We start from the raw sequence: 72,089 nt of genomic DNA on the forward strand, positions 1-72,089 counted from the left end.
AATTGCTCGTAGTTACCTTAAAAATTGATTAGATACATTTGTTTAAAAATTTTCAAATTTTCATAAAAACCAATAACTTATAAGTTCTCGAGAATTTATATATCTCCACCCCACACTTAAGATTATGTAATGCCCTCATTACATAAAATCAGATAATAATGTATAAATTTGAGAGGACAAAAAATGTAGAGTAATTGGAACTTCCTTTGTTAACCGATTTGGATTTTCAAATTGTTTTACCTATGATCACATCCAATGTTTGTATCACAATGTAATTTGATGTTTCGTTTCGTCTAATTGCATTTTCGTCTGTACCTGTCAAAACCATGTTAAAAACACACAAAATATGGGGTTTTAATTCAATCGTACAACACATTTTTTTACCCCACACTATATTTTCTTGCTAATATAAAAAATAAAAACATAATAAGTTTCAATACACACCAAAAAAATTATGTTATTACAAACTAAAATTTTTTTTTTTCTTTTTATATATATATATTTTTTTATAACTTATAATCAATTAAATTTAAAATATCTTTTATAGATTTATATTTGTAACGGAAATTCGGTTGTTATATCTGATCTTAATCCGTTTATACATTTTTAATTTCAATTTATAAAATTTAATCCATTAAAAGTTAAAGTTTTTAATGTTTTTCGAAAACAAATTTAAAATAAAATAAAAACACTCTATTTTTGTGTTAAAAAGATTAACATTTTTAAATTTTAAAACAAGTATATGAAGAATACAAATAAAAAGGAATTTAAAATAAAAACGAGACACACGAATGGGACTATTTACAATGTGTGAAGTTTATTAGCGAGTCGTTCACGCGACTCCATCCCAATTTTAACTAACGTCGGGGTGATAAACATCACCCTTCTTTACTCCAATAGAACCATTACCGCAACCATTCTCGCCATTAATTTTTGACAATAACCAAGAGTCCGAAAATCTTGACTCTTTAACTAAATTTTTTAACTTATCTTTCTCAAATTTTGATAAGTTTGACACCAATCTCTCTCTCAAAGGTTCATCTTTTTTCGACATAGCATTTCTAACCCTACCATATAACTTTTTCATGGTTTTCTCAACAACACTATCATTGGGCGGTTTACTATCTAGTTTCTCCTCATCACCCTCCCCACACTTAGCTTGTTGACTAATGGGTTTGACATTGTCAACAATATTCACTGAAACTATCGGTGTGGGTAGAGGGTTCATACTAAACTCAGTTTGATAGGTTGCACTCTTGCCTCTTTCCTTCAAAACTAGTTTTCCTATTTTCCAATCTGTTAAAGCACTTGCAGTTGCTAAGAATGGTCTACCTAAAATAATAGGTACAAACTTATCTTCTTTCATGTCTACAACTACAAAGTCAGCTAGAAACTCAAGTTCACCTGTTTTTACTACTAAGTTTTCAACAATCCCTACAGGTTTATTAACCGACTGATCAATGAATCTAATGCCTGAATTGGTCGGTTTAAGTTTACCTAAGTTCAAATGCGAGTAAATGGAATAAGGCATGAGATTTATACTTGCACCTGAGTCAGCTAATGATCTAAGAGTTTTAGATTCATTAAGCTTACAAGGTACTATGAATGGTCCGGGATCACCTAACTTAGGTGGCAATTCATTCTTCTTCACAATAGCAGCACATTCTGCTTTAAGAAACGCATATGATGCTTGCTCACACACTCCTTCTTTTGCCATCAAATCATTCAAGAATTTCCCATAGTTTGGCATACCTGAAATAACATCAACCAAAGGTACATCTACACAAATATTATCCGTATTTAAAGGCTTACAATGGTTCTTCTTTGGTTTTTCGGATGCAAGTGCTTGCGGGTATGGAATGGGTGGTTTGTAGTCTTCCACTTTAGGTGCTTGCTTTACCATATCTTTCGCTTCTTCCGTGGTTTTCTTATCATTAACCCTAAATTCGGAAGGCTCGGTGATCTCTATTTTCTGCACTTCCACATGATTTCCTGACATCAGCCTCATCAAATAATCACCATACTCGGGAGTTATGTCACCAACTCGGATCTCTTCATCTTCACATGTTATACTTTTCACACTTTCAGCTCGGGTACCATCCATCTCTTGATAAGGAGTGTAATCCGTCATATTGGATAAATCGGAAAATATAAACTCATCACACTCTTCATCATCATCTTCACACCCAAGAGTAAAAATAGGACTATGCTCCGGTGTTTTGAAACTTGCTTCATCCTCACAGAAACTATAAATAGCATTCACTTGTGAATATGCTGGAGCTTGAGTATCATTCTTCTTTAGTATAACCGGAAGGTTACTTGCTATTTGTGGTCTCTCTGTTAGTAACTGTGAGATCCTTCCAACATCTCTTTCTAAAATCTGAATCGTGGCTTGTTGATTTCGAATTTGCTGAGTTTGGAGCTCTGCATTTTGCTCATGCTTAACCATAAAATCTCTTAAGAGATCTTCTAAACCAGATTTCTTCTCGGGTTGAGGTTGCATAATTGCTAATGGTTGTGGTTGCATAAGTGCTAGTGGTTGTGGTTGATTGTGTTGGAAATTATTTTGATAATTTCGTTGAGGTTGATTTCGGTTATTATAACCTGGTGGCGGATTTCTTTGATTTTGATTTGGGAAATTCTGGTTGTTTTGGTAACCTGGATTTCCTCCTTGATAGTTATTATTCTGATAGTTATTAGATCCTGAAGGTCCTCCTACTTGATAGCTGTTTATAGGAGGATATTTTCGATTGTTTGCTTCTATAGCTGGAAAATCGCTAAAGTTCATTTCACCTTTTCGTAAGTAACCTAAGAAATTTGCTTGCTCTTCCATTGTACTTTGATCACAATCTCTAGTAAGATGGGGACCTTGGCATAGTTCACATCCTACTCTAATAGAATGCATTTCCTTGGTTACTTTCTCGATTTGCCTTGCTTGATTTGCTATTTGAACTTTTAAAGAAGCAATTTCATCATTGCTTTCAATACTAGCAACATTTGATGATCTAGAAAATTCTATTTCTTGATGCCAATTATGAGAATGGGAAGCTAAATCAGCAATGATTGTGTGAGCGTCTTCAGGTGTTTTCTTCATGATCGAACCTCCGGCTGCAACATCTATATCTTTTCTAGTTGCCACATTGACTCCTTTATAGAATACACAGACTTTTTGGAATGTACTCAACCCGTGTTGAGGACATATTCGAAGCATTTTATTGAATCGAGTCCAAGCTTCATAAAGAGTTTCATTAGGCTTTTGTTTAAAGTGATTTATATCACTTTGTAATTTTGCTGCTTTTGAAGCCGGAAAGAATTCTGACAAAAATTTGTCCATCATATCATTCCAGTCTTCAATATAGCCTTCAGGTAATGAGTCTAGCCAATCTCTAGCTTCATCTTTTAATGACCATGGAAAGATTTTTAAACATGCGACATCATCGGTGACATCCTTAATTTTGAATAGTTTGCAAATGCTTACAAACTTACGAATATGCTCGTTAGCATCCTCGTTTGGAGCTCCACCGAATTGGCATGTATTAGTTACCATGTGTAAAAATTGACCTTTTATTTCAAAGCCATCACTCATCGGGGGTTGGATGATTGCGTGGCCTTGACCTTTTCTTGTGGCCTTCATTAATGCTTCCATCGTTTGATTTGTGTCAGCCATTTCTTCTTCTTCTTTAATAATCGGCTCTATGATTGGTTGAATTATTGGTTCAGAGTCGGATTCTAAGAAAAGTGACTCTAAATTTTTAGCAAGAGTATCTACGTCTTGAGCTCTTAAGCGTTCGTGGAATTTTCTTTCGGGTTCAGGATGTGAGGGAGTTAATTCAGCGTTGGATGAACGTAAGTTCATACATTAATTTTCTATTATGAGATCACTTCACTAAAGGTTTATCTAGGGTTACCTACTTGTTTCTCTTTTTTTTTTAGTGTTTTTCGGTGTTTTAAAATTACTAGTACTTCCTATTTCTTTTTGTTGTTTTTGTCCTTTATTAATTCTTTGAGGTTCCGGATTAAGTTTAACGAGTTTAGGATTGAACGGATCATACAATTTGGGAAATTGTACAAAGAACTAAAGGATTTATTCAAAAACTTTGAACTTTCTTGGAAATGAATTTCCTCGAGAGGATCGAATAACATAAAAACAATGATAAAAACCCTTAAACAAACAGATTTTCCTTCTGATTTTGCCCACGTTTTGAATAGCCAAAAGATGCAGCAGAGGGGCAGGATCCTTCAAAGACCAATAAAATTGGTGATCCAACAACCCGTTCCACGTACAAATCCAACTATTACTACGAACCAGAAAAATTATCTATTTATTTAACTGCCAACTCCCCGGCAGCGGCGCCAAAAAGTTGATGTCTGCGATCGAGACCTTTATTTATGAACGGATTTGAGTTATTTTGTTACACGAATTGATTTATTGTATATGTGGTATTTTATTGATTTCAGGTTGATTTCACACATATATATAGGCAACTAGTCCTATCCGTGTAGTTTAGTTTGTTGGTAAATCCGATTCGTTCCACAGGGAGATGGAGTGTTTAATGGTTTTTTAATAGTCTTTGATGTCAAACTTAATTAAAGAGGGTTTTGGATTAGGCAATTTATAGTATAACAGTAAAAGAAAATAACTTAACTAATTTACTAAATAAAATTACAAGATTACAATAATTAACTTAAAAAGGAACTAAAAGAAATTATACTAATTATGATGCGACAATTATGTTACTAAATGGTAATTAGTAAAATAGTAAATTTTAATAAAACTATATATTTAGATTTTTGTTTTAAGCAATTATTATATAAACTTATTTAAATTAACTAAATGACATTTTTAATTAAACTAATACAAATTAAAAGGAAATTAATTAATTTACTAACTATAAACTAGATACAATTTATAAAACTATAATAAATAATAATTTTTAAGATTAAAACATGTATTTTAGTATTTTATACTAATTAAAACTAATTATATAATAAAAATAACTAATAACCTAATTATATAATATTAATTAATTAAAAACCCTAATTTTTGACCTACTGGTACTGTAGCCGCGTCCAGGTCTTACACGATTCGTGTGAGGCTACACGATTCGTGTACGGCTAAAATTATGTGACAATTAACTGTTCGAAAAAAGAAATATTTTTATGGTTTCTTTTTATATTTTAAAAATAGTATTCGTAAATAAAAATGATAAAACTTTTATAAGAAGTATAAATGAGGTAAATGGGAGTGTTTACTTAATTGTGTCACCCCTAGGTCCATGGATTGTTTTAAGTTTACGCCCTATTTAAAATGTTTTAGTATTGAACTTTACATTTTTCTCTCGAATAAATATAAGGTTACAACTTAACTAAATAAAATCTAATTTTCATTGGATTCTTTTTAGAAAGCTACTATTCCCTAAGTATTTAAATTGAGACCTAGCCTAGTTTTGACCTTCGCCAATACCTAAATTATAACGGTTTCCCTTTTTATAATTTCACCTTCATATAATTTATTGATATCACCCAAACCACCGAAGTTTATTTCTAAATTGGTGTCAATAACTTATCCATAAATTCGTCTAGATCATTTTTAATGTTGAAGCTCAATTTATGTAAATAAAAACAACTTTCGTTATTTAAATTTAATAAATTAAGTGGCAAGGGTTAAATACCTAATTACATAAAAATGGTTCTTTTAACTAGGCTCAATATTAAAAATACTAAAGTTACATTTTAACTTTTACTAATGGTAACAATCCATTTCACTAGGGGCTCTACATTTAAGCAAACACTAGGGAAATTTAGCTATCCATTACACTAAGGTAGACATAAAAATATAGATATGCAAACATAATAACAACGCTAATTTTAACAGAGTAAACTTACTAAAATATCTTCACTTGCATTAACTTCAAACAGTAGAAAAATTACAATAATAACACCCCTTTCACGCGTACAATAACACCCTTAATCACGAACAATACCCCCTTAATAGTTGAAACTATTTTTACAGCGTAATAAAATTGACAATAATTTAACTATAATAAACTTGTGTTGTAAATGTGTTGTAATATATCTCTCTCTGTACTCTCTGAACGTACTCCTTTTATAATTGAAGTTTGAAGTAGTTGGTGAAGTCTGCAACTTTGTTGAAATCCTGCTGTCTCTCCATTTGAGAAAAGAAGTGTTTTAAAAATCATAAAGTCAGCCGACCTTCTGGATAACCGAACAGTGCTTTTGGCCTAACATTACACGAATCATGTATGGTCACACGATTCGTGTAAGACCAGTTATATTACACGATTCGTGTAACACCACACGATTCGTGTAAGAGTAAATGTCAGATTTCTTCATTTTTCTTCTTCAGTTGTTCTTTGTTGATCTCGTGTTAATGTGTACTGATTTGGCAATTCTTATTTGAACTCTTTTCTTCATCTATCTTGTACTTTCATTCGAATAAACGTTTCTTGATATAAATCTGGTTAAAACTATCGTTTTATCGTTGAATCTTCAAATAGCAATCTCTTATCCACTTTTGTCGTTTTTCTCGTGAAATGCGCATTGAATTTCTTTGTAGAAGATAAAAACTTATGAAATATGAGTGATATTGCGTCGAATAATATGTATGTTTAGAGCAATATCAACAACAATAATCGCAACAATTATCCCAACAATCGCAACATCAATCGCAACTACAACAAACGACCCAACAACAACAACAACAACAACAGCAACTACAACAATCATCCCAACAACAATAATAACCGCAACAACAAAAACAATCAGAAGCAGCTATGCCAAAGGTGTGAAAAGTATCACTCGGGGTTCTGCACCAAATTTTGCAACAAGTGTAAAAGAAATGGGCATAGCACGGCGAAGTGTGAGGTCTACGGACCAGGGGTTAATAGAACGAAAGGAACAAATGGTGTCGGAACGAGTAATGGCGGAGCAAGTAGTGTCGGAGCAAGTTATGCCAATGTAGTTTGTTATAAATGTGGAAAATCGGGCCACATTATTAGAAATTGCCCGAACCAGGAGAACACGAATGGACAAGGCCGCGGAAGAGTTTTCAATATTAATGCGGCAGAGGCACAGGAAGACCCGGAGCTTGTTACGGGTACGTTTCTTATTGACAATAAATCTGCTTACGTTTTATTTGATTCGGGTGCGGATAGAAGCTATATGAGTAAAGATTTTTGTGCTAAATTAAGTTGTCCATTGACGCCTTTGGATAGTAAATTTTTACTCGAATTAGCAAATGGTAAATTAATTTCAGCAGATAATATATGTCGGAATCGAGAAATTAAACTGGTTAGCGAAACATTTAAGATTGATTTGATACCAGTAGAGTTAGGGAGTTTTGATGTGATAATCGGTATGGACTGGTTGAAAGAAGTGAAAGCAGAGATCGTTTGTTACAAAAATGCAATTCGCATTATACGAGAAAAAGGAAAACCCTTAATGGTGTACGGAGAAAAGGGCAACACGAAGCTACATCTTATTAGTAATTTGAAAGCACAAAAACTAATAAGAAAAGGTTGCTATGCTGTTCTAGCACACGTCGAGAAAGTACAAACTGAAGAAAAGAGCATCAATGATGTTCCCATTGCAAAAGAATTTCCCGATGTATTTCCGAAAGAATTATCGGGATTACCCCCACATCGATCTGTTGAATTTCAAATAGATCTTGTACCAGGAGCTGCACCAATAGCTCGTGCTCCTTACAGACTCGCATCTAGCGAGATGAAAGAATTGCAAAGCCAATTACAAGAACTTTTAGAGCGTGGTTTCATTCGACCAAGCACATCACCGTGGGGATTCCTATTTTGTTTGTCAAGAAGAAAGATGGTACATTCAGGTTGTGTATCGACTACCGAGAGTTGAACAAACTTACCATCAAGAACCGCTACCCACTACCGAGAATCGACGACTTATTTGATCAACTACAAGGCTCGTCTGTTTATTCAAAGATTGACTTACGTTCCGGGTATCATCAAATGCGGGTGAAAGAAGATGATATTCCAAAGACTGCTTTCAGAACATGTTACGGTCATTACGAGTTTATGGTCATGCCGTTTGGTTTAACTAATGCACCAGCTGTGTTCATGGACCTTATGAACCGAGTGTGTGGACCATACCTTGACAAGTTTGTCATTGTTTTCATTGATGACATACTTATTTACTCAAAGAATGACCAAGAACACGGTGAACATTTGAGAAAGGTGTTAGAAGTATTGAGGAAGGAAGAATTGTACGCTAAGTTTTCAAAGTGTGCATTTTGGTTGGAAGAAGTTCAATTCCTCGGTCACATAGTGAACAAAGAAGGTATTAAGGTGGATCCGGCAAAGATAGAAACTGTTGAAAAGTGGGAAACCCCGAAAACTCCGAAACACATACGCCAGTTTTTAGGACTAGCTGGTTACTACAGAAGGTTCATCCCAGACTTTTCCAGAATAGCAGAACCCTTGACTGCATTAACGCATAAAGGGAAGAAATTTGAATGGAATGATGAACAAGAGAAAGCGTTTCAGTTATTGAAGAAAAAGCTAACTACGACACCTATATTGTCATTGCCTGAAGGGAATGATGATTTTGTAATTTATTGTGACGCATCAAAGCAAGGTCTCGGTTGTGTATTAATGCAACGAACGAAGGTGATTGCTTATGCGTCTAGACAATTGAAGATTCACGAACAAAATTATACGACGCATGATTTGGAATTAGGCGCGGTTGTTTTTGCATTAAAGACTTGGAGGCACTACTTATATGGGGTCAAAAGTATTATATATACCGACCACAAAAGTCTTCAACACATATTTAATCAGAAACAACTGAATATGAGGCAGCGTAGGTGGATTGAATTATTGAATGATTACGACTTTGAGATTCGTTACCACCCGGGGAAGGCAAATGTGGTAGCCGATGCCTTGAGCAGGAAGGATAGAGAACCCATTCGAGTAAAATCTATGAATATAATGATTCATAATAATCTTACTACTCAAATAAAGGAGGCGCAACAAGGAGTTTTAAAAAAGGGAAATTTAAAGGATGAAATACCCAAAGGATCGGAGAAGCATCTTAATATTCGGGAAGACAGAACTCGGTATAGGGCTGAAAGGATTTGGGTACCAAAATTTGGAGATATGAGAGAAATGGTACTTAGAGAAGCTCATAAAACCAGATACTCAATACATCCTGGAACGGGGAAGATGTACAAGGATCTCAAGAAACATTTTTGGTGGCCGGGTATGAAAGCCGATGTTGCTAAATACGTAGGAGAATGTTTGACGTGTTCTAAGGTCAAAGCTGAGCATCAGAAACCATCAGGTCTACTTCAACAACCCGAAATCCCGGAATGGAAATGGGAAAACATTACCATGGATTTCATCACTAAATTGTCAAGGACTGCAAGTGATTTTGATACTATTTGGGTAATAGTTGATCGTCTCACCAAATCAGCACACTTCCTACCAATAAGAGAAGATGACAAGATGGAGAAGTTAGCACGACTGTATTTGAAGGAAGTCGTCTCCAGACATGGAATACCAATCTCTATTATCTCTGATAGGGATGGCAGATTTATTTCAAGATTCTGGCAGACATTACAGCAAGCATTAGGAACTCGTCTAGACATGAGTACTGCCTATCATCCACAAACTGATGGGCAGAGTGAAAGGATGATACAAACGCTTGAAGACATGCTACGAGCATGTGTTATTGATTTCGGAAACAGTTGGGATCGACATCTACCGTTAGCAGAATTTTCCTACAACAACATCTACCATTCAAGCATTGAGATGGCGCCGTTTGAAGCAATTTATGGTAGAAAGTGCAGGTCTCCGATTTGTTGGAGTGAAGTGGGGGATAGACAGATTACGGGTCCGGAGATTATACAAGAAACTACCGAGAAGATCATCCAAATTCAACAACGGTTGAAAACCGCCCAAAGTCGACAAAAGAGCTACGCTGACATTAAAAGAAAAGATATAGAATTTGAAATTGGAGAGATGGTCATGCTTAAAGTTGCACCTTGGAAAGGCGTTGTTCGATTTGGTAAACGAGGGAAATTAAATCCAAGGTATATTTTACCATTCAAGATTATTGATCGTGTCGGACCAGTAGCTTACCGACTTGAGTTACCTCAACAACTCACGGCTGTACATAACACTTTCCACGTCTCGAATTTGAAGAAATGTTTTGCTAAAGAAGATCTCACTATTCCGTTAGATGAAATCCAAATCAACGAAAAACTTCAATTCATCGAAGAACCCGTCGAAATAATGGATCGTGAGGTTAAAAGACTTAAGCAAAACAAGATACCAATTGTTAAGGTTCGATGGAATGCTCGTAGAGGACCCGAGTTCACCTGGGAGCATGAAGATCAGATGAAGAAGAAATACCCGCATCTATTTCCAGAAGATTCGTCAACACCTTCAACAGCTTAAAATTTCGGGACGAAATTTATTTAACGGGTAGGTACTGTAGTGACCCGAAGTTTTCCATGTTTATATATATTAATTGAGTTTGATATTTACATGATTAAATGTTTCCAACATGTTAAGCAATCAAACTTGTTAAGACTTGATTAATTGAAATATGTTTCATATAGACAATTGACCACCCAAGTTGACCGGTGATTCACGAACGTTAAAACTTGTAAAAACTATATGATGACATATATATGGATATATATATATAGTTAACATGATACTATGATAAGTAAACATATCATTAAGTATATTAACAATGAACTACATATGTAAAAACAAGACTACTAACTTAATGATTTTTAAACGAGACATATATGTAACGATTATCGTTGTAAAGACATTTAATGTATATATATATATATATATCATATTAAGAGATATTCATACATGATAATATCATGATAATATAATAATTTAAAATCTCATTTGATATTATAAACATTGGGTTAACAGCATTTAACAAGATCGTTAACCTAAAGGTTTCAAAACAACACTTACATGTAACGACTAACGATGACTTAACGACTCAGTTAAAATGTATATACATGTAGTGTTTTAATATGTATTTATACACTTTTGAAAGACTTCAATACACTTATCAAAATACTTCTACTTAACAAAAATGCTTACAATTACATCCTCATTCAGTTTCATCAACAATTCTACTCGTATGTACCCGTATTCGTACTCGTACAATACACAGCTTTTAGATGTATGTACTATTGGTATATACACTCCAATGATTAGCTCTTAGCAGCCCATGTGAGTCACCTAACACATGTGGGAACCATCATTTGGCAACTAGCATGAAATATCTCATAAAATTACAAAAATATGAGTAATCATTCATGACTTATTTACATGAAAACAAAATTACATATCCTTTATATCTAATCCATACACCAACGACCAAAAACACCTACAAACACTTTCATTCTTCAATTTTATTCATCTAATTGATCTCTCTCAAGTTCTATCTTCAAGTTCTAAGTGTTCTTCATATATTCTACAAGTTCTAGTTACATAAAATCAAGAATACTTTCAAGTTTGCTAGCTCACTTCCAATCTTGTAAGGTGATCATCCAACCTCAAGAAATCTTTGTTTCTTACAGTAGGTTATCATTCTAATACAAGGTAATAATCATATTCAAACTTTGGTTCAATTTCTATAACTATAACAATCTTATTTCAAGTGATGATCTTACTTGAACTTGTTTTCGTGTCATGATTCTGCTTCAAGAACTTCGAGCCACCCAAGGATCCGTTGAAGCTAGATCCATTTTTCTCTTTTCCAGTAGGTTTATCCAAGGAACTTAAGGTAGTAATGATGTTCATAACATCATTCGATTCTTACATATAAAGCTATCTTTTTCGAAGGTTTAAACTTGTAATCACTAGAACATAGTTTAGTTAATTCTAAACTTGTTCGCAAACAAAAGTTAATCCTTCTAACTTGACTTTTAAAATCAAATAAACACATGTTCTATATCTATATGATATGCTAACTTAATGATTTAAAACCTGGAAACACGAAAAACACCGTAAAACCGGATTTACGCCGTCGTAGTAACACCGCGGGCTGTTTTGGGTTAGTTAATTAAAAACTATGATAAACTTTGATTTAAAAGTTGTTATTCTGAGAAAATGATTTTTATTATGAACATGAAACTATATCCAAAAATTATGGTTAAACTCAAAGTGGAAGTATGTTTTCTAAAATGGTCATCTAGACGTCGTTCTTTCGACTGAAATGACTACCTTTACAAAAACGACTTGTAACTTATTTTTCCGACTATAAACCTATACTTTTTCTGTTTAGATTCATAAAATATAGTTCAATATGAAACCATAGCAATTTGATTCACTCAAAACGGATTTAAAATGAAGAAGTTATGGGTAAAACAAGATTGGATAATTTTTCTCATTTTAGCTACGTGAAAATTGGTAACAAATCTATTCCAACCATAACTTAATCAACTTGTATTGTATATTATGTAATCTTGAGATACCATAGACACGTATACAATGTTTCGACCTATCATGTCGACACATCTATATATATTTCGGAACAACCATAGACACTCTATATGTGAATGTTGGAGTTAGCTATACAGGGTTGAGGTTGATTCCAAAATATATATAGTTTGAATTGTGATCAATACTGAGATACGTATACATTGTGTCGTGGATTGATTCAAGATAATATTTATCGATTTATTTCTGTACATCTAACTGTGGACAACTAGTTGTAGGTTACTAACGAGGACAGCTGACTTAATAAACTTAAAACATCAAAATATATTAAAAGTGTTGTAAATATATTTTGAACATACTTTGATATATATGTATATATTGTTATAGGTTCGTGAATCAACCAGTGGCCAAGTCTTACTTCCCGACGAAGTAAAAATCTGTGAAAGTGAGTTATAGTCCCACTTTTAAAATCTAATATTTTTGGGATGAGAATACATGCAGGTTTTATAAATGATTTACAAAATAGACACAAGTACGTGAAACTACATTCTATGGTTGAATTATCGAAATCGAATATGCCCCTTTTTATTAAGTCTGGTAATCTAAGAATTAGGGAACAGACACCCTAATTGACGCGAATCCTAAAGATAGATCTATTGGGCCTAACAAACCCCATCCAAAGTACCGGATGCTTTAGTACTTCGAAATTTATATCATATCCGAAGGGTGTCCCGGAATGATGGGGATATTCTTATATATGCATCTTGTTAATGTCGGTTACCAGGTGTTCACCATATGAATGATTTTTATCTCTATGTATGGGATGTATATTGAAATATGAAATCTTGTGGTCTATTATTATGATTTGATATATATAGGTTAAACCTATAACTCACCAACATTTTTGTTGACGTTTTAAGCATGTTTATTCTCAGGTGATTATTAAGAGCTTCCGCTGTTGTATACTTAAATAAGGACGAGATTTGGAGTCCATGCTTGTATGATATTGTGTAAAAACTACATTCAAGAAACTTATTTTGTTGTAACATATTTGTATTGTGAACCATTATGTAATGGTCGTGTGTAAACAGGATATTTTAGATTATCATTATTTGATAATCTACGTAAAGATTTTTTAAACCTTTATTGATGAAATAAAGGTTATGGTTTGTTTTAAAATGAATGCAGTCTTTGAAAAACGTCTCATATAGAGGTCAAAATCTCGTAACGAAATCAATTAATATGGAACGTTTTTAATCAATAAGAACGGGACATTTCATGTTATACTATTAAGTTTCTGTTTTAATTTAAGGGTTAAAGGTACGAATAGATCATATATATATATATATATATATATATATATATATATATATATATATATATATATATATATATATATATATATATATATATATATATATATATATATATATATATATTTTGAACGGCAAATGCAATTTTATTACGCATCTAGTAAGAAACTAGAGGGCAAAAAGCAAACATACAAAGAAGACTACAACGGCTTTAATAGCCAATTGTACCAAATAACTTTATCTTTAGTTCTATTAAAAAGCCAAAAATACGAAGTAGAACGAATTAAATCAAATAGATCGCCTTTCTTTATCACATCGTCTTGGAAAACAACACAGTTACGATACCGCCAAATGGCCTAAAAATAAGCAGCTATAATGCAATAGGCCAGAATCTTTAGAACTTTGAGCCCAACCCAACTATCTAACCAAGATATCCATCCATTCCAATTAGAGAAATTGGGAATACCAGTATCTAACCAGATTCTCAATCGGCGCCATAGATCCTGAGCTAAACTACACGTGAAGAACAGATGGTTTAAAGATTCTTCGATTCTGGATAGCAATACCTCTGCGAGCAAGATTGGATCGATTGGAGAGTCTGTCTCTTGTAATTCTCGACAAAAAATGTTTAATTTGATAGGTAATTCTTTCACCCATCTAGTTTTGCATTTAGCAGTAGGAAGAATGCAATTATCAATACACTTTCTTGTGTTGCATACATTATAATAATTTGTGTTACCAATCGCCCAAGTATAAGAGTCTTCATCTTCTGTAAATTGAACATTCGATAGCAGTAACATCAAATTACTTAAACTTTCTTCGTTTCGACCACGAATACAGCTTCTATTCCATAACCACTTCCAATTGCCATCAATAAATTTCTCTTTGACAGTACAATGCTTGTCACTTGCCAAATGAAACAATCTATTGAATTGGTGCATCAATTGTAACATCCTCAACAGGGCCTAGCAGTAAGATTACTAGTTTGCCCTTAAGTTTGTGTTATGTTATTATATGCATTTATTTTTACTTATATTTATTATTATTTAATGATGTGATTAGGACCAGTTTGTGACTAGGGTCACAGAACATGTTTGTTTATTTAATTTGGACTTCGTTTGAGTCGCCAAATGACGTACAAAAGATATTAGATAACTGGTAAATACCCGTATATTATGGGGTATGGGTTTATAACCCAATATAAATAGTCTGAATCTGGATCATTTCATCATTTTCCAAAAATTAGAAATAATACCCCATACTTAACCTCTTGGTCCTCTCAAACCCTAATCTTTTGAAATCTTGATTGAGTCCAAATTGGGTTTAGCAATAAATTGTTATTGATTTTGTGCTTCAAACAAGGTATAAATCTCTTGATTTGGTGTATTAAGATGTGATTAAAATGATTTAGTTAGGTTTTTGTTAAAAGTGCATTTTTGGTCAAATCTTGTGATTTTGAGGTTGATTTGGTGTAAAATGTTGTGGTTTATGTTCCTTTAGTTGCTATAAATGTTTTCTAAGCTTCGTTCGGTGTCAAAACGTTTAGAAATCAAGATTTGGGTGATTTTGGTTCGAAACCCGTAAGTGCGCTGCTGTCGCTGCTGAAGAACATAACCGTACGGTTGCAGTTTGTAACCGTACGGGTACGTTGTGTAACCGTACGGATGCAAGTGCGACAGTACAGATGCAGCAGTGTTGTACAACCGGACCATAAATTTGTAACTGCACAGATACATGTTGTATTTGTACGGTTGAGGCTGTAACCGTACGGATGCACCTGCAACCGTACGGGTGTATATCAGAACTTGACATGTTGTTTAATGGCTATTTTCTAGCCCTTATGATGTCCGTTTGTATACTGATGATTATAATGTTGCAGCTAACTTGTGTATATGTCTTTTTCAGGAGAAAGGGAGAAACAGAAGGTTCAATGATTAGATAGCTGAACACCTTTTCGTTTGCTGATAATCGGTGAGTGGGACTAATTAGAGACTGATAGTATAAAGTAGCTTGTTATTCTAAGATTTCCATGTTTGTTAGGATTAACATGTTACTACTGTTAGTTATTACTGTGATGACTCTAGGTTAGTTGATGCTTGTTGATGGAGCCCAGTGCGTCCCTATCTTGTGGTAGCCTAATTTGATAGGAGAGATCAACCTGCGGGTTGGGTTTCTCATGTCGTAGAACAATTAACATCTGTGTGGTATATGTTTGAATGACGCATTTCGTGTGTGGATGATTTATGCAGCACGGTATGTAGGAGGAACTTCCGATAAACCGCAGCCCAATCAACTGGTGGTTAATGGTTCGGCCGGACGGCAGGATTCTCTGTTGATTGAACTACTGGGTGATGTTTATGTGTTGGACTATGTGACATGATTAGTATAACAGTTTCTGTATGCTATTACCTGTAGTTAGTTGTAATCACTTAGCTTTGTGCTAATTCCCCTCCATCTTCTCCATCAGATAAATGTGTTTTCATTGGGTATTCTAATACTCAAAAGGGTTACAAACTTTATAATTGGGCACAAAGATTTTTTTTAATCTCAAGAGATATTAAATTTTATGAAAATATATTTCCTTTTAAGATGAAAACCACTACTGAAAGTAATTATTTGTTTAAAGAGTCTGATTATATTAAATTTTTTGATACAGATTCTCAAAGTGATCAAGGTGTACCTTCTGTTGATCCCAATGATGACAATCATTCTGATCATGGTGAAGGTAGAGGTACACCTACATTGAGTGATGATATTCTTGAGACTTCTGGTATGCATAAGCATACAAATACTAGTTTACCCAGCACAAGTCAACATGAAACTGGTGGTTCAACCCCAGTCTTTGACACTCATGTAAGTGAAACCATAGCAACACCAATGATGGAACCTTCTGAAAATAAAATTAGTTCATCAAGATAGATGACTAGAGAACTTAATTCTGAGGGAAATGGTGTTCAAGTTTCACTTGACACTAATTTGAGAAGATCCACTAGAGAATCTGTTTTAACAAAACACTTAGGTGATTACCATTTAACTGGAAAAGTTATAAATGGTATTGAAGATATCTTAATTGTGCAAAATTAAGTAATAAAAATCTTGCTTTCACTGTTTCATTAAACAAAAACATTGAACCCAAAACTTATCATGAAGCTTGTGTCAATCAAGACTGGAATGATGCAATGAATGTTGAAATGGAAGCATTGCATAGAAATCAAACATGGATCTTAACTGAACTTCCTCTAAATAGAAAGCCTATAGGCTGCAAATGGGTGTACAGAATTAAATATAAATCTAATAGAGATATTGAGAGGTATAAAGCTAGATTAGTAGCTAAAGGGTATAGTCAAACCGAAGGTGTTGACTATGATGAGACCTTCTCACCTGTTGTGAAGATGGTTACAGTTTGATGTGTCCTCACACTTGCTGTCAATAATGGGTGGTTATTATATCAATTAGATATTAATAATACCTTTCTATATGGTGATCTTGATGAGGAGGTTTATATGGCTTTACCTCTTGGTTATTTTGACAAAAATGACACAAGAGTTTGCAAACTTATTAAAGCTTTATATAGGCAAAAGCAGGCCCTTCGAAAATGAAATGAAAAACTTTTAAATTGTTTAATTGAAAATGGTAAAGGCTTTCCTAAGCACAAAATTTATGATTAAAGATTTAGGGCTACTTAAATATTTTCTAAGAATTGAAGTTAATAATACTGATGAAGGTTTAAATCTATAACACGGAAAATATTGCCTTGAATTGATCAATGAGTTTGGCTTGCTAGCTGCAAAACCTGTTAACACTCCTATTGATGTAAATGTATCTTCTTATAAAGGTTTAAATGAATACATTATTAAGAATATGTCTATATATCAGAAGTTGGGTGGTAAACTAATGTACATTACTGTCAATAGACTTGATATTAGTTATGATGTTCATGTGTTGAGCCAATTTATGCATGCACCAATTGTTTCTCATCTGAAATTAGCTTTTAGAGTGTTGACATACTTAAAAGGTTGCCCAAGTAAGGGTATTTGCATCAACAAAGGTATGAATAACTTTAATGTGACTACATTTGTTGATTCAGATTGGAGTAAAAACTTATTTCCTAGGAAGTCAATACTGGTTTTTGCATTTTCTTAGGAGATTCTTTAATCTCTTGGAAAAGCAAAAAGTAGTCTACTGTTTCTAGATCATCTGCAGAAGGAGAGTATAGAACAATGGCTGCAATAACTTGTGAATTGTTCTGGATTTTAAAAGTTCTAACTGAATTAAATTTTAAAAAAATTTTAAAAATTTAATTCCAATAAAACTATTTTGTGACAATTCACCTGCAATACAAATTGCAGCCAATCCTATTCTACATTGAGAGAACTAAACATTTTGATATTGATTGACATTATGTAAGAGAAAAAGTTTCAAGTGATGTGCTTAAAATTAAAAAAATTGACTCTAGTTTAAACACAACTGACTTATTCACAAAGGGTTTAAATTCAGCTCAACATAATTTGTTTTGCAAAAACTTAATTTAAATGACGTATTTACAAATCAGATTGTGGGGGAGTGTTAAAAGATATGTTTACATTTATCAATCTTATTTGTAACTTAGTTTGGTTTATGTAGATTATTTTGGTTAAAGTTGCTGATGTTGATAAAGTTTAATTGGGCTAAAAGCTGTAGATATTGGACTACTGTTATTTGGCTTAAAGGCTTGTTGCTTATTGGACTGAAGCTATGGGCTATCAAGTGTTGTCATGTCTATGTCTACATTGAAGCCCAAGTCATATTAGATGAAGCCCAAGGGCTATCAAGGGCTAGTCAAGGGATATAAAACCCTTGACTTGAGTAGATTATGTTATTCCATTAATTCATACGTATTTTCTCAATTTTCTCTCTTCATCTTCTTGTCATCTAGTTTTGTAGTCTTCTTGATCTCAAATTTAATTGCAATAAATCTGGGTTAGTATTGAAGAACTTTTGTTCTTATATTCATTGTATTTGTATAATTGTTAAAAGTCATATTGAACAATCGTTTGTACGATTCGATTGAAAGTTTATGAAGATAGTTATGATTTTGTTTGAATATGGTGTATGATTCATATTTTGTGCAAAGGGCACTTTTTGTTTTTGAAATGGATAGTACTCTGTACTATAGAAGCGTAAGAAACATATGTAAATGTAATGATAAAATAAAGGTCAAGTAGGGTATCTTGTCGCTCATATTGACACATTTACTTAGACCATTTGTAACGGATCGTGATCACCCAAATATCCAACCCATCATGCCACCATCGCGCCGTATTGGGGCGTGATGGATGGAAAATTTTGAAGGCGTGATCGGTTCATCACGGGTTGTGTTTGCAGGTTTGCTCGATGGTGATTGGTGGAGTCCAACATAGCCGTTGAAGATGAAGACCAACTTAGCCATTGAGTTTAAAATAAAATTAATTAAATTGTTTTTAAATAATAAATTTTTTATATCTCTATAAATACAATACACAAATTTTACATTTTTATCACAACACACTCACATTTCTATCATTTTTTTATATCTCACAACTAACATGTCTCAACATAATCAAAACCCTGAAAATCACATTTCTAATGTGAGTGTTGTAACGACCCGACCTTTTAGACTTTTATTTATATTTATTACTTTCACGAAACAGCGTATTTGTGCGTACTAATTTAGATTTTATTCTGGTATCATTAATTATGTTAATTACCTTCGTTAATGTCTTACAACGTGTTTTTAAGTATTTAGTTACTTAACATGATCTTTGAATGCATTTACGACCGTTAGTGTCACTTATCGTTTAAAAAAAGCTACGTACTTGGTACACGTTAAACTTTTGTCATAATTAGAATATTATGACTACGTAAACTTAATTGTTATTTATTAATGACAATTACTTGGCTTTATGGTTCCTTAATCATGCTTAGTGCTTACTAATGGACTTAACACTTTAATGGACTTAACACCTTAGTGGACTTCCATGGCCCAACCTACTCAACTTAGTGGACCACTTAATGAGTTAATTAGCCCATGTAATTAATAATTAAGTCCATGAAATAATGAGACAAGTATTATGCATGCTTATGTACTAATACTTATCCTTTGTTGCATGCCACCCAACATTCCAACATAACTTTGTACCACCATGTAAGACCCTAATAATGATTGTACATAGAGTATTTATGGTTTACTTAAGTGGGTGAAGCGTGGAACAAATTATCAAACTGGCAGGCTGTTCTGACCTCTGTGCGCGTCGCGCAAGGTCAAGAGTGTGCGCCGCGCACCCAATCTAGGACAGTTTTCCTGTTTCGTTTTAATTAGAGTTTAATGAGGGGCTTTTTGGTCTTTTCACTTGAGGACGGATCTGAGAGCTTATCAGCTGGTTTACATCCAATTTTGGATCACTTTCACATCCATTCAACACTCTCATCCATTCTTAGAGAGAGAGAGAGAGAGAGAGAGAGAGTTCTAGAGAGAGAATTGGGGTTTTGGAGAAGAAGAAGCTTGAATTGATCAAAAGCTCGAGTGTTAAAGTTGTTCACCTCATTCCTAGCTACGTTTTTGTTGTTGTGGTAAGTTTTAACTCCGAATTTCATTGTTTGATTTTGATATTCAAGTTAGGGTTTGAACTTAAATTGTTGAGAAACCCATTTAAACTCATGAAGTGAGTTTGGTGTTGCTAGTAATAGAGTTTATTGTTGTTGTTGGTGGGTTTTGGGTTGGAAACCAACTTGGCCATGATTTGGGACTTGTATTTGGGTTTAATCACTAGGCTTGGTGATTATGAAAGTGTTGGAACCCATTTTAGTGTATTTGAAAGACTAATTTTGAATTGAGTCAAAATTAGGGTTTATGGGTGATCTTGAGAATGATAAGTGTTTAACACTTGTATTTGGGTTTAATTGACGTATTAGGACCATTTTCATTTGTGTTAGTGATTATTGGTTAGTTTGGGCGCGTTTTGTGCTTGGAAGTGCAATTGGTCGAAATTGCACTAAGTGTCGTTTTGAGTTGGTTTGTAAATCCACTCTAAGTGTTACTTGTATTGTGATTTTGGAATAGGTACATTCCATCGGCGAGTTGCGAATTATTCGGTTGCAATCATCAAGGCGACAAGTTGAGTGTTAATATCCAATGTACATATGTATGTGTAGGATGGGTGCGGGTCGAGTGAAGTGATTCTCGGCTATAGAGCTCACTTCACATATAGGTGGATTTAATGGACTTGTGTATAGATCCAATTGGCACGGTTGTGCGTTTTGGTTGACCACCTTTGGCGAGGTGCACATTTTGTGTGTACGTTATCACATGTGCTTGTGATGAGGATTATATAACCCCAATGGCGAAGGATTGGTATTGTGTTGTGATTGGAGAAGTGGATCACGTGTAGATGCGGATTCACGATGACGCGTGTAGTTTCGGTCATCTTATTGAGAAAGTGAGTCTCGTGTAGTTCGGATTCACGATGACGCATGTAGTTCGGTCATCTTATTGAGGTAGTGATCTCGTGTGGTTGCGGATTCACTAAGGCTCGTGTAGTTCGGCAAACCTCGATGTTGTTGTGGTAATGAAGATAGTAGTCTCGTGTGGATGCAGATTTACTATGGCTCGTGTAATTCGGCCAACTTCGATGTTGTTGTGGTAATGAAGATAGTAGTCTCGTGTGGATGCGGATTTACTATGGCTCGTGTAGTTTGGCCAAATCTTCATTGTGGTAATTGACTTTTGGTATTGGGTTAAGGGGTTAACCTTAGGCGTTGTATGCTTTATTGTTATATATATCGTTGCATCGTTGTGATGTAGCTAACCCTCCAGATGTAGCTTGTTGGTGTTGTTCATAGCGTCATTGGTGAACTTACTTGTTGGTTATTAGCTTGTTAAATAGCGGTTGAACGATATGCTTAGTTTGCCTTATACGTGTATGCTCCGGTATGTGTTAATTGATTATTTGTATGGCGTGTCCATTTTATACATATATATGTATGTAGTATATTCTCACTCACTAAGCGTTAGCTTACCCTCTCGTTGTTTATATTTTTATAGATTTGCATGGTTGCGGTGGCTCGGGTAAGCGTGGGAACTAGTGGACTCGCGTAGTTGCTTAGAAGATCTTGCTTTTGGATTAATTAGGATTGGGTAGCGTATCCCCAATCGCCATGCTCGGTCTTTATTTTGTGTTAAAAATCATGTGGTCGAAAACTTGTATTTTGTATGAAAGTCGTAAAACGGCCGATGTGGGCCCGATGTCGTAAAACTCATTTTATTATTGGAACGTGTTAGTTTTAACTAATATTAAATGTTGTGAAAATCGTTTCGTCTAAAAGTGTCGGGAAGTGGGAGATCTTTAATCAAAAATTGGAAATTTTGGACAGCAAGCTGCCAGGCTATGTGCGCGCCGCGCACATATGGGGTTACGCGCCGCGCACCCCTTCTGTATAAAAAAATAAAAAATTTGTTGCATATTCGGTTGGATAACGGGTTGGGTCATTACAAGTGGTATCAGAGTATGGTCTAAGGGATTTAGGTGACTTGAGAAAGGTGCCTAGACTTAGACTTTTGTGTGTGCTTATTTGTTGCGAGACTTGTAGGATTACGGGTCGGAATGGGAACTTGGTTAGTACTTAGCATGTAGGTGAACTAACTAGGGTATTGGCTTGTGTTGTGACATTATTCTTGCGTGTGTTTATGTTACGTAGAATATTTGGTTGTGCTGTTTATATCATCGAGCAAGGTGGTCGTTGTACTAACAAGTTGATACGGTGTGTGTGCGTAATAAGGACTTGCAAACCTTATTACTGGTGCAAATCGTGTCTAACAAGTGATGTACGATGAGTGTTTAGCAAGATGGGGCGGTGTTGTGCGTGGGAATTTCTACGTTCGTGGACTAATCGTTTTGCATTCTTTAGAATGACGACGTGAAACGAGATCAAGAAGAATGACGTTGAGTTTAATGCTAGAGTTGCGGCCGCCGTTGCGGAGAAAATGGGTGCGTTTCAAGAGGAAATGGATAGGAAGTATTCCGAATTTCGGAGTAGTAGTGAAATGGAGCGTTGTCTTAAGAGCTTCATGAGGACTAAACCTCCGATGTATGACGGGAAACCGAATCCTTTGGTAAGCACAACTTGGATCTCGGATGTCGAAGGGTGTTTTCGCACTATTGAATGCCCTTCCGAGAAAAAGACGAGACTCGCTACTAGTTTGTTGCGGGGTAGGGCGAAGGATTGGTTGGATGGTAAGATTGATCTTTTCGGTGGTGAATCGTTTATGGCTTTATCGTGGGACGAGTTTAAGGAGGAATTCTTCGAGGAGTTTCGGACTTCAGCCGATTTGACAGAATTGCGTACTGAGTTGCGAAATTTGCAACAGGGTTCTATGGATTTGAATACTCTCAAGACGACCTTTATGGCGAAGGCTCGTTTTTTCCCAGAGTATTTGGGGAATGATCGTTTGTTGATGGAGGATTTCTATCGAACTTTGAATGATGACTTGAAGAACAAAATTAGCAGAGGTCACGTGAAATCATTTGCGGAATTATTCGCCATGGCTAGAGGTTTCGAGTCGTATTCGTGATCGAAGATGGGTGAACCTTCAAGTGAAAGAAGGGTTGTTTCGTATGTTGCTCCAAGTAAGAGGACTAAGGGTCCGAGTGTGAGCACGGGTGGTACACGGACTGGTATATCGGACTCTAGTGCGTCTAGGTGTTACAATTGTGGCTTGAGGGGTCACAAGTCTTGGGAATGTTCGGTGCCAAAAGGTGATGGCACGGTGTGCTTCAATTGCCAAGAGGACGGACATCGTAAGTCGGAGTGTCCCGAGTTAGCGGGGACGGGTGTGGCAAGGAGATGTTAAGGTACATTTCGTTCTAATAAAAATGTCCTTTGATTATTTATTATGTGCCGATGAGCTCATTCCGTTGAATGCATTGTGTTGTGCATGTTATTGTTACGGGTGACGTTTCTAATGGAATTACCCTACGGTGACATTTTGATTAATGGGCGAAGGGAGTAAAACTTGGTGCAACCAAGCATTCCTTAGTGTTGGGAAATCTTTCTACCAAGCCTTGGAAATGGGCTTTGGTGTTCGGTTGTTAAGCGCATGTTTGCTTTCTTGTTGAAGTTGAGGAACCTTGAGGTTCGACGGGTGGTTTAAAACTCTAAAGATCGAGTGTTTGATCTTGATGCATGTTGGTGATGGAGTCTATGTGACGCGATGTTAGGTGCCTCTTTCATACCTACTAGCATGGTATTCAACTCCGATGGTGTTGTGGTTACATTGTACTTAGGGTACCGGAGAGAAGCCCTTAGGTACATGAGTGACTATATGGAAATTTGACAAGCTAGAGCAATCAGAGGATTGTAAGACTAAAGTTTGTGTAATTGTAGTAGACTCTTCGTTCGAAGTGTTTAAAGATGGGTTAAAATCCTTCATGTGCTCGAGGTCGGAGCAAAGTATTGTGATGTGGTTATGGAACGGACTCTAAGTGAGGGAGTTTGAACTCTACGAGGATGTTCTAGTGTATTGATATTGTACGATGCTCATATAGATTCGGAGCTAGCGTTGAGACTTATGTTGGTCGATTGTGGTAAAAGTACGATTTAGGATGAATTGTACTTATGGGTTTAGATTTAAATTATCACCGCGGTGGTAATATGGTGAATCTCATTTAGAGACAATGGACGTGTTTGACTAGCAAGTGAGATCCCTCGGTTAAGGGATGTGCGTGTCGGATTCTCTTCTAGAGAATTATTGTTTTGTGCCTATGTGCAGTATGGGCGGTTCCTGCTCGATTGTGTTGGTGTGGTGTACGCATACGTATGATGCGCGTACGTGTATGATGGATTTACTTGGGTGGGTTAGTCGCGGTGTTAAGGCACCACCTGGGAGTTAGTGTTACGCGGTGTTAAGTACACTAATGGATATTTGTTTGAGGTGGATGGTTAGTGTAATCCGTTAGGATTCACTATGGTATAGCAGTGCGCGATGTTACACTACTCGTTGTGATCGAGGCCAAAAGAGCGTGTGTTGATGGTTAGTGTATTCCGTTAGGATTCACTATGGTGTAGCAGTGCGCGATGTTACGCTACTCGTTGTATGAGGCCAAAAGAGCGTGTGTGATTGGTGGGTTATGGCCGTTGACGCGGCCCGCTAACTTCATCATGGGAGTAGTGTTATATCGGTATGGTATAATGTATCGGGAAATACGAGTACCGATGGGGAATGAGAGTACCATTCCTGTGTTGAGATTTGGGAGGTGGATCACGTGTCGATGCGGATTCACGATTACGCGTGTAGTTCGGTCATCTTATTGTGGAAGTGAGTCTCGTGTAGTTCGGATTCACAATGACACGTGTGGATGCGGTCATTATATTGAGGAAGTGAGTCTCGTGTAGTTCGGATTCACAAAGACTCGTTTGGATGCGGTCATTCTATTGGGATAGTGACTCTCGTGTAGTTCGGATTCACTAGGTCACGTGTAGTTCGGCCAATCCAGATTGTTGTTGTAGTAGAGGTGGTGAGTCGCGTGTGGTGCGGATTCACTAAGGCGCGTGTAGTTTCGGCCAGCCTTCATGTAGTTTGTGTTGAGAACTATTGGTTGTTTTATAAACCAATGGTGGGGTCGTGAGGACCATGTTGTGTGATTAGTGATGCAATAGCCGTGTTTCGCTCACATGTTGTTACGGGTGTGACAATAGTCGATTTTGTGCACCTTGGGATTTGCGTTGCCATAGTCGTTTTGGGCACTATTGGTTTTATCCGTTTGCTTATGATGTTACGATAGCTGCGTAGTGGTCGTATTGTGCACTAAAGGGATGTTTAGTGATAAGTGTTATCCGTAAGGATTTGCTTTTGTTCGGTCTTCGTCATTTTTGTTATTGACCATATGTTGGGACTTGGGTGCTTTTAGCATTGTACTTGGCAAGGGTACGCTAAGGGTTGATATCTCGGTAAGAGATTGGTTGAGTTTTTTCCCGATGTGAGGGATTGAGCAAGTTTTAGTGCTCAGATTTGCGGATTTGATAAATCGCGGATGACGATATAGTGTTAAAGGCGATTAATTGGGAAGGATTGCCTAGAGAAGTTGGAAGGAAACATGATGTTTCCGCGTATGTTAAGCGATTGTGGTAGTTTTTGGATATTGTGCGCATTGCTAGTTCCAGAATGCGCGCAAGTGTGTGGGGTGCGCGCCGCGCACCCCATCTGGGACAGTTTTCCTGTTTCGTTTTAATTAGAGTTTAATGAGGGGCTTTTTGGTCTTTTCACTTGAGGACGAATCTGAGAGCTTATCAGCTGGTTTGGATCCAATTTTGGATCACTTTCACATCCATTCAACACTCTCATCCATTCTTAGAGAGAGAGAGAGAGTTCTAGAGAGAGAATTGGGGGTTTTGGAGAAGAAGAAGCTTGAATTGATCAAAAGCTCGAGTGTTAAAGTTGTTCACCTCGTTCCTAGCTACGTTTTGGTTGTTGAGGTAAGTTCTAGCTCCGAATTTCATTGTTTGATTTTGATATTCAAGTTAGGGTTTGAACTTAAATTGTTGAGAAACCCATTTAAACTCGTGAAGTGAGTTTGGTGTTGCTAGTAATCGAGTTTATTGTTGTTGTTGGTGGGTTTTGGTTTGGAAATTGACTTGGCCATGATTTGGGACTTGTATTTGGGTTTAATCACTAGGCTTGGTGATTATGGAAGTGTAGGAACCCATTTTAGTGTATTTGAAAGACTAATTTTGAATTGAGTCAAAATTAGGGTTTATGGGTGATCTTGAGAATGATAAGTGTTTAACACTTGTGTTTGGGTTTAATTGGCGTATTAGGACCATTTTCATTTGTGTTAGTGATTATTGGTTAGTTTGGGTGCGTTTTGTGCTTGGAAGTGTAATTAGTCGAAATTGCACTAAGTGTCGTTTTGATTTGGTTTGTAAATCCACTCTAAGTGTGTTACTTGTATTGTGATTTTGGAATAGGTACATTCCATCGGCGAGTTGCGGATTATTCGGTTGCAATCATCAAGGTTACAAGGTGAGTGTTAATATTCTATGTACATATGTATGTATAAGATGGGTGTGGGTCGAGTTAAGTGATTCTCGGCTATAGAGCTCACTTCACATATAGGTGGATTTGATGGACTTGTGTATAGGTACAATTGGCACTGTTGTACGTTTTGGTTGACCACCTTTGGTGAGGTGCACATTTTGTGTGTACGTTATCACATGTGCTTGTGATGAGGATTATATAACCCCAATGGTGAAGGGTTGGTATTGTGTTGTGATTGGAGAAGTGGATCACGTGTGGATGCGGATTCACGATGACGCGTGTAGTTTCGGTCATCTTATTGACAAAGTGAGTCTCGTGTAGTTCGGATTCACGATGACGCGTGTAGTTCGGTCATCTTATTGAGGTAGTGATCTCGTGTGGTTGCGGATTCACTAAGGCTCATGTAGTTCGGCCAACCTCGATGTTGTTGTGGTAATGAAGATAGTAGTCTCGTGTGGATGCGGATTTACTATGGCTCGTGTAGTTCGGCCAACCTCGATGTTGTTGTGGTAATGAAGATAGTAGTCTCGTGTGGATGTGGATTTACTATGGCTCGTGTAGATCGGCCAAATCTTCATTGTGGTAATTGACTTTTGGTATTGGGTTAAGGGGTTAACCTTGGGCGTTGTACGCTTTGTTGTTATATATATCGTTGTATCATTGTGATGTAGCTAACCATCCGGGTGTAGCTTGTTGGTGTTGTTCATAGCGTCGTTGGTGAACTTACTTATTGATTATTAGCTTGTTAAATAGCGGTTGAACGGTATGCTTAGTTTGCCTTATACGTGGATGCTCCGGTATGTGTTAATTGATTATTTGTGTGGCGTGTCCATTTTATACATATATATGTACGTAGTATATTCTCACTCACTAAGCGTTAGCTTACCCTCTCGTTGTTTATATTTTTATAGATTTGTATGGATGCGGTGGCTCGGGTAAGCGTGGGAACTAGTGGACTCGCGTAGTTTCTTAGAAGATCTTGCTTTTGGATTAATTAGGATTGGGTAGCTTATCCCCAATCGACATGCTCGGTCTTTATTTTGTGTTAAAAATCATGTGGTCGAAAACTTGTATTTTGTATGAAAGTCGTAAAATGGCCGATGTGGGCCCGGTGTCGTAAAACTCATTTTATTATTGGAACGTGTTAGTTTTAACTAATATTAAATGTTGTGAAAACCGTTTCGTCTAAAAGTGTCGGGAAGTGGGAGATCTTTAATCGGAAATTGGAAATTTTGGACAGCAAGCTGCCAGGCTATGTGCGCGCCGCGCACATATGGGGTTGCGCGCCGCACACCCCTTCTGTATATATAAAAAAAATTTGTTGCATATTCGGTTGGATAACAGGTTGGGTCGTTACACACCACCATGGACCACACCATGCCACCACCAGATGAGGCCAAAATGGTCCCCCTTGCTCCCTTTGGCCGTCGGCCTTATACCACCATCACCACCACCATTCCACTTTTTCAAATTTCATTTCATTTTCTCAAACACACACACACTTTTCTCTCTAGTTGCTTCTCACTCTAACTTCTCTCTAGAACTTAAAGAACTTGTAAGTGTTCTTGATTTTCTTTCCTTCTTTTTCTTCTTCATTTTTGTGATTCATCATCATTATCATCAAAGATTCATGTTTTGTAACTTGAATCTTTATAACTCTTGTAGATTCAAACTTTGTTTTAAAAAGTGTAAGAACATGGAGGATTAAAGCTTTTTAGCTTTTAATCCTCTTTACTTATGTTAGATCTAAGTTCCATAACTTAAGATATCTTTAATTATGTTAAAAGATCAAAACTCATGTTTATGATCTTCATGTAACTTGTAGATCCAACACTTTACTTTATGGATCTTCAAGAAAGTTTGAAATACAAGCTTACTAGCTTGATGTTTCTACAAAAAGTTAGTTAAGATCAAAAGTTTACTAACTTATGATCTTCTTTAGTTTGTTGTAGCTTAGATTTGTGACTTGTGTTTGCATGAAACAAAAGATACAAGCTTAATAGCTTGAGATCTCATAATTATTGTTAGTGTGACGATCTGTCCAAATCCCTTTGGATGAATACATCATTCATTGATTTCATAGTGAGGTACTGACCTCTACATGATACGTTTTGTAAACATTGCATTATTTTGAAAATGGCATACCATAATTGAATAACATATTCCAAGGTTTTTGACGTTTGATGATTTCGACATATAGACAATCACCGTAATTAATAGTTTACAATACTACATCCGTTGATAATGCAGTCAAAATAAGATACATAGTGATGATTTTGTGAATGCAACGTTTTCTTGAATAAAGCATGTATGAATCCATGCACATAGCTTGTATAACAGATAAGCAAACAGCGGAAGACTTCTAGGAACCTGAGAATTAACATGCTTTCAAGTGTCAACACAAAGGTTGGTGAGTTCATAGTTTTAATGTTGCGCATAATCTGTATATAAAGGTAGATCACAAGATTTCAGTTGTTTCATCCAGAAACGTTTATCAAAATATTCTACAAGATTGAGTACCCTGATAACTAAGCTTTAACGTTATAATAAGTACCCATGTTTTAACATACATGCAACCAACATGTACAATACACGCAATCCAATGTGTACTAACCACAAATAGCATACGCATGTTTTATAGTTCAGGCTAGGGTTTCTATACCTGGAATAGACGGGGATGTCAAGCCCTATGGATCTATATACCACTATTCGCGCCCACCAGTTCTTATAACCGGCAGTTACTAGTTACCAAAGCTAAGGGATTTTCGGTTCAAACTCGGTGTAGAATTTAGTATGTACTTGTATCCATTGCGTTTTAAATAAAGTGCATGTATTCTCAGCCCAAAAATATAGATTGCAAAAGCAATTAAAAAGGGAGCAAATGAAACTCACCTTAGCAGCACATAAGGTCATTCACCGAAATGTGACCGAAACTCGGAATGCAAAATAACCGTAGATCTCAACCTAGAGAACATATGTTGGTCAATACATGTCTAACAAGCTAAGTCTGGTCATAGTGTATCACAATCCTAATGCTCGAGACCGACATATAAAAGTTAACAAAAGTCATCTCAAAAGTCAACCTGATCCAATATGATTTTTAAATCTATACATGTTTATTAACATAGTATAAGTCTTGATAATTGAACGAATTTATAGTTTATCAAACTCAAAATATTATTTATTTCAGGAGCTATATTATATTTGAATTACCATGGCAATCGAAAATATTTTATTATTTCACGTAGTTTTCCAATACTTGTAAAATCAGATTATAGTGTTTATAAAGTTTTAAAACATGATAAGACAATCAAGTTTGACAATTGTTCAACAAAATGAGACGTGCCTTATATAGAAATTCACTTACTCGATTAGTAATATCTAAAAATTCAATTTATCAATCTCATAGACAAGTTATTTAAATATTAATTTACAGTTTCAAACACAATTTCAATTAACGTCAATCATAATTCAGTTGACCATAGCTTTTAATCCGTTCATCGAAATCACGCAATTTCTAAATGAAAAGTTATTAATTTTTCGATAGCTTTCCAACGACATGCATATCATATACTATATATCAGTAGCATATGTATTAAATTTGTGATTCATCATAAACTATCTAATGACGAAATTAAGCATACAAGCATGCATAATCATATATACTCGAGCACTAGACATGGATACACTATTAATATATAAAAGATAAGATATGAATGCTCACGATCAATATTGTGATTCAATATTACGGGAAAGTATAAAGATGCAATGGAGATGATAAACACTAGGTTTGACTTGCGAACAATACCCACGAACATTACCCATAACCTTCATAACTATAACCCATAATTTCCTTAGCTCTATCCCGTTCGAAAAGCTTGTTTTGAAATAATTCGCTCATGACTCCGTCCCAGTATTTTATGTATAAATAATAATACGAATATTACTAATAATAATATTAATAATGATATTAATCTTAATAATAATAATAATAATAATAATAATAATAATAATAATAATAATATATAATAATAATATATATATATATATAAATATATTTATAGATGCGAGAGAGATTGAGAACAAATTATGCACGCCTTCTGCAACGAACTCGGGCTTTATAGGCCAGAAACTGATCTCACACCTCCGAGATTGCGGAGGGTGTGTGTGCAAATGTGCCGCGATCGTGGAGCTGCCTGCTCCAGCTCACCACTCGTTTAACTTCTTTCTCGTCGACATATTATTTTATAATATAATATATTTAATTTATATAATTAATTATATATTATATTAAATTCACGTGCATAGTTGACTTGTAATTTTTGTTTCGATGACTCGTACGTTGTCACTCGACTTATGTCCCAGTTCCGGTTTCTTGAACACATTTTCGTACGCTTAGAAAACTAACACGTTACATTATGCGACGTGTACCTTTATTAATAATTTGACCCAATCATCGATAGACTATATTACTCAAAGTATAATCTTTACATTTAAGTGTTGTGGTCATTTGCTTCTATAAATCAAGATCTTGATATTCATTAACGTGATAATATTAATTAAAATCCAAAACATTTTTGCGTCCAATTAAAATCATATATATATATATATATATATATATATACATATATATATATATATATATACATATTTTAAAAATAAAAATTGTACATTTATATATAGTTGAAATATTTATAATATTTAGTTTTTCAAAAACAATTATATTTCGAAATATAAATTAGATCGTTTACGTAATAGAAAATATTATATCATATAATGTTTTCAATTTAATAGAAATAGTTTATTTATGTACTAGCGTTTTAAATATCAATCGCATCACTAAGCGAATGTTACTTTCGTGTACTTAACTAATTTGAAAACATATATATTTAATGAACACGTTTTAAATACACGTTGCAAGTTCTTTATATATTTAGTTCTAACACTTAATATTTCGACTTATCGTATATGTTCAAATTCAATCTTTAAAAGATTTCATCTATGTCATAAAACGTTTTCAATATTATCTTATCAAAAGACACGAGGCAATCATTGTGTTGAAAGTTAATCTCTACAAACCTTTGTCCAGTTATCGTTAATTGACCTATTTGTTCTTACTTGTAAATCACATTACCATTTTTCCGAATATTGTTAAAATGGAAAGATTTTTCAAATCAAAGTGGACCTCTCAACAAAGACTCGTAATCATAACACAATGTAACTTGATAATTCAATCATTTGATATTGTCCTATAATTTCATCGTCAAATACAATCATGTAAAGTATTATACCTAATACTTTGTTAACGTTTTCAAGTTATAATATATATATATATATATATATATATATATATATATATATATATATATATATACATATATATTCCAATCCAATTATAATGGTTCGTCAGGGTTTAGTCAAGGTTAAACGAATGTATGAACATAGTTTAAAATTTTTGAGATTCAACATTACAGACTTTGCTTATCGTGTCAGAAATATATAAAGATTAAAGTTTAAATTTGGTCCGAAATTTCCGGGTTGTCACAGTACCTACCCGTTAAAGAATTTTCGTCCCTGAAATTTGATTGGGATGGTCATGGCTGACAATAAGTATGTTTTCATGACGCATACGAGCTGAAAATTAGAGTTTTATCATCATTGAGTAATATAGATAAAACAATTCAATTTTGTGAAGAGTACGAGTGAAGTTATCACAAAAGAGTGAAATGAATAAATGTAGATTCGTCATATCTTTTGACGTAGATAGGATTGATTTCCGGAGTTCAAGGGATTTAGAGAAAATCTTCGTAATAAGATTTGATTCTTCGGTAATTAAGGAAATTAGTATCTTCTTTGATTAAATGCGATAACCTGTCACGATTGCTTTGTCAGATTTTTCGCTATAAATCCACTCTCTTCATTTCTTTATCCACAGCTCACCTTCTATTCTTCCTCCCTCAACTCATACTTTAAAGTATTCGTCAATATGCTTCATCCAGTTCTAATTCTTGATATACTCCTAACTTTCATATCTATCATTCTTCTTTTTCATCTGCCGCCGGAGGAATCTATTCACTTTTACTATACTCTTGACTTTATAGTGTTTTTAGTTCCCCCGTGTCTTTACGTTGCAATACTTATTGATATACACGGTTTGTAATTTATGTGTTGTCGTCGGGCTTTATATCTTTCCTTATTTTTCAGAGTCCCTGCTTCTGTCTTTCTATAATCATCGACATCCACAGTTAATGCTCTCTCCTTTTTGCTGCGATTTATACCTCGATTTCTATTTCGGAGCTTCATGCTCTGTTTTCTCTTCTATCCATTAAGCACAGCAAGTAATGGTCCAGAATTTGCAGATATGAATTTCGGAATGAACATAGTTAATGTTCTAAGAAGGAAATTGTAATGACACGATCTTAATTTGTCAAATTACCAGAATACCTCGAAAAAGGCCGAATCATCAAGAAAATATTTTCTTGATATGTTTAGAGTTTAAGTAGAATACAAGAGTCATGTAACATGGCACATAATGACGTTATGATATGTGAATCATTACGTTCCATTTAAAAACTCATCATGACTTACTGTAATATAATCACGTTGATCAAGTGTCATTATATTATACTAACTCATGCTTCAGTTCCTAACACTACTTCAATAACATTCATAATTTAAGTTCAAACTTTTCAAGAATTTAGAACCTAAAATAGTTTCCTTTCTGATGTAACACTGATATCGCGAAAAGATAAATGATTTCGGATAAGAATAGTTATGAAAATATCTTCAGAAATATTGAGGATATTTATAATGAAAGATACGATGATATCTTTGAATTTCTAATATCGAAAGATGATAAAGAAGATTTGTCCGTAAAGGTTTAGAGTCAGGAGCAAGGTATTCGTTAATGACTTCAGCAGACACTGAATCATTTAGATTCTTTGAAGGTAGGTTTAGTCTTTGTGATTTGTCCACAGCCTCCTTCATAGTTTGCTCAATCCATTTTCCAGTACCAAACCATCTCTTTTTCCGAACCTGAATGGAATGATTATGAAGAATACAATTCAAATTGGGATTATTTCCAAGAATATTTCCAAACTCAACAACCAGTAGACGAGGAAAATTACGTGTCTGAAAATTTATTAGACAATATAAAAATCAAACTCGAAGAACTCAATGCTCAAAATGAACAAATGAGAGAGTTTGTAAACCGGCAAGCTGAAACTCTATCAGACTACACACCTGTTGATCTGAGGAGTCGTGTGCAAGAAAATCTCATATCATCGAATTTTGATGAATTCGAGAGCTCCAAAATCACCAACTATCCTGATGATACTTTTTATTCAGTCTTACCAATTTCACAACATATCGACACATTAGCCTCTACCGATGAAATCATCGATCCATCTATTGATGAAGAAGAAGTAAGGAAGACAAATTTGTACTCTTGGGAAAACGATAACGTTGAAAATTTTACCCCCGAGACCAAAATGGAGGGACTGATAAGTACCGTTAATGAAGAAGAATCTACTCCAATCCTGAAATTCACCATTCCACAACCTTCCAACCCAATATTCTCAATAGATGAGTCATCTACCGAAGATGAACTACGAGCTGTAATAGATAATGACACCTCAGATTTCACCCAATTGGGTAATAGAGGTGAAAACTTTGATCTCGAGAATAAAAGGAAGGAAACATTAGAAATTGTCCACCCTATAATATGTATGTCGGTGTATATTGATCCATTTGACCAAGAACCAGAAAAGAGACATACCCATTTACTAAAAGCTACACTTAAAAAAGAATTAAGTAGTGACGACCTGGTGGGTCTAAACTTTAAACTCATTGATATATTTTATACCACCCGAGATGTAAATAACTGGCTCACTATTTTAATTCGTGGAACTTATTCTACCGATTTCACATGTCGTCAGCTAAGTATGGGGAAGTCTAACCCCACTTAACGTTAAATTAGGGGTTCGGGTTAGTGCATAACTCGTTAATAAAAATGCATGATGGGTTAGGGTAAAAGACGTATTTTCAAAACTTAGATAACAGTTCAGAAAAGCAACCGTTTTTGAAGAAAAACATGTGTAATAAAACAAGAAGGAATGAACGATGAGGCGAACCATCTATCATTCGACGAGCTTTGTAATTACAAACTGGGTATTTTCAATCATTTTTCTACACTAATCACCCTCATGAATTTATAATTAGAGTCTGATTTCATGCAAATGAGGGCATTGCATGATCTTAAGTGTGGGGAAGGATTATAAATTCTCTCGGGTTTACACTTGGTTTTAATTGCCAAATTTTGTGAAAATTTGGAAAATTTTAAACTAAATGAATTCAAAATCATGTTTATACATATTTATGAACGATGAAAATTAGGTGTTAATACCGAAATTATCGTTACCTCGAAAAGGACATAAATTGAGAAACAACTAAAACGCTTGAATTTATTTATTAAGATATAAAAAGACCCATGAAAAAAGCCAAGTGTGGGGAGAATGTACCAAGTTATTCAATTAAAAACTATCTATCACATGTTTCTGTAAAGTTATTGCAGGTGCTTTTGTTTTGGACTAAATTGACAGTTTTACCCGATTTACTGTAATACATTTGAAAGAAAAGATGGATCTACACGATGAATCAATTCCATCATTAAAAGGAAGTAAAGTCTTCCAAAAAAGAAACGCGCTTCTTGATTTAGGTCAGGAAGTTGTCGTCCAGACCAGCTGTAGGTTGACGAAAAATCTAGAAAAGTCATCTCTAAAATTAGCAGGAAATCCACAGACCTCAGCATCAAACAGGGTCGCCAAGTGGTCAGATTTATCCTAACCATGAGAAGGATTTATCTCGTACAATGGGGGGGCACCGTGCAAATTAGCTTGATAAGACTAATGAATCAGATCCTCAGAAAGGATAATCTCCTTAAAAGATCAAAAATCAGCTTTTAAGCCTGATATTACTCATTTCTTGTGATTGACCTTAAAGATTGAGAATTCAAACTCATGGAATTCAATGATATCTAAACTCGAGCTTGAACGAGAAAATATTTTGATCAAATTATAAACCGATTTGTTTTCTGAAAACCCATTTTCAATGTGTTCATTACCATTGAACGTAAAATCCTAGGAATTCACCTGGAATTCATTAGGTCACCTGAACCAAATCGGGTGTCAACCGTAAGAACGGTGGTTGCATAGCATGGTCAAAGACAGGACCTTGTGCCAGACCGGAAAATTATAAGGGTGAGCTTTACTATTGCTCCTACAAAGGATAGTAATTACGTCTGACACGTTATAGACCATAATCAAAAGCAAGTCACGGGACATTGCCTTAACAGTTGCTTGTTCATCGCTTTCCTTTACAACCGGACGGTAGTTTACCGAAAGGTAATATACGGGACAAGTAAACTGGACGTGTTACTTTCCTAATACAAGGTTAGCAAGTGGGTGACACAAAACCATAAGTTTTGAGCTAAAATTTTCAAATCTGAAACCCACAAAACCTACAAAAATATTTTGCAACACCGGTGAAGGGTTATTCCAAAAAACTTATCTAGGGTAAAAGCTAGATTAAATTTTCAAAAAGATCAAATGTTTCCTTAAGGATCTACATTTTCATAGTCATGTGGGACTGTAAACCACATCGTTACTATCATTGTTTATACCGCCGTATCAAAATCACTGATGTATAAAGTGTGAAGAATAAAGAAGTGATTTGTGTGATTTAATTTCAAGTTCTGTATTGCTTGAGGACAAGCAACGTTCAAGTGTGGGGATATTTGATAGTGCTCCAAATGAACATATATTTAGTAGCAATATCCTCCCAATATGTAAATTATTTAGTTGTAATTTTCCTATTGTAAGTTGTAATTGTTTATATTAAATAAGTGCGAAGACAAAAGGCGAAAACGACGCTTTGAAGACGCAAATGACCAAAAAGCTCAAATGTACAAGATACAATCCAAGTGGTTCAATTTATTGATAAGAAACGTCTAAAAATGACAAAAGTACAAGTTGCGGAACGCAAAGTAGAAGATATTAAATTATACGAAAGGACGTTCGAAAATCCGGAACCGGGACATGAGTCAACTCTCAACGCGCGACACAACGGTGCAAAAATTACAAGTCAACTATGCACATAAATAAAATATAATATTTAAATAATTCTTAAAATTATTTATATATTATATTATTATTTAATTACGTAGACAAGCTAAGACCCAAAAAATTGTGAGCTGAAAATCAAACTCCACGACTCGCGGAGTTTGAAGGCCAAAAACTCCACGACTCGCGGAGCAGCCAGATTCCAAAATGCCTATAAAAGGCCACGAGCTTCTGCAGTTTTAAAAAAAATATATATATATACATAATAATAATAATACTCTGTAATATATATATATATATATATATATATATATATATATATATATATATATATATATATATATATATATATATATATATATATATATATATATATATATATATATATATATATATATATAGTATAGGTTAGTTTTATATTAGATTAATTTGGGTTATGTATGAAATGTCCCGTTCTTATTGATTAAAAACGTTCCATATTAATTGATTTCGTTGCGAGGTTTTGACCTCTATATGAGACGTTTTTCAAAGACTGCATTCATTTTTAAAACAAACCATAACCTTTATTTCATAAATAAAGGTTTAAAAAGCTTTACGTAGATTATCAAATAATGATAATCTAAAATATCCTGTTTACACACGACCATTACATAATGGTTTACAATACAAATATGTTACATCGAAATCAGTTTCTTGAATGCAGTTTTTACACAATATCATACAAACATGGACTCCAAATCTTGTCCTTATTTTAGTATGCAACAGCGGAAGCTCTTAATATTCACCTGAGAATAAACATGCTTTAAACGTCAACAAAAATGTTGGTGAGTTATAGGTTTAACCTATATATATCAAATCGTAACAATAGACCACAAGATTTCATATTTCAATACACATCCCATACATAGAGATAAAAATCATTCATATGGTGAACACCTGGTAACCGACATTAACAAGATGCATATATAAGAATATCCCCATCATTCCGGGACACCCTTCGGATATGATATAAATTTCGAAGTACTAAAGCATCCGGTACTTTGGATGGGGTTTGTTAGGCCCAATAGATCTATCTTTAGGATTCGCGTTAATTAGGGTATCTGTTCCCTAATTCTTAGATTACCAGACTTAATAAAAAGGGGCATATTCGATTTCGATAATTCAACCATAGAATGTAGTTTCACGTACTTGTGTCTATTTTGTAAATCATTTATAAAACCTGCATGTATTCTCATCCCAAAAATATTAGATTTTAAAAGTGGGACTATAACTCACTTTCACAGATTTTTACTTCGTCGGGAAGTAAGACTTGGCCACTGGTTGATTCACGAACCTATAACAATATATACATATATATCAAAGTATGTTCAAAATATATTTACAACACTTTTAATATATTTTGTTGTTTTAAGTTTATTAAGTCAGCTGTCCTCGTTAGTAACCTATAACTAGTTGTCCACAGTTAGATGTACAGAAATAAATCGATAAATATTATCTTGAATCAATCCACGGCCCAGTGTATACGTATCTCAGTATTGATCACAACTCAAACTATATATATTTTGGAATCAACCTCAACCCTGTATAGCTAACTCCAACATTCACATATAGAGTGTCTATGGTTGTTCCGAAATATATATAGATGTGTCGACATGATAGGTCAAAACATTGTATACGTGTCTATGGTATCTCAAGATTACATAATATACAATACAAGTTGATTAAGTTATGGTTGGAATAGATTTGTTACCAATTTTCACGTAGCTAAAATGAGAAAAATTATCCAATCTTGTTTTACCCATAACTTCTTCATTTTAAATCCGTTTTGAGTGAATCAAATTGCTATGGTTTCATATTGAACTCTATTTTATGAATCTAAACAGAAAATTATAGGTTTATAGTCGGAAAATTAAGTTACAAGTCGTTTTTGTAAAGGTAGTCATTTCAGTCGAAAGAACGACGTCTAGATGACCATTTTAGAAAATATACTTCCACTTTGAGTTTAATCATAATTTTTGGATATAGTTTCATGTTCATAATAAAAATAATTTTCTCAGAATAACAACTTTAAAATCAAAGTTTATCATAGTTTTTAATTAACTAACCCAAAATAGCCCGCGGTGTTACTACGACGGCGTAAATCCGGTTTTACGGTGTTTTTCGTGTTTCCAGGTTTTAAATCATTAGGTTAGCATATCATATAGATATATAACATGTGTGTAGTTAATTTTAAAAGTCAAGTTAGAAGGATTAACTTTTGTTTGCGAATAAGTTTAGAATTAACTAAACTATGTTCTAGTGATTACGAGTTTAAACCTTCGAATAAGATAGCTTTATATGTATGAATCGAATGATGTTATGAACATCATTACTACCTTAAGTTCCTTGGATAAACCTACTGGAAAAGAGAAAAATGGATCTAGCTTCAACGGATCCTTGGATGGCTCGAAGTTCTTGAAGCAGAATCATGACACGAAAACAAGTTCAAGTAAGATCATCACTTGAAATAAGATTGTTATAGTTATAGAAATTGAACCAAAGTTTGAATATGATTATTACCTTGTATTAGAATGATAACCTACTGTAAGAAACAAAGATTTCTTGAGGTTGGATGATCACCTTACAAGATTGGAAGTGAGCTAGCAAACTTGAAAGTATTCTTGATTTTATGTAACTAGAACTTGTAGAATTTATGAAGAACACTTAGAACTTGAAGATAGAACTTGAGAGAGATTAATTAGATGAAGAAAATTGAAGAATGAAAGTGTTTGTAGGTGTTTTTGGTCGTTGGTGTATGGATTAGATATAAAGGATATGTAATTTTGTTTTCATGTAAATAAGTCATGAATGATTACTCATATTTTTGTAATTTTATGAGATATTTCATGCTAGTTGCCAAATGATGGTTCCCACATGTGTTAGGTGACTCACATGGGCTGCTAAGAGCTGATCATTGGAGTGTATATACCAATAGTACATACATCTAAAAGCTGTGTATTGTACGAGTACGAATACGGGTGCATACGAGTAGAATTGTTGATGAAACTAAACGAGGATGTAATTGTAAGCATTTTTGTTAAGTAGAAGTATTTTGATAAGTGTATTGAAGTCTTTCAAAAGTGTATAAATACATATTAAAACACTACATGTATATACATTTTAACTGAGTCGTTAAGTCATCGTTAGTCGTTACATGTAAGTGTTGTTTTGAAACCTTTAGGTTAACGATCTTGTTAAATGTTGTTAACCCAATGTTTATAATATCAAATGAGATTTTAAATTATTATATTATCATGATATTATCATGTATGAATATCTCTTAATATGATATATATACATTAAATGTCTTTACAACGATAATCGTTACATATATGTCTCGTTTAAAAATCATTAAGTTAGTAGTCTTGTTTTTACATATGTAGTTCATTGTTAATATACTTAATGATATATTTACTTATCATAGTATCATGTTAACTATATATATATATCCATATATATGTCATCATATAGTTTTTACAAGTTTTAACGTTTGTGAATCACCGGTCAACTTGGGTGGTCAATTGTCTATATGAAACATATTTCAATTAATCAAGTCTTAACAAGTTTGATTGCTTAACATGTTGGAAACATTTAATCATGTAAATATCAATCTCAATTAATATATATAAACATGGAAAAGTTCGGGTCACTACAGTACCTACCCGTTAAATAAATTTCGTCCCGAAATTTTAAGCTGTTGAAGGTGTTGACGAATCTTCTGGAAATAGATGCGGGTATTTCTTCTTCATCTGATCTTCACGATCCCAGGTGAACTCGGGTCCTCTACGAGCATTCCATCGAACCTTAACAATTGGTATCTTGTTTTGCTTAAGTCTTTTAACCTCACGATCCATTATTTCGACGGGTTCTTCGATGAATTGAAGTTTTTCATTGATTTGGATTTCATCTAACAGAATAGTGAGATCTTCTTTAGCAAAACATTTCTTTAAATTCGAGACGTGGAAAGTGTTATGTACAGCCGCGAGTTGTTGAGGTAACTCTAGTCGGTAAGCTACTGGTCCGACACGATCAATAATCTTGAATGGTCCAATATACCTTGGATTTAATTTCCCTCGTTTACCAAATCGAACAACGCCTTTCCAAGGTGCAACTTTAAGCATGACCATCTCTCCAATTTCAAATTCTATATCTTTTCTTTTAATGTCAGCGTAGCTCTTTTGTCGACTTTGGGCGGTTTTCAACCGTTGTTGAATTTGGATGATCTTCTCGGTAGTTTCTTGTATAATCTCCGGACCCGTAATCTGTCTATCCCCCACTTCACTCCAACAAATCGGAGACCTGCACTTTCTACCATAAAGTGCTTCAAACGGCGCCATCTCAATGCTTGAATGGTAGCTGTTGTTGTAGGAAAATTCTGCTAACGGTAGATGTCGATCCCAACTGTTTCCGAAATCAATAACACATGCTCGTAGCATGTCTTCAAGCGTTTGTATCGTCCTTTCGCTCTGCCCATCAGTTTGTGGATGATAGGCAGTACTCATGTCTAGACGAGTTCCTAATGCTTGCTGTAATGTCTGCCAGAATCTTGAAATAAATCTGTCATCCCTATCAGAGATAATAGAGATTGGTATTCCATGTCTGGATACAACTTCCTTCAAATACAGTCGTGCTAACTTCTCCATCTTGTCATCTTCTCTTATTGGCAGGAAGTGTGCTGATTTGGTGAGACGATCAACTATTACCCAAATAGTATCAAAACCACTTGCAGTCCTTGGCAATTTAGTGATGAAATCCATGGTAATGTTTTCCCATTTCCATTCTGGGATTTCGGGTTGTTGAAGTAGACCTGATGGTTTCTGATGCTTAGCTTTGACCTTAGAACACGTCAAACATTCTCCTACGTATTTAGCAACATCGGCTTTCATACCCGGCCACCAAAAATATTTCCTGAGATCCTTGTACATCTTCCAAATTTTGGTACCCAAATCCTTTCAGCCCTATACCTGGTTTTATGAGCTTCTCTAAGTACCATTTCTCTCATATCTCCAAATTTTGGTACCCAAATCCTTTCAGCCCTATACCGGGTTCCGTCTTCCCGAATATTAAGATGCTTCTCCGATTCTTTGGGTATTTCATCCTTTAAATTTCCCTCTTTTAAAACTCCTTGTTGCGCCTCCTTTATTTGAGTAGTAAGGTTATTATGAATCATTATATTCATAGATTTTACTCGAATGGGTTCTCTGTCCTTCCTGCTCAAGGCATCGGCTACCACATTTGCCTTCCCCGGGTGGTAACGAATCTCAAAGTCGTAATCATTCAACAATTCAATCCACCTACGCTGCCTCATATTCAGTTGTTTCTGATTAAATATGTGTTGAAGACTTTTGTGGTCGGTATATATAATACTTTTGACCCCATATAAGTAGTGCCTCCAAGTCTTTAATGCAAAAACAACCGCGCCTAATTCCAAATCATGCGTCGTATAATTTTGTTCGTGAATCTTCAATTGTCTAGACTCATAAGCAATCACCTTCGTTCGTTGCATTAATACACAACCGAGACCTTGCTTTGATGCGTCACAATAAATCACAAAATCATCATTCCCTTCAGGCAATGACAATATAGGTGCCGTAGTTAGCTTTTTCTTCAATAACTGAAACGCTTTCTCTTGTTCATCATTCCATTCAAATTTCTTCCCTTTATGCGTTAATGCAGTCAAGGGTTTTGCTATTCTGGAAAAGTCTTGGATGAACCTTCTGTAGTAACCAGCTAGTCCTAAAAACTGGCGTATGTATTTCGGAGTTTTCGGGGTTTCCCACTTTTCAACAGTTTCTATCTTTGCCGGATCCACCTTAATACCTTCTTTGTTCACTATGTGACTGAGGAATTGAACTTCTTCCAACCAAAATGCACACTTTGAAAACTTAGCGTACAATTCTTCTTTCCTCAATACTTCTAACACCTTTCTCAAATGTTCACCGTGTTCTTGGTCATTCTTTGAGTAAATAAGTATGTCATCAATGAAAACAATGACAAACTTGTCAAGGTATGGTCCACACACTCGGTTCATAAGGTCCATGAACACAGCTGGTGCATTAGTTAAACCAAACGGCATGACCATAAACTCGTAATGACCTTAACGTGTTCTGAAAGCAGTCTTTGGAATATCATCTTCTTTCACCCGCATTTGATGGTACCCAGAACGTAAGTCAATCTTTGAATAAACAGACGAGCCTTGTAGTTGATCAAATAAGTCGTCGATTCTCGGTAGTGGGTAGCGGTTCTTGATGGTAAGTTTGTTCAACTCTCGGTAGTCGATACACAACCTGAATGTACCATCTTTCTTCTTGACAAACAAAACAGGAGCTCCCCACGGTGATGTGCTTGGTCGAATGAAACCACGCTCTAAAAGTTCTTGTAATTGGCTTTGTAGTTCTTTCATCTCGCTGGGTGCGAGTCTGTAAGGAGCACGAGCTATTGGTGCAGCTCCTGGTACAAGATCTATTTGAAATTCAACGGATCGATGTGGGGGTAATCCCGGTAATTCTTTCGGAAATACATCGGGAAATTCTTTTGCAATGGGAACATCATTGATGCTCTTTTCTTCAGTTTGTACTTTCTCGACGTGTGCTAGAACAGCATAGCAACCTTTTCTTATTAGTTTTTGTGCCTTCAAATTACTAATAAGATGTAGCTTCGTGTTGCCCTTTTCTCCGTACACCATTAAGGGTTTTCCTTTTTCTCGTATAATGCGAATTGCATTTTTGTAACAGACGATCTCTGCTTTCACTTCTTTCAACCAGTCCATACCGATTATCACATCAAAACTCCCTAACTCTACTGGTATCAAATCAATCTTAAATGTTTCGCTAACCAGTTTAATTTCTCGATTCCGACATATATTATCTGCTGAAATTAATTTACCATTTGCTAATTCGAGTAAAAATTTACTATCCAAAGGCGTCAATGGACAACTTAATTTAGCACAAAAATCTTTACTCATATAGCTTCTATCCGCACCCGAATCAAATAAAACGTAAGCAGATTTATTATCAATAAGAAACGTACCCGTAACAAGCTCCGGGTCTTCCTGTGCCTCTGCCGCATTAATATTTAAAACTCTTCCGCGGCCTTGTCCATTCGTGTTCTCCTGGTTCGGGCAATTTCTAATAATGTGGCCCAGTTTTCCACATTTATAACAAACTACATTGGCATAACTTGCTCCGACACTACTTGCTCCGCCATTACTCGTTCCGACACCATTTGTTCCTTTCGTTCTATTAACCCCTGGTCCGTAGACCTCACACTTCGCCGCGCTATGACCATTTCTTTTACACTTGTTGCAAAATTTGGTGCAGAACCCCGAGTGATACTTTTCACACCTTTGGCATAGCTGCTTCTGATTGTTGTTGTTGTTGCGGTTATTATTGTTGTTGGGATGATTGTTGTAGTTGCTGTTGCTGTTGTTGTTGTTGTTATTGTTGGGCCGTTTGTTGTAGTTGCGATTGATGTTGCGATTGTTGGGATAATTGTTGCGATTATTGTTGTAATTGCTGTTGTTGTTGTATTGGTGATTCTTATCACCGTTTTCCTCCCACTTTCTTTTGACTTGCTTCACATTGGCCTCTTCAGCAGTCTGTTCTTTAATTCTTTCTTCAATCTGGTTCACTAGTTTGTGAGCCATTCTACATGCCTGTTGTATAGAGGCGGGCTCGTGTGAACTTATATCTTCTTGGATTCTTTCCGGTAATCCTTTCACAAATGCGTCGATCTTCTCTTCCTCATCTTCGAATGCTCCCGGACACAATAGGCACAATTCTGTGAATCGTCTTTCATACGTGGTAATATCAAATCCTTGGGTTCGTAACCCTCTAAGTTCTGTCTTGAGCTTATTGACCTCGGTTCTGGGACGGTACTTCTCGTTCATCAAGTGCTTGAATGCTGACCACGGTAGTGCGTACGCATCGTCTTGTCCCACTTGCTCTAGATAGGTATTCCACCATGTTAACGCAGAACCTGTGAAGGTATGCGTAGCGTACTTCACTTTGTCCTCTTCAGTACACTTACTTATGGCAAACACCGATTCGACCTTCTCGGTCCACCGTTTCAATCCGATCGGTCCTTCGGTTCCATCAAATTCCAAAGGTTTGCAGGCAGTGAATTCTTTGTAGGTGCATCCTACACGATTTCCTGTACTGCTAGATCCAAGGTTATTATTGGTATGTAGCGCAGCCTGTACTACGGCTATGTTTGAAGCTAGAAAAGTACGGAATTCCTCTTCATTCATATTAACGGTGTGTCGAGTAGTTGGTGCCATTTCCTTCAAAATAGTCAAATGGAACAAGTTAATCATACAGAATGTTAAGAGTAGTTAATAGTATTTTGTAGCATAATATGAACTCATTTATAAAAGCTTTTTCTTCATATTAGCGTTTTATAAGTTTAAATTCGGGTAGTACCTACCCGTTAAGTTCATACTTAGTAGCTAATATACAATTCAACTACTACAATTCTATATGAAAAACTGATTATAATAATATTTCGCGTTCAAACTTTTACACAATATTTTATAAACTTACAATACCGCTTATTTCACATATAGCATGAAATATAGCACACAATAAATTTGATACAAGATGGTTGTGAAGATAATTCTAGCTAGTACACAAGTCGTTCAGCAAAGGCAATAAAGACACGTAATTCATACGTCCAGAAACAAGTCATGCATTCTGGTTTTACTAGGATTACTTCCCATCCTTGGTCTTGTGGAACATAACCGTTATGGTCGTTGATAAGACAGCGTGTTGTAACGTCATCAAAGGGACGAGGGTTACGTAATGTCCAACAGTCCCGTAACAATCTAAAAACCTCATTTCTTACCCCAATTACCGACTCCGTCACTTGTGGGAACGTTTTGTTTAATAGTTGTAGCCCGATGTTCTTTTTCTCACTTTGGTGAGAAGCGAACATTACTAATCCGTAAGCATAACATGCTTCTTTATGTTGCATGTTAGCCGCTTTTTCTAAATCACGAAGTCCAATATTCGGATATATTGAGTCAAAATAATTTCTTAACCCGTTGCGTAAAATAGCATTTGGGTTCCCCGCAATATATGCGTCAAAGTAAACACATCGTAACTTATGGGTTTCCCAATGTGATATCCCCCATCTTTCAAACGAAAGTCTCTTATAAACCAAGACATTCTTGGAACGTTCTTCGAATGTCTTACAAACTGATCTCGCCTTAAATAGTTGTGCCGAGGAATTCTGGCCGACTCTAGACAAGATTTCATCAATCATGTCTCCGGGTAGGTCTCTTAAAATATTGGGTTGTCTATCCATTTTGTGTTTTTAAACTGTAAAATAGACTAGAGTTAGATTCATAAAAAAATACTTATTAATACAAGCAATTTTTACATATATCATAAAGCATAAGAACACTATATTACATATATTACACCACACGAATACAACTATCTTATTCCGACTCGCTTGTTTCTTCTTCTTCGGTTTTGGTTCATTTTGCCAAGTTTCTAGGGATATATGATGTTCCCCTAATACGAGCCGTCGTGATCCACATTGGTTTAGAAAAACCTGGTGGTTTAGAGGTTCCCGGGTCATTGTTACAACTTAAGGACTTCGGGGGTTGACAATACATATAAAGTTCATCGGGGTTGGAATTAGATTTCTCTATTTTTATGCCCTTTCCCTTATTATTTTCTTTTGCCTTTTTAAATTCAGTTGGGGTAATTTCTATAACATCATCGGAATTCTCGTCGGAATCCGATTCATCGGAGAATTGGTAATCCTCCCAATATTTTGCTTCCTTGGCGGAAACACCATTGACCATAATTAACCTTGGTCGGTTGGTTGAGGATTTTCTTTTACTTAACCATTTTATTATTTCCCCCACCGGTTCTATTTCTTCATCCGGTTCCGATTCTTCTTCCGGTTCCGATTCTTCTTCCGGTTCCGACTCTTCTTCCGGTTCCTCTTCGGGAACTTGTGAATCAGTCCACGAATCATTCCAATTTACATTTGACTCTTCATTATTATTAGGTGAGTCAATGGGACTTGTTCTAGAGGTAGACATCTATCACATAATATCAAACGCGTTAAGAGATTAATATATCACATAATATTCACATGTTAAAAATATATAGTTTCCAACAAAATTTGTTAAACAATCATTTTTCAAGTAATCACGGTCGAAGTCCAGACTCACTAATGCATCCTAACAAACTCGATAAGACACACTAATGCAAAATTCTGGTTCTCTAAGACCAACGCTCTGATACCAACTGAAATGTCCCGTTCTTATTGATTAAAAACGTTCCATATTAATTGATTTCGTTGCGAGGTTTTGACCTCTATATGAGACGTTTTTCAAAGACTGCATTCATTTTTAAAACAAACCATAACCTTTATTTCATAAATAAAGGTTTAAAAAGCTTTACGTAGATTATCAAATAATGATAATCTAAAATATCCTGTTTACACACGACCATTACATAATGGTTTACAATACAAATATGTTACATCGAAATCAGTTTCTTGAATGCAGTTTTTACACAATATCATACAAACATGGACTCCAAATCTTGTCCTTATTTTAGTATGCAACAGCGGAAGCTCTTAATATTCACCTGAGAATAAACATGCTTTAAACGTCAACAAAAATGTTGGTGAGTTATAGGTTTAACCTATATATATCAAATCGTAACAATAGACCACAAGATTTCATATTTCAATACACATCCCATACATAGAGATAAAAATCATTCATATGGTGAACACCTGGTAACCGACATTAACAAGATGCATATATAAGAATATCCCCATCATTCCGGGATACCCTTCGGATATGATATAAATTTCGAAGTACTAAAGCATCCGGTACTTTGGATGGGGTTTATTAGGCCCAATAGATCTATCTTTAGGATTCGCGTCAATTAGGGTATCTGTTCCCTAATTCTTAGATTACCAGACTTAATAAAAAGGGGCATATTCGATTTCGATAATTCAACCATAGAATGTAGTTTCACGTACTTGTGTCTATTTTGTAAATCATTTATAAAACCTGCATGTATTCTCATCCCAAAAATATTAGATTTTAAAAGCGGGACTATAACTCACTTTCACAGATTTTTACTTCGTCGGGAAGTAAGACTTGGCCACTGGTTGATTCACGAACCTATAACAATATATACATATATATCAAAGTATGTTCAAAATATATTTACAACACTTTTAATATATTTTGTTGTTTTAAGTTTATTAAGTCAGCTGTCCTCGTTAGTAACCTATAACTAGTTGTCCACAGTTAGATGTACAGAAATAAATCGATAAATATTATCTTGAATCAATCCACGACCCAGTGTATACGTATCTCAGTATTGATCACAACTCAAACTATATATATTTCGGAATCAACCTCAACCCTGTATAGCTAACTCCAACATTCACATATAGAGTGTCTATGGTTGTTCCGAAATATATATAGATGTGTCGACATGATAGGTCAAAACATTGTATACGTGTCTATGGTATCTCAAGATTACATAATATACAATACAAGTTGATTAAGTTATGGGTTAGGGTAAAAGACATATTTTCAAAACTTAGATAACAGTTCAGAAAAGCAACCGTTTTTGAAGAAAAACATGTGTAATAAAACAAGAAGGAATGAACGATGAGGCGAACCATCTATCATTCGACGAGCTTTGTAATTACAAACTGGGTATTTTCAATCATTTTTCTACACTAATCACCCTCATGAATTTATAATTAGAGTCTGATTTCATGCAAATGAGGGCATTGCATGATCTTAAGTGTGGGGAAGGATTATAAATTCTCTCGGGTTTACACTTGGTTTTAATTGCCAAATTTTGTGAAAATTTGGAAAATTTTAAACTAAATGAATTCAAAATCATGTTTATACATATTTATGAACGATGAAAATTAGGTGTTAATACCGAAATTATCGTTACCTCGAAAAGGACATAAATTGAGAAACAACTAAAACGCTTGAATTTATTTATTAAGATATAAAAAGACCCATGAAAAAAGCCAAGTGTGGGGAGAATGTACCAAGTTATTCAATTAAAAACTATCTATCACATGTTTCTGTAAAGTTATTGCAGGTGCTTTTGTTTTGGACTAAATTGACAGTTTTACCCAATTTACTGTAATACATTTGAAAGAAAAGATGGATCTACACGATGAATCAATTCCATCATTAAAAGGAAGTAAAGTCTTCCAAAAAAGAAACGCGCTTCTTGATTTAGGTCAGGAAGTTGTCGTCCAGACCAGCTGTAGGTTGACGAAAAATCTAGAAAAGTCATCTCTAAAATTAGCAGGAAATCCACAGACCTCAGCATCAAACAGGGTCGCCAAGTGGTCAGATTTATCCTAACCATGAGAAGGATTTATCTCGTACAATGGGGGGGCACCGTGCAAATTAGCTTGATAAGACTAATGAATCAGATCCTCAGAAAGGATAATCTCCTTAAAAGATCAAAAATCAGCTTTTAAGCCTGATATTACTCATTTCTTGTGATTGACCTTAAAGATTGAGAATTCAAACTCATGGAATTCAATGATATCTAAACTCGAGCTTGAACGAGAAAATATTTTGATCAAATTATAAACCGATTTGTTTTCTGAAAACCCATTTTCAATGTGTTCATTACCATTGAACGTAAAATCCTAGGAATTCACCTGGAATTCATTAGGTCACCTGAACCAAATCGGGTGTCAACCGTAAGAACGGTGGTTGCATAGCATGGTCAAAGACAGGACCTTGTGCCAGACCGGAAAATTATAAGGGTGAGCTTTACTATTGCTCCTACAAAGGATAGTAATTACGTCTGACACGTTATAGACCATAATCAAAAGCAAGTCACGGGACATTGCCTTAACAGTTGCTTGTTCATCGCTTTCCTTTACAACCGGACGGTAGTTTACCGAAAGGTAATATACGGGACAAGTAAACTGGACGTGTTACTTTCCTAATACAAGGTTAGCAAGTGGGTGACACAAAACCATAAGTTTTGAGCTAAAATTTTCAAATCTGAAACCCACAAAACCCACAAAAATATTTTGCAACACCGGTGAAGGGTTATTCCAAAAAACTTATCTAGGGTAAAAGCTAGATTAAATTTTCAAAAAGATCAAATGTTTCCTTAAGGATCTACATTTTCATAGTCATGTGGGACTGTAAACCACATCGTTACTATCATTGTTTATACCGCCGTATCAAAATCACTGATGTATAAAGTGTGAAGAATAAAGAAGTGATTTGTGTGATTTAATTTCAAGTTCTGTATTGCTTGAGGACAAGCAACGTTCAAGTGTGGGGATATTTGATAGTGCTCCAAATGAACATATATTTAGTAGCAATATCCTCCCAATATGTAAATTATTTAGTTGTAATTTTCCTATTGTAAGTTGTAATTGTTTATATTAAATAAGTGCGAAGACAAAAGGCGAAAACGACGCTTTGAAGACGCAAATGACCAAAAAGCTCAAATGTACAAGATACAATCCAAGTGGTTCAATTTATTGATAAGAAACGTCTAAAAATGACAAAAGTACAAGTTGCGGAATGCAAAGTAGAAGATATTAAATTATACGAAAGGACGTTCGAAAATTCGGAACCGGGACATGAGTCAACTCTCAACGCGCGACGCAACGGTGCAAAAATTACAAGTCAACTATGCACATAAATAAAATATAATATTTAAATAATTCTTAAAATTATTTATATATTATATTATTATTTAATTACGTAGACAAGCTAAGACCCAAAAAATTGTGAGCTGAAAATCAAACTCCACGACTCGCGGAGTTTGAAGGCCAAAAACTCCACGACTCGCGGAGCAGCCAGATTCCAAAATGCCTATAAAAGGCCACGAGCTTCTGCAGTTTTAAAAATAATATATATATACATAATAATAATAATACTCTGTAATATATATATATATATATATATATATATATATATATATATATATATATATATATATATATATATATATATATATATATATATATATATATATATATATATATATATATATATATATATATATATATATATATATATATATATATATATATAGTATAGGTTAGTTTTATATTAGATTAATTTGGGTTATGTATGAAATGTCCCGTTCTTATTGATTAAAAACGTTCCATATTAATTGATTTCGTTGCGAGGTTTTGACCTCTATATGAGACGTTTTTCAAAGACTGCATTCATTTTTAAAACAAACCATAACCTTTATTTCATAAATAAAGGTTTAAAAAGCTTTACGTAGATTATCAAATAATGATAATCTAAAATATCCTGTTTACACACGACCATTACATAATGGTTTACAATACAAATATGTTACATCGAAATCAGTTTCTTGAATGCAGTTTTTACACAATATCATACAAACATGGACTCCAAATCTTGTCCTTATTTTAGTATGCAACAGCGGAAGCTCTTAATATTCACCTGAGAATAAACATGCTTTAAACGTCAACAAAAATGTTGGTGAGTTATAGGTTTAACCTATATATATCAAATCGTAACAATAGACCACAAGATTTCATATTTCAATACACATCCCATACATAGAGATAAAAATCATTCATATGGTGAACACCTGGTAACCGACATTAACAAGATGCATATATAAGAATATCCCCATCATTCCGGGACACCCTTCGGATATGATATAAATTTCGAAGTACTAAAGCATCCGGTACTTTGGATGGGGTTTGTTAGGCCCAATAGATCTATCTTTAGGATTCGCGTCAATTAGGGTATCTGTTCCCTAATTCTTAGATTACCAGACTTAATAAAAAGGGGCATATTCGATTTCGATAATTCAACCATAGAATGTAGTTTCACGTACTTGTGTCTATTTTGTAAATCATTTATAAAACCTGCATGTATTCTCATCCCAAAAATATTAGATTTTAAAAGTGGGACTATAACTAACTTTCACAGATTTTTACTTCGTCGGGAAGTAAGACTTGGCCACTGGTTGATTCACGAACCTATAACAATATATACATATATATCAAAGTATGTTCAAAATATATTTACAACACTTTTAATATATTTTGTTGTTTTAAGTTTATTAAGTCAGCTGTCCTCGTTAGTAACCTATAACTAGTTGTCCACAGTTAGATGTACAGAAATAAATCGATAAATATTATCTTGAATCAATCCACGGCCCAGTGTATACGTATCTCAGTATTGATCACAACTCAAACTATATATATTTTGGAATCAACCTCAACCCTGTATAGCTAACTCCAACATTCACATATAGAGTGTCTATGGTTGTTCCGAAATATATATAGATGTGTCGACATGATAGGTCAAAACATTGTATACGTGTCTATGGTATCTCAAGATTACATAATATACAATACAAGTTGATTAAGTTATGGTTGGAATAGATTTGTTACCAATTTTCACGTAGCTAAAATGAGAAAAATTATCCAATCTTGTTTTACCCATAACTTCTTCATTTTAAATCCGTTTTGAGTGAATCAAATTGCTATGGTTTCATATTGAACTCTTTTTTATGAATCTAAACATAAAATTATAGGTTTATAGTCGGAAAATTAAGTTACAAGTCGTTTTTGTAAAGGTAGTCATTTCAGTCGAAAGAACGACGTCTAGATGACCATTTTAGAAAATATACTTCCACTTTGAGTTTAATCATAATTTTTGGATATAGTTTCATGTTCATAATAAAAATAATTTTCTCAGAATAACAACTTTAAAATCAAAGTTTATCATAGTTTTTAATTAACTAACCCAAAATAGCCCGCGGTGTTACTACGACGGCGTAAATCCGGTTTTACGGTGTTTTTCGTGTTTCCAGGTTTTAAATCATTAAGTTAGCATATCATATAGATATAGAACATGTGTGTAGTTAATTTTAAAAGTCAAGTTAGAAGGATTAACTTTTGTTTGCGAATAAGTTTAGAATTAACTAAACTATGTTCTAGTGATTACGAGTTTAAACCTTCGAATAAGATAGCTTTATATGTATGAATCGAATGATGTTATGAACATCATTACTACCTTAAGTTCCTTGGATAAACCTACTGGAAAAGAGAAAAATGGATCTAGCTTCAACGGATCCTTGGATGGCTCGAAGTTCTTGAAGCAGAATCATGACACGAAAACAAGTTCAAGTAAGATCATCACTTGAAATAAGATTGTTATAGTTATAGAAATTGAACCAAAGTTTGAATATGATTATTACCTTGTATTAGAATGATAACCTACTGTAAGAAACAAAGATTTCTTGAGGTTGGATGATCACCTTACAAGATTGGAAGTGAGCTAGCAAACTTGAAAGTATTCTTGATTTTATGTAACTAGAACTTGTAGAATTTATGAAGAACACTTAGAACTTGAAGATAGAACTTGAGAGAGATTAATTAGATGAAGAAAATTGAAGAATGAAAGTGTTTGTAGGTGTTTTTGGTCGTTGGTGTATGGATTAGATATAAAGGATATGTAATTTTGTTTTCATGTAAATAAGTCATGAATGATTACTCATATTTTTGTAATTTTATGAGATATTTCATGCTAGTTGCCAAATGATGGTTCCCACATGTGTTAGGTGACTCACATGGGCTGCTAAGAGCTGATCATTGGAGTGTATATACCAATAGTACATACATCTAAAAGCTGTGTATTGTACGAGTACGAATACGGGTGCATACGAGTAGAATTGTTGATGAAACTGAACGAGGATGTAATTGTAAGCATTTTTGTTAAGTAGAAGTATTTTGATAAGTGTATTGAAGTCTTTCAAAAGTGTATAAATACATATTAAAACACTACATGTATATACATTTTAACTGAGTCGTTAAGTCATCGTTAGTCGTTACATGTAAGTGTTGTTTTGAAACCTTTAGGTTAACGATCTTGTTAAATGTTGTTAACCCAATGTTTATAATATCAAATGAGATTTTAAATTATTATATTATCATGATATTATCATGTATGAATATCTCTTAATATGATATATATACATTAAATGTCTTTACAACGATAATCGTTACATATATGTCTCGTTTAAAAATCATTAAGTTAGTAGTCTTGTTTTTACATATGTAGTTCATTGTTAATATACTTAATGATATATTTACTTATCATAGTATCATTTTAACTATATATATATCCATATATATGTCATCATATAGTTTTTACAAGTTTTAACGTTCGTGAATCACCGGTCAACTTGGGTGGTCAATTGTCTATATGAAACATATTTCAATTAATCAAGTCTTAACAAGTTTGATTGCTTAACATGTTGGAAACATTTAATCATGTAAATATCAATCTCAATTAATATATATAAACATGGAAAAGTTCGGGTCACTACAATGTAAAGGTTATTTTACGAGTTTTTGAAGTCGAAATTCTGTCCGTGTAACACTACGCGATAAATACTCAATGTAAGTTATGTTCTCCTTTTCAAATTAATGTCTCGTAACTAAGTTATTATTATGCTTATTTGAGCCGAAGTAATTACGATGTTGGGCTAAATACTAAAGATGGGGTTATTGGGCTTTGTACCATAATTGGGGTTTGGACAAAAGAACGACAATTGTGGAAATTAGACTATGGGCTATTAATGGGATTTATATTAACTAAATGATACCTCATTAAATTAATATAGAGATTTACAATTTGACGTAGATATAAATAACCACATACGCTCGATCGGACACGATGGGCGGGATATCTATAAATACTAATAATTGTTCATTTGACCGGACACGGGGATGGATTAATAGTTAATGGACTCATTAAAACAGGGGTGGATTACATTCAAGGGTAATTGGTGTAATTGTTAACAAAGTATTAAAACCTTGGATTACACACAGTCGATAACCAGGTGTATTCATTAAACAAAGTATTAAGACCTTGTTACAGTTCGAATCCCCAGTTAGTTGGAATATTTGACTTCGGGCATAAGGTTAAATTTGTCGAGAATTTTATAATTATGATCGATGAACTATTGTGGACAAAAACCAGATAGGTTTCAAATACATCCAGGACAAAGGACAATTAACCCAGGACAATAAATTAAAATCAAAACGTCAAACATCATAGTTACGGAAGTTTAAATAAGCATAATATATTTTATTTCATATTTCCTCGTACTTTTATTTATTGTCATTTTAATTATTGTTATTTATTTTATATTGGTTAAATTTCATCATTTACTTTACGCTTCGCTTAAAATATAAAATCGACAAACCGGTCATTAAACGGTAAACCCCCTTTTATATATTATTAATATAATATATTTTGTACAAATATAATTGTTTAAAAATATAGTGTGCAATAAGCCTGCTCCCTGTGGAACGAACCGGACTTACTAAAAACTACACTACTGTACGATTAGGTACACTGCCTATAGTATTGTAGCAAGGTTTAGGTATATCCCATTTGTAAATAAATAATTAAAACTTGTGTAAATTGTAACGTATTTCGTAGTAAAATATAGTACTATCACGTACCCCCACGCTACCACATCAAGTTTTTGGCGCCGCTGCCGGGGAACTCAGCGAAACGCTATATTTTTAATTTATTTTTGTATAAATATATTTATATATATTTTTAGAAAAACAATATAAAATTTAAAAAAAAACACGTTTTTCAAACTCCACGACTCGCGGAGTTTGTAGGCTTAAAACTCCACGACTCGCGGAGCCGCCCTGACCAGCCTGACCAGAAACCCTATTTCGCATTAATTACGGGGTATTATTAATTATTATTATTATTTAACCCTAATTACTTTATTATTATTATTATTTAGTTTAAGTTTTTAAATTAATTAGTTATAATTAATTATATTTAGTTTTAATATATAAAAAACTAATACTTTTATAAAATATAAAAATAAAAATATAAAAATAATATTTTTTATAAAAATAAGTAATTTTATCACTTTTTATAATTTGTATCCTTTTATTTAGTGTAATCGTAATATTTTATATATTTTTCGTTCGCAATTAGTTTTAAAATTAGTTTTTTCGTAGTTATTTTATATGTATAGATTTTTAGGCTTTGCCGTTAAATCCCTTAAGTGGTATTTCTTTAGACTAAGATTTAGGTGCTTTAGAATTTTGCGACGATTTTAAAATTTTAGTGCCTTTTAAGTCACGACTCGCTACTTTCTTATTTTTATTTTTCGACGTTTTTCGACGCGCATTCTTTTTCTTTCTTATTTCTCGACGCTTTAGTTTTTAGGACTTAGAAATTTTTTCTATTTCTTATCTAATATCTCAAACGGAAATAAAAATTATTTAAGTGGTTAAATTAATGGACGTTGACAATTTTCTGCTTCGTAGTAATAGTTGGATTTGTTAGTGGCTGAGTTGTGAGCTTCCGATTTAAAGGGTTCTGGCTCCCTGCTGCATCTTTTGGCTATTCGAAACGTGGGCAAAAGCAGAAAAGTCTATTAATTAGACAACTTATATAAGTTTTTCTATTTTTATAACTAATAGGATAATTAGTAAATGCACCACATTGTAGCTAAAATTTGGCCATCGCAAGAGAATGGAAAATTTTGAAAACAAGGCTATGGAAACTCTTTTTGACATCCAAAATCAATTAAATCAATACTCTCAAACGGTTGTTGATGACAATTCGTTCGGTCAATCTTGGATCACGAATGACAAAACAATAACTGGTTGTGAAATCTGTGGAGATTATCACTCAACATGGGAATGTTATTATTACATTCCTATGGAAAATTACGCACCCACGGAACCTGAATGGAATGATTATGAAGAAAACAATTCAAATTGGGATTATTCCCAAGAATATTTCCAAACTCAACAACCAGTATACGAGGAAAATTACGTGTCTGAAAATTTATTAGACAATATGAAAATCAAACTCGAAGAACTCAATGCTCAAAATGAACAAATGAGAGAGTTTGTAAACCGGCAAGCTGAAACTCTATCAGACTACACACCTGTTGATCTGAGGAGTCGTGTGGAAGAAAATCTCATATCATCGAATTTTGATGAATTCGAGAGCTCCGAAATCACCAACTATCCCGATGATACTTTTTATTCAGTCTTACCGATTTCACAACATATCGACACATTAGCCTCTACCAACGAAATCATCGATCCATCTATGGATGAAGAAGAAGTAAGGAAGACAAATTTGTACTCTTGGGAAAGCGATAACGTTGAAAATTTTACCCCCGAGACCAAAATGGAGGGACTGATAAGTACCGTTAATGAAGAAGAATCTACTCCAATCCCGAAATTCACCATTCCACAACCTTCCAACCCAATATTCTCAATAGACGAGTCATCTACCGAAGATGAACTACGAGCTGTAATAGATAATGACACCTCGGATTTCACCCAATTGGGTAATAGAGGTGAAAACTTTGATCTCGAGAATAAAAGGAAGGAAACGTTAGAAATTGTCCACCCTATAATATGTATGTCGGTGTATATCGATCCATTTGACCAAGAACCAGAAAAGAGACATATCCATTTACTAATAGCTACACTTAATAAAGAATTAAGTAGTGACGATCTGGTGGGTCTAAACTTTAAACTCATTGATATATTTTATACCACCCGAGATGTAAATAACTGGCTCACTATTTTAATTCGTGGAACTTATTCTACCGACTTCACATGTCGTCAGCTAAGTGTGGGGAAGTCTAACCCCACTTAACGTTAAATTAGGGGTTCGGGTTAGTGCATAACTCGTTAATAAAAATGCATGATGAGTTAGGGTAAAAGACGTATTTTCAAAACTTAGATAACAGTTCAGAAAAGCAACCGTTTTTGAAGAAAAACATGTGTGATAAAACAAGAAGGAATGAACGATGAGGCGAACCATCTATCATTCGACGAGCTTTGTAATTACAAACTGGGTATTTTCAATCACTTTTCTACACTAATCACCCTCATGAATTTATAATTAGAGTCTGATTTCATGCAAATGAGGGCATTGCATGATCTTAAGTGTGGGGAAGGATTATAAATTCTCTCGGGTTTACACTTGGTTTTATTTGCCAAATTTTGTGAAAATTTGAAAAATTTTAAACTAAATGAATTCAAAATCATGTTTATACATATTTATGAACGATGAAAATTAGGTGTTAATACCGAAATTATCGTTACCTCGAAAAGGACATAAATTGAGAAACAACTAAAACGCTTGAATTTATTTATTAAGATATAAAAAGACGCATGAAAAAAGCCAAGTGTGGGGAGAATGTACCAAGTTATTCAATTAAAAACTATCTATCACATGTTTCTGTAAAGTTATTGCAGGTGCTTTTGTTTTGGACTAAATTGACAGTTTTACCCGATTTACTGTAATACATTTGAAAGAAAAGATGGATCTACACGATGAATCAATTCCATCATTAAAAGGAAGTAAAGTCTTCCGAAAAAGAAACGCGCTTCTTGATTTAGGTCAGGAAGTTGTCGTCCAGACCAGCTGTAGGTTGACGAAAAATCTAGAAAAGTCATCTCTAAAATCAGAAGGAAATCCACGGACCTCAGCATCAAACAGGGTCGCCAAGTGGTCAGATTTATCCTAACCATGAGAAGGATTTATCTCGTACAATGGGGGGCACTGTGCAAATTAGCTTGATAAGACTAATGAATCAGATCCCCAGAAAGGATAATCTCCTTAAAAGATCAAAAATCGGCTTTTAAGCCTGATATTACTCAATCCTTGTGATTGACCTTAAAGATTGAGAATTCAAACTCATGGAATTCAATGATATCTAAACTCAAGCTTGAACGAGAAAATATTTTGATCAAATTATAAACTGATTTGTTTTCTGAAAACCCATTTTCAATGCGTTCATTACCATTGAACGTAAAATCCTAGGAATTCACCTGGAATTCATTAGGTTACCTGAACCAAATCGGGTGTCAACCGTAAGAACGGTGGTTGCATAGCATGGTCAAACACAGGACCTTGTGCCAGACCGGAAAATTATAAGGGTGAGCTTTACTATTGTTCCTACAAAGGATAGTAATTGCGTCCGACATGTTATAGACCATAATCAAAAGCAAGTCACGGGACATTGCCTTAACAGTTGCTTGTTCATCGCTTTCCTTTACAACCGGACGGTAGTTTACCGAAAGGTAATATACGGGACAAGTAAACTGGACGTGTTGCTTTCCTAATACAAGGTTAGCAAGTGGGTGACACAAACCATAAGTTTTGAGCTAAAATTTTCAAATCTGAAACCCACAAAACCCACAAAAATATTTTGCAACACCGGTGAAGGGTTATTCCGGAAAACTTATCTAGGGTAAAAGCTAGATTAAATTTTCAAAAAGATCAAATGTTTCCTTAAGGATCTACATTTTCATAGTCATGTGGGACTGTAAACCACATCGTTACTATCATTGTTTATACCGCCGTATCAAAATCACTGATGTATAAAGTGTGAAGAATAAAGAAGTGATTTGTGTGATTTAATTTCAAGTTCTGTATTGCTTGAGGACAAGCAACGTTCAAGTGTGGGGATATTTGATAGTGCTCCAAATGAACATATATTTAGTAGCAATATCCTCCCAATATGTAAATTATTTAGTTGTAATTTTCCTATTGTAAGTTGTAATTGTTTATATTAAATAAGTGCGAAGACAAAAGGCGAAAACGACGCTTTGAAGACGCAAATGACCAAAAAGCTCAAATGTACAAGATACAATCCAAGTGGTTCAATTTATTGATAAGAAACGTCTAAAAATGACAAAAGTACAAGTTGCGGAACGCAAAGTAGAAGATATTAAATTATACGAAAGGACGTTCGAAAATCTGGAACCGGGACATGAGTCAACTCTCAACGCGCGACGCAACGGTGCAAAAATTACAAGTCAACTATGCACATAAATAAAATATAATATTTAAATAATTCTTAAAATTATTTATATATTATATTATTATTTAATTACGTCGATCCAAAAAATTGTGAGCTGAAAAATCAAACTCCACGACTCGCGGAGTTTGAAGGCCAAAAACTCCACGACTCGCGGAGCAGCCAGATTCCAAAATGCCTATAAAAGGCCACGAGCTTCTGCAGTTTTAAAAAAAAATATATATATACATAATAATAATACTCTGTAATATATATATATATATATATATATATATATATATATATATATATATATATATATATATATATATATATATATATATAGTATAGGTTAGTTTTATATTAGATTAGTTTGGGTTATGTAAAGGTTATTTTACGGGTTTTTGAAGTCGAAATTCTGTCCGTGTAACACTACGCGATAAATACTCAATGTAAGTTATGTTCTCCTTTTTAAATTAATGTCTCGTAACTAAGTTATTATTATGCTTATTTGAACCGAAGTAATTATGATGTTGGGCTAAATATTAAAGATGGGGTTATTGGGCTTTGTACCATAATTGGGGTTTGGACAAAAGAACGACAATTGTGGAAATTAGACTATGGGCTATTAATGGGATTTATATTAACTAAATGATACCTCATTAAATTAATATAGAGATTTACAATTTGACGTAGATATAAATAACCACATACGCTCGATCGGACACGATGGGCGGGATATCTATAAATACTAATAATTATTCATTTGACCGGACACGGGGATGGATTAATAGTCAATGGACTCATTAAAACAGGGATGGATTACATTCAAAGGTAATTGGTGTAATTGTTAACAAAGTATTAAAACCTTGGATTACACACAGTCGATAACCTGGTGTATTCATTAAAAAAAGTATTAAGACCTTGTTACAGTTCGAATCCCCAGTTAGTTGGAATATTTGACTTCGGGCATAAGGTTAAATTTGCCGAGCATTTTATAATTATGATCGATGAACTATTGTGGACAAAAACCAGATAGGTTTCAAATACATCCAGGACAAAGGACAATTAACCCAGGACAATAAATTAAAATCAAAACGTCAAACATCATTGTTACGAAAGTTTAAATAAGCATAATATATTTTATTTCATATTTCCTCGTACTTTTATTTATTGTCATTTTAATTATTGTTATTTATTTTATATTGGTTAAATATCGTCATTTACTTTACGCTTCGCTTAAAATATAAAATCGACAAACCGGTCATTAAACGGTTAACCCCCTTTTATATATTATTAATATAATATATTTTGTACAAATATAATTGTTTAAAAATATAGTGTGCAATAAGCCCGCTCCCTGTGGAACGAACCGGACTTACTAAAAACTACACTACTATACGATTAGGTACACTGCCTATAGTGTTGTAGCAAGGTTTAGGTATATCCCATTTGTAAATAAATAATTAAAACTTGTGTAAATTGTAACGTATTTCGTAGTAAAATATAGTACTATCACGTACCCCCACGCTACCACATCAACAGCTTTGAAAGATGTAGGGATCTAAGAGTGATGATATCGGTTATATCTCGACTTGGATTCTGATATGTTAAAATCAGAATATGTATTTGAATTTGAATGAGTATGGTTGTTTTGATTTTTTTGAAAGAATATATCTCGTAATGAAAGTATTGAGTATAGTTGATGATTTGTTGAATCAGAATATAAGAATACATCATATTAATTGTGAATTTATATATCCCTCGGGTATTACCTACCCGCTAAAATATTCTCACCATTAACAGTTTGTACAAAAGAATTTTCTTAATTACAATCTTTATGAAAATATACCTACATATATATTTGTAATCATGGATTTAATGAGTTAACATAATATTAATCTCATCTTGTTTTCGACTAGGACTAGAACATATAATCTCTAAAACTTTTAGAAACTACATATTCTCTGCAGAATATTTCTTCGATGAGGTTATGAATCTATACTTTATCATTTGTTGTTGTTGGTATTCCTTGGTATCTACAGGGCGTATGACACTGGTGTTCGTGGGACGGATTGTAAAGTTGAGGTTTACGACGCGGTTGTGGTTGGTGGTGGTAATGATACTGTTGGTGTTGGTGGTACTGTTGATGCCGGTGATGCTGCTAGTGCTTATAGCCTTCGCACCATATTCTCTAAAGCCACTACCCGAGCGCGAAGCTCCTTGACTTCTTCTATTACACTAGGGTGGTTGTCGGTTCGGACGAGCGGACGAATAAGATCTAAAATTTGAGATAGTATATAATCATGACGAGATACTCTGGAAATGAGAGAGAAAATGGTGTCTCGGACAGGTTCGTCAGTGAGTGCTTCAGGTTCTTCTCCAAGAGGGCAATGTGGTGAATGGAAGGGATCACCTTCTTCTTGTCTCTAATGATTTAGGAAGCTACGAACCCATCCCCAATCCATCCAGAATAGATGATGGCTAATGGGTTGATCCATTCCGGTTACACTGCTTTCGGAGCTCAGGTGGATATCCATATTGGAATAGCTGTCGGAATCCGATGAACTTGAACTAGTTGAAGGATCCATCTCGTACAGAGTAGGGAAAAGATTTTTGGAATGAAATAGATTATAGGACTAGTTTGGTATTCCTTAATACATAGTTTACATATGTATTGATAATACCAGAATCCCATAAATTACCGAGGATTTTACGAAAGATGTCAGGCAAAGTTTACTCTAATAGATATGCCAAGATATGAATTTTGTCTATACACTATCTATGCAATCAATGCAGTAAGACGCGTTTAGACTTAAGATGATAGACAGGTAATTTCCAACAATAAATGGTAAGCAAAACTCGGTAAAAATAGATACGGTCATAGTCCAGACTCACTAATGTATCGTAATAATTACCAGTTAAACACACTAATGCAGATTCTGGTTCCGTATGACCTCAAGTTCTGATACCAACTGTGACGATCCATCCAAATCCCTTTGGACGAATACATCATTCATTGATTTCACAGTGAGGTACTGACCTCTACATGATACATTTTGTAAACATTGCATTCTTTTGAAAATGGCATACCATAATTGAATAACATATTCCAAGGTTTTTGATGTTTGATGATTTCTACATATAGACAATCACCGTAATTAATAGTTTACAATACTACATCCGTTGATAATGCAGTCAAAATAAGATACATGGTGATGATTTTGTGAATGCAACGTTTTCTTGAATAAAGCATGTATGACTCCATGCACATAGCTTGTATAACAGATAAGCAAACATCAGAAGACTTCTAGGAACCTGAGAATAAACATGCTTTCAAGTGTCAACAAAAAGGTTGGTGAGTTCATAGTTTTAATGTTGCGCATAATCTGTATATAAAGGTGGATCACAAGATTTCAGTTGTTTCATCCAGAAACATTTATCAAAATATTCTACAGGATTGAGCACCATGATAACTAAGCTTTAACTTTATAATAAGTACCCCTGTTTTAACATACATGCAACCAACATGTACAATACACACAATCCAATGTGTACTAACCTCAAATAGCATACGTTTGTTTTATAGTTCAGGCTAGGGTTTCTATACCTGGAACAGATGAGGATGTCAAGCTCTATGGATCCATATACCACTATTCGAGCCCACCAGTTCTTATAACCAGCAGTTACTAGTTACCAAAGCTAAGGGATTTTCGGTTCAAACTCGGTGTAAAATTTAGTATGTACTTGTATTCATTGCGTTTAAAATAAAGTACATGTATTCTCAACCCAAAAATATAGATTGCAAAAGCAATTAAAAAGGGAGCAAATGAAACTCACCTTAGCAGCACATAAGGTCATTCACCGAAATATGACCGAAACTCGAAATGCAAAATAATCGTAGATCTCAACCTAGAGAACATATGTTGGTCAATACATGTCTAACAAGCTAAGTCTGGTCATAGTGTATCACAATCCTAATGCTCGAGACCGACATATAAAAGTTAATAAAAGTCATCTCAAAAGTCAACCTGACCCAATATGATCTTTAAATCTATACATATTTATTAACATAGTATAAGTCTTGATAATTGAACGAATTTATAGTTTATCAAACTCAAAATATTATTTATTTCATGAGCTATATTATATTTGAAATACCATGGCAATCAAAAATATTTTATTATTTCACATAGTTTTCCAATACTTGTAAAATCAGATTATAGTGTTTATAAAGTTTTAAAACATGATAAGACAATCAACTTTGACAATTGTTCAACAAAACGAGACGTGCCTTATATAGATATTCACTTACTCGATTAGTAATATCTAAAAATCCAATTTATCAATCTCATAGACAAGTTATTTAAATATTAATTTACAGTTTCAAACACAATTTCAATTAACGTCAATCATAATTCAGTTGACCTTAGATTTTAATCCGTTCATCGAAATCACGCGATTTCTAAATGAAAAGTTATTAATTTTTCGATAGCTTTCTAACGACATGCATATCATATACTATATATCAGTAGCATATGTATTAAATTTGTGATTCATCATAAACTATCTAACGACGAAATTAAGCATACAAGCATGCATAATCATATATACTCGAGCACTAGACATGGATACACTATTAATATATAAAAGATAAGATATGAATGCTCACGTATAAATATTGCGGGAAAGTATAAAGACGCAACGGAGTTGATAAACACTAGGTTTGACTTGCGAACAATACCCACAAACATTACCCATAACCTCCATAGCTATAACCCATAATTTCCTTAGCTCTATCCAGTTCGAAAAGCTTGTTTTGAAATAATGCGCTCATGACTCCGTCGTAGTATTTTATGTATAAATAATAATACGAATATTACTAATAATAATATTAATAATAATATTAATCTTAATAATAATAATAATAATAATAATAATAATAATAATAATAATAATATATAATAATAATATATAAATATATTTATAGATGCGAGAGAGATTGAGAACAAATTATGCACGCCTTCTGCAACGAACTCGGGCTTTATAGGCCAGAAACTGATCCCACACATCCGCAATTGCAGAGGGTGTGTGTGCAAATGTGCCGCGATCGCGGAGCTGCCTGCTCCAGCTCACCACTCGTTTAACTTCTTTCTCGTCAACATATTATTTTATAATATAATATATATAATTTAAATAATTAATTATATATTATATTAAATTCACGTGCATAGTTGACTTGTAATTTCCGTTCCGATGAATCGTACGTTGTCACTCAACTTATGTCCCAGTTTCGGTTTCTCGAACGCATTTTCGTACGCTTAGAAAACTAACACGTTACATTATGCGACATGTACCTTTATTAATAATTCGACCCAATCATCGATAGACTATATTACTCAAAGTATAATCTTTACATTTAAGTGTTGTGGCCATTTGCTTCTATAAATCAAGATCTCGATATTCATTAACGTGATAATATTAATTAAAATCCAAAACGTTTTTGTATCCAATTAAAATCATATATATATTTTAAAAATAAAAATTGTACATTTATATATAGTTGAAATATTTATAATATTTAGTTTTTCAAAAACAATTATATTTCGAAATATAAATTAGATCGTTTACGTAATAGAAAATATTATATCGTATAATGTTTTCAATTTAATAGATATAGTTTATTTATGTACTAGCGTTTCAAATATCAATCGCATCACTAAGCGAATGTTACTATCGTGTACTTAACTAATTTGAAAACATATATATTTAATGAACATGTTTTAAATACACGTTGCAAGTTCTTTATATATTTAGTTCTAACAATTAACATTTCGACTTATCGTATATGTTCAAATTCATTCTTTAAAAGATTTCATGTATTTCATAAAACGTTTTCAATATTATCTTATCAAAAGACACGAGGAAATCATTGTGTTGAAAGTTAATCTCTACAAACCTTTGTCCAGTTATCGTTAATTGACCTATTTGTTCTTACTTGTAAATCACATTACCATTTTTCCAAATATTGTTAAAATGGAAAGATTTTTCAAATCAAAGTGGACCTCTTAACAAAGACTCGTAATCATAACACAATGTAACTTGATAATTCAATCATTTGATATTATCCTATAATTTCATCGTCAAATACAATCATGTAAAGTATTATACCTAATACTTTGTTAATGTTTTCAGGTTATAATATATATATATATATATATATATATATATATATATATATATATATATATATATATATATATATATATATATATATATACATACATACATACATACATATATATCCCAATCCAATTATAATGGTTCGTCAGGGTTTGGTCAAGGTTAAACGAATGTATGAAAATAGTTTAAAATTTTTGAGATTCAACATTACAGACTATGCTTATCCTGTCGGAAACATATAAAGATTAAAGTTTAAATTTGGTCGTAAATTTCTGGGTTGTCACAGTTAGGAATCCAAGCTCTCTAGCTTAGGGTTTCATTTTTGTGTTTGATCTAAGTTGTGTAACTTATGATCTTCTACTTTGTTTAAACAAGATTTCATTTGATTATGTTCATCGTACTTTACAAGATCTAAGTTTCATAACTTATGGTTGTGTAAAAGTTGAAAGTCTAAGTGTTATGACTTAGGGTTTCACCAAGAACACGAGATCTAGACTTTTTATTCTAAGGACTTTAATATTTAGCTAAGATCTAAGTTCTATAGCTTAAGGTCTTGTTTATTTAGTTTGATTCAAAGTTTATAGCTTAATAGAACTTGTGATTGTGTTAAAACTAGGAAATTGATGTAACTTTGGTTCATCATCTTGCTCAAACTCTTACATGAGTGTATTTTGTTTCCTAGTCTTAACTTTGTGTGTTGATGGTTAAACCTTGGTTAAAGTGATGCTAAAACATCAAGAGTTGTACACTTGGAGCTTATACGCATCAAGGATGAGAACCGTGATGAGCATCAAACACCAAGAATCCCACCGGAGCACTTGTTTTCTATTTTTCAAGGTCTGATCAGGCTCCTGGGCTTCTGGAAAGTTGATTTCCAAATAGTTCTATTCGATTAGATGACTTTTTGTTTAGGCCTCTCCTAAATCCGATATACTTTTTAGGATTTATAGCCTTCCGAAAGTCACTACGCCCTTGTAACGTTGTGCTATAAATTCTGACCTACTCGCACTTAAACCGTCGCCACGGTTAAACGAAGACGAGTTAGGTTCTGAAAATTGGTTAGCGGTTAGAGGACTCACATACAGAGCCATGGCTACTGTTCTCACGTCATTTCAGTTTGTATAAAGGTCGTAGCAGCTGAACGAAGTCAGCCTTTGTTTCGGTCTCTATTCTTGATTGAAAACTTACTTTACTTTTTACGTATGATGTTGATGATGATGACACTTAAGACTTAACTTACGTACTTTTAAACCCTTTTGAAACGATTTACTGACTTAGTAACTTTTGACTTAGGTTAAGGACCTTTCGGACCGACTTACTTGCTTACTTATCTCGTATCGACTTTTACTGCATTTATCACTGTGAGTTATAGCATCCCTTACTACTTTTTACTATTTTTGGGACTGAGAATACATGCACTTTTTATGTTTTACATACTAGACACGAGTATTTAAACTTTACATGTGTGTGGGTGATATAACGGCACGAAGATTCTCCTTAGCTCGGTAACATTTAATCATTGGTTTCCTAACTGTGAACGCGAATCTTAGATATGGATCCATAGGGTTTGACAACCCCACTCGGGCTAGTCGCGCTAGCATTCAAAGGGTGTTTAATACTTCGAGGACAAACGCACTCGCCAAGTGCACTTTTAGGGGGTGATATACATACGTTAAGTCTAGTTACCGGGTGCCCACGGTTAAGCATATACTTTTCATACTGATTTAAACTGCTGATTGAAGCACTGAAATCTCGTGGTCTACATTACTTTACTGATTACGAACTATAGCTCACCAACATTCGTGTTGATTTTTAAGCGTGTATTTCTCAGGGGCTTAGACGATGTTGCTTCCGCTATTAGAATTGCTGTCTTGGTGTTATAGACTTGCTGTTATGGACCTGCTGTGTTAGATTTCCGCTGAATTACTTAGAGATGTCTCAATCATGGAACTTTTCTTTTGCATTCGTAACTTATGTTATTTTCAAACAATGACTTTGTAACGACCTTTGTGTCACGTTATCTTTTGTAAAACGCTATCTTTTTATGAATGCAAAACTGGTTTTCAAATAGCATATAGTGTTTGACCTTGTAATGATCCTGTTGTTGATGAACTGTACACGATGATTTTGTACGGGGCGTCATATTTGGTATTAGAGCAATGGTTGTAAGGAATTAGGTTGCATTAGTGAGTCTTGACTGAGCTGAGTAGGATTCGCTAATAGGAATAATCTATAACTTGCTTGTTTACTTGTTTCTGCGGAACTTGCTGCATGCTACTGCTTACTTTTACTGCTATGTGAACTTAATGTATGCTAATGTTTATTCTCACTACTTCATGCTACTATCTGCCTTTGATTGCATGTTACTTTTATTTAATACTGTTAATATTGCCATGCTATGTACTGCTAGGATGCTGTAGTGCCTAATTATGTGCTTGCTATATGTCTTACTGACATAAAAAAAGTTATTTTTCCTTGTTCAGATGTCAGAGATACCGCCCATTATAGTTGATTTGGAGAGTGACTCAGATTCGTCTGCTGCATCGCCTACCATTGTTGCTGACTCACAGATCCCGTCACCGCTACCCTCCGACGACTCTGGCGATTCGTCTTCTAGAGATAGTGGACTCGTGCTTGACCTGATGGACGTCTCAGATGGAGACGAGGATCCCGCGAAGATTCCAGCTCCACCAAGCCTTAGATTCCCGGAGCCACAGCACCATTCCGGTGGTACTATGATCCCTGGGGGAGACGGAGACGATCCTTTCCATAATGAGCATGGACATTGGGCTAGACGCACCACTGACGGACGTGTCGTGCCAATTCCACCTTTCAGATATCGACTCATGAGCACCATGAAATGTCCCGTTCATATTGATTATAAACGTTCCATATTAATTGATTTCGTTGCGAGATTTTGACCTCTATATGAGACATTTTTCAAAGACTGCATTCGTTTTTAAAACAAACCATAACCTTTATTTTATCAGCATGGTTAAAAAGACACCACTTAGACTATCTAGAAATGATAATCTAACAAATATCACACTTACACACTACCAATACATATTGGTTTACAAATATTAATATGTTACAACAAAATAAATCTCGAATGCAGTTTTAAACAATATTATACAAGCATGCTGACACCAAATCTTATCTATATAATAGCATGCAACAGCGGAAGCTCTTAATAATCACCTGAGAATAAACATGCTTTAAACGTCAACAAAAATGTTGGTGAGTTATAGGTTTAACCTATATATTTATCAAATCGTAATAATAGACCACAAGATTTCATATTTCAATATACATCCCATACATAGAGATAAAAATCATTCATATGGTGAACACCTGGTAACCTATCTTAACAAGATGCATACATAATATCCGCTATCATTCTGGGACTCCCTTCGGACATGATGAATTCGAAGTACTAAAGCATCCGGTACTTTGGATGGGGCTCGTTGGGCCCAATAGATCTATCTTTAGGATTCGCGTCAATTAGGGTGTCTGTTCCCTAATTCTTAGATTACCAGACTAAAAAGGGGCATATTCGGTTTAATAATCCAGCCAAAGAATGTAGTTTCATTTACTTGTGTCTATTTTGTAAAACATTTATAAAACTGCATGTATTCTCATCCCAAAATATTAGATTTTAAAAGTGAGACTATAACTCACTTTCACAGATTTTTTACTTCGTCGGGAAGTAAGACTTGGCCACTGGTCGATTCACGAACCTATAACAAATATGTACATATATATCAAAGTATGTTCAAAATATATTTACAACATTTTTAATACGTTTTACTGTTTTAAGTTTATTAAGTCAGCTGTCCTCGTTAGTAACCTACAACTAGTTGTCCACAGTTAGATGTACAGAAAAATAAAGCAATATATATTATCTTGAATCAATCCACGACCTCGTGTATACAAGCCTCAGGCTAGATCACAACTCAAAGTATATATAATATTTTGGAATCAACCTCAACCATGTATAGCTAACTCCAACATTACTGCATATAGAGTGTCTATGGTTGTTCCGAAATATATATATTGATGGGTCGATATGATATGTCAAAACATTGTATTCATGTCTATGGTATCCCAAGATTACATAATATATTAGAATACATGTATAATACAATATGAGTTAGCTAGAATATGATTAATATAGATTTGTTACCAATTTTCACGTAGCTACAACAAGAAAAATTATCCAATCTTATTTTACCCATAACTTCTTCATTTTAAATCCGTTTTGAGTGATTTAAGTTGCTATGGTTTCATATTGAACTTAAGTGAAATGCCCCGTCCTAATCCATCTGGACGAAGTCATCAACATTTGGTCCCAGAGCGATGATCGACTCCAAGTAATGTCCTTAAAATGAGCAAATGCACAGCGGAAGATTTCTTTCATACCTGAGAATAAACATGCTTTCAAGTGTCAACCAAAAGGTTGGTGAGTTCATAGTGTGATGACCCGGAGATTTCCGACCAAATTTAAACTTTAATCTTTATATGATTCGACACGATAAGCAAAACCTGTAATGTTGAGTCTCAAAAATTTTGAACTGACTCATATGTTCAATTGACCTGCGACCATTCCTCATGATTCACGAACAATTAATTGTAAATAGATGTGTGTGTGTGTGTGTGTGTATATATATATATACATATAAACTATAATATTTCATTCAATGTAAATAGATGTGTGGTAATATTAATTACTTATATTAAGATTGTTATTATCTTAATTTTTATTATTATTAGCATTATTTTGATATTATTATATTTAATAGTATTATTATTATTAACATTAATATCATTATTAATATTATTATTAGTAATTATCATCAATTTTGTTATTAATAGTATTATTTTTTTTTATATAATGTTAAAAGTATTATTATTATTAATATATTTATTAATTATTATTATTAATTAAATATAAAAATTAGAGACATAAAACAAAAGCTGGTATATATCACGATCATCTTTATTATTGATATTCAAAAGTAATTCAATTCTTCTACTCATGATTGTGAATTTGTCATCCATCATCCCCAATACAAAACAACACCAAATGATACCCGTGATTTAAAACATATTATTGCAAATATTACTCTTAACTACTGTGTCCTTTTAGACTTAATTTCACATAATGCATCATATTATATATGGATACACCGATGATATATGTAAGGAAACAAAAAACATTTCTTCTTCTTCTCTTTATTATATCGACCATCATCCACCTTCATTAGGATCACCCACCACCGTCATCATTAAACACCATAAACCACCATCACGATTCACCAACACAACCATCATCACCCTCATAATCCACTAAACATCATAACCTACTCTTAACAAAACAAATATTACTCTTAACTACTGTGTCCTTTTAGACTTAATTTCACATAATGCATCATATTATATATGGATACACCGATGATATATGTAAGGAAACAAAAACATTTCTTCTTCTTCTCTTTATTATATCGACCATCATCCACCTTCATTAGGATCACCCACCACCGTCATCATTAAACACCATAAACCACCATCACGATTCACCAACACAACCATCATCACCCTCATAATCCACTAAACATCATAACCTACTCGATACACAAGCTACTACTCGATCAAACCATTATCAACTCTTTCTTCTTCAACACCATGTTACTACGTTAGTGCGTGCCATTCCATCATGTAAGTTATTGTTAAATTATGTCTTTTGTGAACCGATAACAAACTCCATCATCATCTACTCTTGCCCTACTGTTTATACACATAGTCTCGTGTTTCTGTTTCCATTGAACACCCATCACCATCCTAACTCGCCTAGTTTTAACAACCGCCACCACAAATCACCACCTTCATCTCTCTCTCTCTCTCTCTCTCTCTCTCTCTCTTTCTATCTCTTTCTCCTGTTTCTTCAAACCGTTTCCATTTGATCTCTATGTTTCACTCAATTAAACCGCCACCATTGTTGATCACGACCCAAACCAAAAACAAACCAATTTGATTCTTGATCACCGTTGCAACTGGTTTTCGTTTAC

Source organism: Rutidosis leptorrhynchoides, chromosome 5 (genome assembly GCF_046630445.1).
Source record: "Rutidosis leptorrhynchoides isolate AG116_Rl617_1_P2 chromosome 5, CSIRO_AGI_Rlap_v1, whole genome shotgun sequence".
NCBI classification, from domain to species: Eukaryota; Viridiplantae; Streptophyta; class Magnoliopsida; order Asterales; family Asteraceae; genus Rutidosis; species Rutidosis leptorrhynchoides.